Raw genomic sequence first — 72089 nt, 5'->3', positions numbered from 1 at the left:
ATGTTACTGTTCTTCATATATCTAAAATAATTTATGAAATCATACTTTAGTTATTTATGCCATAGGCAAGAAAAGTTTAGATCATTTTAAATCATTAATAATTCCTCTGACATCTCCATGTGTAATCTTTGATTTACCATTTTATTATCTTTTATGATCGGCTCAAAGGTGCTGGATTTCTTTGATCCTTAGATGCATGTTTTTCATATTTAAATATCCTCAACTCACTAATAATAGATGTCTCCATATTGTGTTTAGATTAAGTTTTAAAAATAGTGAATTTTTTTTTAAATTGACATTTAAATGTCCTGTGAAATATTACATCAGATTTTGCATTGAAACAAAAGAAAAGCACAGGAAGAGAGTGGCAGGATATAATTTTGATTTCAGTGAGAATATATTTATTGTCCAAGTAATGAAAGCGATGCTGTACTTTCACACAATGCAAGAGATAAACACCCCTAAGAAAAGAAGCTGCATTGTTTTGTGTTGGAGATGTATAGAGAAGTTTTATTTCACATGGCAAGCAATGAACAGGAGTGCGAAAAAATAATGAAGTGTCTTGGAAAAAAGAAATACATTTCAAAGCAATGAGATATATGACTCAACCCTACATAGACATATATATTGACAATGTAATGTTGATAATTCTTTTGGGCTTTGGAACTTCACATTTTTCTTTGTAGTATGGTAAGTTAATCTTAGATAATATTTAATATTAGCATTGTCATGTACAGTGCTTATGCTGTGTGTTATTTTTATAACTCCTTAACCTACTTTCCCCTTCACAAATCATTGAATTTGAATTAATCAATGGTTTATTTAAGATACAATCAGTATAGCTTTCCACAAGAAACTTTACTGCCATTCTTGGAATAACTTCTTCTCTGGCACATATATAAAGAGAACAGAGGGAATAAAGTTATTACTAACAAAATTACCTTATTTACAAGATTAATGATAAGCAAATAATTCTTCTGAAAGGATCTAATGCCTAGATTTACAGCTATATAAACCCTTTTAAAAATTCAGGGCCTGTTATCTTTAAACATACAAGTCTTTTCATTTAAGCAGCACTAGTAATTTATATGGTTATTCAGAGAATTAATGGCTTTGATATCCTTTATCATTTCGTGAAGTTTTTAATCTCCTCTATTATAAAAAAGGGATCACAGCATGACAGATTTGCAGTTTTCTTTATAGATGTCTTCTTTATCTCTTTAATTTAAAAAAGAGATATTCCAGACTTCTAAAAAGCAATGTTTGTTAATATAAATAAAGTGAGCGTTTCCTTTGTAGAAAAATAGAATTGCTTTTGTACTTTTGTTGGAAAAATACATCTTAAATATATGATTCACTTATTTAAATACTTTATTCTCCCGTTAAACTTGCCCATGAGACACAGTGTTTCACTTGCAGAATTTCAGGAGGACAGAGATGACTCTGACGTGATCCCCTTTACTGCTGTGTAGAAAACACATTAGGAGGATGTGGAAGATATAAGAAAGGAGAGGGTAGGAGGTGAAGGTGATTGTGGTAGTCAATGAAAGATTATGGTGGTTTGCATATGGTAGTGATAGGGAGGGATGGCAAAAAATGAATAAGACCTACTTGATAGCACAACAGTCAATAATAACTTAATTGTATATTTAAAAATAAAGAATATAATTGGATTATTTGTAATTCAAAAGGTAAATGCTTGAGGGGATGCATACTCTATTCTCCATGATGTGCTTATTTCACATTGCATGCCTGTATCAAAACATCTCGCATACCCCATAATATATACATCTACTATGTATCCACAAATTTAAAACAAAGAAATGCTTGGATTCTAGATGTATGTTGAAGTTGGCATTTCCAAAATACATTGTCACGTCAGCTATTGGGGTTTAGAAAGAGAGTATAATCAAGAAAGACTTTTAAGTGTTTTGCTTGTACAACTGGAGGACTGAAGTTTTGAGTTACTAAGAGGAGGAAGATAGCAGTAGGGAGAGAACCTATGGGGAGGTAATCAGTAGTGGAGTATTAGACAAGCGTTATATTTAAGTTGTTTACTGGACAGCTAAGTAAAACGGTGTAAATACAGTAATGATTCCATGTTTAATGTTTTGACAAATTGAAAAATTGTTTTTCAAAGCAGCAAAGCAACTGTACTATTATATATTCTCACTAGCTATGTATGAGGGTTCTGATATCTTCAGATCCTCACCAACACTTGTTTTCTGACTATTTTATTCTAACCATGTTCGTAGCTGTGTGAAGTGATATCTCACTATGATTTCTATTTGTATTTCCCTGATGACTAATGATGTCGAGCATCTTTTTGTGCTTATTGGCGATTTGTATATCTTGTCGTGAGAAATGTCTGTTGAAATCTTTTGCCCATTTTTAAATTGTGTTATTTGTAAGAATTCTTTATATTATGAATACAAGTCCTTTATTTGATATATGATTTGTGGATATTTTCTTTCATTATATGTGGATTGTCTTTTCATTTTCTTGATGGTGCTTTTTTGATGCACAAGAGTTTTAAATATGTATTGAGTTCCAATTTATCTATTTTTTATTTTGCCATTTGTATTTTTGGTGTAATATCTGAAAACCCTGTGTAATTCATGGTTGTGAAGATTTAATCTTGTGCTTTATACCAAGAGTTTTTATAATTTTTATATATTTTTAATAATTTTTATGATTTTATAGTTTTCACTCACATTTAGGTCTATAATCCATTTTTATTAATGATTAATAGGTAAGGGTTCAACTTAATTATTTTGCAGGTAGATGTCCAATTGTCCCAGTACTATTTTTTGAAAAAAAAATTCTTTCCCCATTGAATTTCTTTTCTTTTTTTTTTTTTGAGGTAGAGTCTCGCTCTGTCGCCCAGGCTGGAGTGCAGTGGTGCAATCTCGGCTCACTGCAAGCTCCGCCTCCTGGGTTCACGCCATTCTCCTGCCTCAGCCTCTCCGAGTAGCTGGGACTACAGGCGCCCGCCACCACGCCCGGATAATTTTTTGTATTTTTTAGTAGAGACAGCGTTTCACCGTGGTCTCGATCTCCTGACCTCCTGATCCGCCCACCTCGGCCTCCCAAAGTGCTGGGATTACAAGCGTGAGCCACCGCGCCCGGCTCCCCATTGAATTTCTTTGCATTCTTATTGAAATTCAGTTGACTGTAAGTGTAAAGGCTCATTTCTAGACTCTCTATTCTAATCCAATGTTCTATATGTTTATCTTTATGTCAGTACTACAGTGACATATAGTAAACTTTGAAATTCAGAAGTATAAGTCCTCCAACTTTGTTCTTCTTCTATATGACTGTTTTGACTATTCCACACTCCTTGCATTTATACAGGAATTTCAGAAACAGCTTGTCAAATTTGCAAAAAGAGAAGCTGAGGTTTTGATAGGAATTACACTAAATCTATAGTTCAATTTGTGGAGTATTGCCATCCTAAAATATTAAGTCATCTGGTCCATGAACATGAAATACCTTTTCATTTATTTAGATATCTTATAAGTTATTCCAACAATGTCCTTAGGAATGTGCCAGGTTTAATTTAGATCAAGGGATAAGGTGAAGGTTTAGAGAAGAAGTTTAGAATATAATATATTTACTAGTGACTTATGAGTGTCATAGGATAGAATATAAGGTACTCAGGAGATGGGAAGTGCTGTCAGATGGTTCAGAAAAATAAAATACATGGATATGTATGAAGATTAGGGTCCAGAAAAAGAGGAAACATTGGGAAATCTATGTTGTTTGTGAAGGCTAAAATCACAGAAAAATAGAAATAAGAGATATGACAACCTTAGTCCTGATGGTTGGCAGGAAGAGGGTGATCAGGCTGTGAGTTCTGGAGAGAAGCTAGAAGAAAGTCATGTTTGTCAGGAGCACACAGCATTTTCTGTCTCTCGCTTAACTCTCGTGAATGAAAAATGGAAGGCAAAGGGAAGTCTTTTCAAGCACACAGTAGTGGCTCCCTCTTAACCCTATAGATGTAGTTTACTAAGGTAAGGTCACACTCTGAGAGTATCCTACTTCTTTGACTATTTCTTCCTGCTCTCTTTAGTGGGTTCTTACTTCTATGCATGCCTACCAAACACTGGTGTCATCACGTATCTAAATAGTGACCCACAAGCAGTTAGAAATCTGGACTTGAGAATCAATGATATGTGAAGGTATATTTATGTGAAATATTAGTAAGATTTTTTTCTTTTCTCTCCCCATTTTTCCTTCAGGAACCTCTCAATTTGAGCTATGTGTTATGAGGGTCTCATTGCCCTTAGATGTTGCATGTAACTGTCAAAATAGGAACACTTAAATCTGTGTATTATATATCAATTATACCTCATTAAATCTGTTTTTTTAAGAATAATGGAACAAAATCTTAGCTTTTAAACTAGTCAGGCTTTCAGATGTAATAAAAAAACTTTGGAAGTATATGAGATCATCAGGCCCATTAACAGATTTAAGGTGAGGAAAAGTGAGAGATGGAAATGATACTAGAGAGTTAAAAACCACTTATGAGTGAGAACATGAGATGTTGGGTTTTGAGTGCAGCAAACCACCATGGTATGTGTATACCTATGGAACAAACCTGCACATTCTGCACATGTATCACAGAACTTACAGTGTATATGTATATTTAAAAAGCTATTGTTTTTGATGCTACATCCTGCCCGTCTCCCTTACCCACAAACAGAGACAAGCTCCAGCCTAATGGGAGATGACACCCTTCCTTCTCAAGTGAGGTTGGGATATCCCAGCGCATTTCTTTCTGGGTCTAGACTGGGGAGATGAGAGCCCCTGCAGAGAACTTTCCTGTGCATCTTTGTGTGTCATCTATGTTTTAACTGGATATATGGCATGAAAGAGTGATGGCTTCATACTTCCACAGACAAAGTAGGGTATAGGAGAGCATTCAAATTTTCCTCTGCACGTAATCATTTTCAGCCTGAAGTAGGGTACAAAAATTATCTGATGTAAAGAGTGCTGGTGGCTAGGGCACAGTGTCTCACACACTGGGAGGCCCAGGCGGTAGGATTCCTTGAGCCCAGGAGTTTGTGATCAGCATAGGTGACAGAGTGAGCCTCCATCTCTCCTTAAAAAACATCAACAACAACAATTAGCTGGGCATGATGGTGTGTGCCTGTAGTCCCAGCTACTTAGGAGGCTGAGGCAGAAGCACTGCTTGAGTCCAGAAGGTTGAGGCTGCAGTGAGCCATGATTGTGCTACTGCACTCTAGCCTGGGAGACAGAGTGAGACTCTATCAAAAAAAAAAAAAAAAGAAAAGAAAGACAAGAAAAAAAAGAAAAAAGCAGTGTATACTCTGCAGGAATCAGATAAGGATGTGGTCCTCTTAGGCTGACCACAATGGAGTGAAATGACTAGGCCTGTGGGCCAGCTGAGAACAATTACACATCTGTAAAAGCCAGAATGTAGACTTTGGCCAAAATATATACACCTTATCACAGGGAATATGTTACCTCAGTATCTAGTAAAAACAGATGATAGGGAGGAGAGAAGGAAAATCCTTGAGTCTGAATTTTAACTACATGTAAATGAGGTGTCCCCCAGATTGGCTGAATTTACTTGTAACTGACTAGATTAAGTTTTCTACTCCGGGAACTCAGGAAAGAAAATAAATTCAATTATAGGACATATAATAGTGGTCTTTTACATAGCTATTGTGATTATGGCCTTTACACCAGTGCTAAATATATGTGGGTAGGCATGGAATTGAAATTTCCTAAGTCTGTCTTTAGAAAGAAAAGAAGAGGATTGAGGATTATACATGATGACGAGATGTAAAATAAGATAAGGCCTTTAAAATATCCATGGGTTTATCAAAAAGGGGTCACTGGTGACCTTAATAAGACAGTGTCAGAGTAAGAAAAAGGTAAAAATTAGACTGTAGGGGCTGAGGAGTGAATTTTAAATGAAAAAAAATTACTGCTGGTGCAGGCTTCTTGATAAAATTTGGCTATGATGACAAAAAAAATACAATTCAAGACCAAGAATATCAAGGCCTTTGGTATTTCTTTCTAGTTTATATTTTGTTAGAGAATTTAGCATGTTCAAGTGATGACAGGTGGAATAGAGTAGAGATCTAGAAGTCAAAGACAGAGGATAGTAAACAGAGATGGTCCTCAAAAAGAGGGATGAGTCTTACATGAAAAAAGGAAGGAGTGTGTGTGGATATGCAAAGTGGTGCATTCAGTGGCTTGGTGGTTGAATGCTTTCTTCTTCAAAACCATTTCTCTGTAAAGAAGGAACTAGGTTTGAGGGTTTGAGTAGAGTCATCTAATGCAGAGAATTGGAATTCCCTCATGGCATTCTTTTTGTAATATACTATATTCAATTGCTACAAAATTTTCCTAATTGCAAGTCTTTGTTATAGTTTTTCATTATAAAATATAATGCCAATACCAGAAAGTACCTTAAATGTAACTATTGAGCAAACACTGATGAACCATAGGCCATCAGTTCATTAAACATAGAGCATTGCCAACATCTTCGTGGGTGTCTATGTTTCCTTGTACCCTACCTAATCTCTAGAGATGACTGTAATTACTGTTTGTTTTCTTTATAGCTTTACCACCTCTGTTGCATCCCTGATGAACATATTTTAGCTTTGCTTATTTTTGAACATTATATAAAGGAAGTTATAATGGCATGTATTCTTTTTTATAATTTGCTTCTTTTGATCAATATTAAAATATTAAAATTTATCCACATATTATGTGCAGTTTATTCATAGAAGCTATATACATACAGAAACATACGCATGCATATATGTGTTTGGGTGTATATATATTCAAAGCGTGAGTATTTTATTGCTAATTTGTGGCTTGTCTTTTTGCTATCTTTACAAAGTATGCTGATGAACAGATATTCTTAATTTCAACGCAGTCAAAATCATCACTAGTTTACTTTAGGTTAAAACTTTGCCTCTGCTTAAATGTCATGAAGATATTCTGCAATGTCATATTCTAAAAGACTTTAGTTTTCTCTTTCACATTGGGGTCCATAACAACCATAGAGTTGAATTTTGACCTGATATTGAGTAGAAATCTAATTTAATTTTTTTCCATATTTACAACTAATTGGTTATGGCATTACCAGGAAAAAGACTGCAGCACTAACCCTTTCATAAATTGTGTCCCTATGCATGAGACTGTTTTTATGTTTGTTTTTCTGTGCCATTGTTTTTTTGTTTGCCTTTTCAATACCAGAGTTTTAATTAGTTATAGATTTATAATAACTCTTGTTATCTTCCAGAATAAGCCCCTCAAACATGCATTTGTTTAAGTTTATTGAATTTTCCAGGCTCTTTGATTTTATCTGACAATGTAGAAATCATATTGCCAGTTTTTAATTACTGGTTTGAATTTCTGAAACATATTATTGTTTCTGCATTATCAAAGTTCCCAATCCATGAACATAGGATCTGCATTTTTTTGATGTCTACTTTACCGAAGTTTTATAAACTTTCCCACAAAAGTCATGCACTTCTTTTGTTGGATCCCCCACCCCTAGATTCTTGATAATTTTTGATGAAAAGGAACATAAAAGGTGTTATTTTGGAACATTTAAAAATTTAGGTAAAGTTTACATACAGTAAATCATATACAATATCAGTGTACAGCTCATTAAAATATTACATTTTTATATATCCATGTATTTGCTTAGGTCCAAGATATAAACCAATTCCTTTCCCCAAGATCACTGTCAGTTTTCTAAAGTGATTGTGTCATCTGTGCATCTACTGGTTTTAGTTCCAGTTAGTCCACAACTTTATCAACATATGGTGCCATTAGTTTTTTTGCCATTGTGACAAATGTGTAGAAGTAACTAACTGTGGTTTTAATATCCATTTTTATGGTAAGCAAAGATGTTAATCAACTTCCCCTTTGTTGGCCATTTAGTTATGTTCTTTGGGAAATGACAGTTCACATATTATACCTTTTTTATTGGGCTGTTTGTAACTTTATGGTCTGTGTGGGGATTGCTTATTCTTTCCATTCTCCAAATCTGTGTGTTTTCTCCAGATACACTGGTTTCCTCCCACATCTCAAAGATGAGCAGGACAGGTGAATTGTCTTCTCTAAGTTGTCCCAGTCTGAGTGTGGGTGTGAGTGTGAGTGTGCCCTGAGTTGGGATGACGTCCTGTACAGGGCTGTTCCCTCCTTGTGCCCTGAGCTGCTGGGATAGGCCCTCGCCACTGAAGCTGAAATAAGCGAGTTGGAAAATGAATGAATGAATGAAGACAAATTATTGAAAAATAAAAATTGTAAAGGATATAAAATAAAAATGGTAAAAGATCATATAAATGCACAACAATAAACAATGTGGTACAAAAGAGCTCAGCAAGACTATCACATTAATTATTGTTTGATTTTGAACTGCATGGTGGTAGAAGGTGCTCCTTACAATTTTTGTTTTGCAAACATTTACATTTTGATCTAACCTACCACCACCGTGACTGCCATTGCTCATTGACTCACCAAAAATTGGGTAAATGATTTTCTTATTTGTTTTTATTAATCTTTCTTAAATGTATGTATAGCTCACATTTATTTCAATGTTTTCGTGACCAGAAATATGCCATGGGAACTTTATACTTTTTTTCTTCTATCAATTAGCCTATGGTAAAATTGGTTTTGTTATACATCTTCTTGCTCAAAGTCATAGTTTCCAAGAGTGTAATCAAGACGTTAAGTGAGGACTTGCTATATATTATTAGCTGACACTTAAATTTTGTGTTAAAGAATGTTGAAATCCCCTTGAAATATTTTCCTTTAAATTTTATTTATGTATTTATTTTAGAGACTAGGTCTTGCTCTGTTGTCCAGGCTGAGTGCAGTGGAATGATCACAGCTCACTACGACTTCAAACTCCTGGACTCAATCCATCCTCCCGCCTCTGTCTCCCTAGTAGCTATGACTACAGGCATGTGCTACCACGCCTTGCTGTTTTTTTCTTTTTTTTCTTTTCTTTTTTTTTTTTTTTTTTTTTTTTTTTTTTACTTTTTATAGAGACAGAGTCTCACTATTTTGCACAGGCTAGTCTTGAACTCCAGGCCTCAAGGGACCCTTCCACCTTGGCCTTCCAAAGAGCTGGGATTATAGGCATGAACCACTGCACATGGTTCCCCCAAACTCTTTTTCATAGCACTATGTTTTAGGAGTATTTTTTAAGCACCTGTTTTATCTTAATTTTGAATTTTTAAATTTACTTATTTTCTGCTTAATGCCATCGTAATGTAATTTCAGTGAGAGTAGACTGCTTGCTATTTTCTATGCCTAAGTTCCCAGCATGTAGAAAAGCTCCTGGCACAGGGGAAATGAAAAAGTTCTTTGTTGAAAGAATATCTTTGGAGCGGAGCTCAAGGAATAGCAAGGTGAGGTCTGATTCCTTTACATATATTACTTAAGTCTATGATTTGTGATTTTGGGTCTTTTATTTTCCAGGATAAATTAGCTATTTTTTGATGAGTGGTAAGGGGTGTGATACCATTGGTAATACACATTTGGTAAAAACAGAGACTTAACAGTTAGGCAAGGCAAAGGAAAAATAATAACCTTGACTGTTACAGATGAGTCTTAGAAAAATGAAATAAAATGTAGCAACAAATTATATGCTTGCAAGAGAGATTTATTAGTAAAAGCAAAGCAATAACATCCCAAAGTCATTCGTTATTCATTTCTGTTAGTGTACATGATATAATCCACAGATGCTATCATAGTAGAGCCAAACTTCTGAGTAAGGAGTATTGAGTAAGATTTTGATTTGTTAGAAGTATACAAGTCAGTATTTTATAGGGAGATGTTTCAGGGATCCATATCCAAAAATTTGAATATATACGATATATAATGACTCAAAATTTAAAGTAAAAGTTTCATTAATTTGATTTGATTGCCCTCCGAATTATCTCCACCCCCCCACACACCCAAACTATTACTAATAGACACAATACTACTGTAGAGAGAGTAAGTGCTACACCTTCTCCTTTATATTTCCCAGACTTCCTTGCAGGTAGTGTGAAGGCATATGTCTAGTTCTGACCAATGGGCTGTGATAAGTTGTGTGTGGCATTTTTTGGCTATGGCAATTCAATAAGAATTGGTATGTTCCCCTATCTCTCTTTTACTCTGATATGGAACTTTGGAGGTGATGTGTTCAAGAGGTAGCACATGAAATTCATATATCATACCTGCATTAGAATATGAAGTGATGTGAAGAAGAAATAATCTTATATCGGATATGACACAATATTTTGAGAATTATGTATTACCATAGCATGAGGAATCTATACAAATAATACAGTGATTATTGATTTATGTCTGAATAATGGTACATTTGACAAATGCATATACACAGAATTCTTAAAATGGGATACTAAGAACAATAATCATGTTATCCCTGGAAAGCATAATGCTGATATACGTTTTTAGAATACCAGGTCACTTTCATGAACTAGGCATTTACTTATTTATTTGTTGCAAATATATTGTCTCAATTATTACTCCATAATCTAGTAACACAAAGAGAAAATGTGGGTACCTCAACGACATCAGCTACTGCAAGCATTTAGCAGTTTCTGTCACCTGCTAACAATGCGATTTCAGGCAAATTAGCCGTTTGCATCTCATAAATAAAATGAGACGGACAATACTGATGACTCTTGTAAAAATTATATAAGTGTTAGTTCAGATAAGAATGCCTAGAAAACAGTAGAAAATTAATATTTGCTTTTGAGAACTTATTTCTGCTGATAGGTAGAAGAGAAAGTTAATGTTAATATGTATCTGAAAGCATGCTAAATCTGGAATTTCATTTTTATTTATGTGTTAGATTAAAGAGCTAGGATAAAAATGACCATTCTTTCATTATTAATTTTTTTATGGTTTTATTTATGTAATAAAGAGTTTTATTGGAGGAGAAACTGCTCACTGATTTTTTTTAAATCTTGGAACAATAATAATTATATTTATCACGTGCTTACTGTTTTACTTAATTTCATATGATACTTAAAATTCTATTGGTCTATACTAGTGTTATCTCCACTTTACAGATGAGAAAATGAAGGCATGTGGAAAGTCAGCAATTTCCTTGGACTACCTTTGCTACTAAGTGTTGATCCCGGGATATGGGCCCACTTGGTCTGACGCCGGCATCTGGAATTTTGTATCCACAAAATTCTATTGCCTATCACAATTATTTTGTCTCAGTTTAATAACTGTATTTATCAGAAAATTATTCCAGAGTGATCCATCACATTCACAGGTAAATTTTAAGTTACCTTGTATTTATTAAAAAAGATTTAAAAAATGAAGATCTGTTATATGCCAGAGGATTCAGTGAATTTTCTTCTGAAGGTAGGTGTTCAAAATGATCATCACTTAAATCAAGGTCACTTAAGTTCTAAGGATAAAATAGACAAATGAGAAACAAAATGCCTGTGTTGATGAGAATGGCATTCTGACTCCTGTTTTGCTGATTTCAGTTCTGGAAGAATGTTTTGAATATATTCTTTCAATGCTCACCAGGATTTGCTACCAGTTCTTTTTTACATGAAGACGTGCTAAGTTTTTCATACAACCTTCCTTGCTTTACTCAGGTCCCTTTATATGTTCTATAGGCAGTGGGTAAGCAGCATAAAAACTCCCACCCTGACTTTTCCAGAAATTGACAAGTGATGAAGACTGTGGATGAAGAAATTCTTATGAAACAGTAACTCCTGTCCCTACTGAAGAATCTCTCAACTCCTCTGATACCTCTCAGAATGTTTCATGGCACTAGGTAATATATTATATAATAATGGTGTAATTGCAGAAACATTCTTGGAATAGAAATTTCTTTTTTAAATGAGGAAATTCACTAATTATCCCTGTAACTAAAATGTAGGATATCCATGCACTTGCTTTGGAAAGGATGTCTGCATTGTTTTATACTTCTTATTGTATTTTATAATAACTTCATAGATTCATTTTAGGCTAAATAATTAATGTAGAGAAATATATTTCCTTGTGCAGATGTGTACAAAGATTACATGACAGAAGATGTCTTCTCACTGGATTGCCACAGCAAAAGTGGAGAAGTTTGGTACTTTAAAATATCACTGGTGTATTTCCACACTGCATGTACCATTGGTCCATTATCTGGTCCATTTATTTCAATTTTGGTTTAAGATTTTTACTATGCATGAGCATGCACACATATATACATACATACATATATGCATGTGATAATATAAATAATGAAAAGTTTTATTCAGGCTACTTGCAACGGCCTGAAATAAGGCCTATAATTAACTTAAATTAGTCTATAAGTTCTATAGCACAATATAGGAAATACAGTTTACTTTTTACTCAAATAAAATGTGATATATTTGATCTTTCATGGCGAACATCAAAGTGAAACTATTAATACATTCAAAAATGTGAAAAGTCTCAGAAATATAAATGTTGAGTAAAAATAGTAAGTTGCAAAATGACATACCATTTATTATATGTCTTATTTATATACATTTTTAAAACTCATAAAACTCTTTTATATATTGTAAGTGCCATATAAATGCATACTAAAATTTTAGAAAAAAGCCAGGGAATTATACACACAAACTTATACCTCTTTGAGGTCCTGACTTTCTGGCCACAAAAGAAAGAAATAGAAGAAAGGATGTATAGTGGGCCATCTGACAATCACTGGAGAATTATAGTGGTCGTTGCAGTTGATACCAGTGTGAAGGTGTGAACATTTCTTAACCGTAAATGAGAATAGTTACCTGTCTGTGGAAAGTAGCACTGAATAAGAATCAGACACCTTCCACAAGCAATGACATTATATCATTTTCCAGTGGCTAAAGGGAACACTATACAGTAAAGAAGTTTGTAAGATGGATATAAACACACATACAAAACTCTGCAAATGTATCTTAATATTGATCAAAAGCTATAAGACTCAAAATAATTTTGCAGTAGCATTTTTCAATAAAAAGCTCAAAAACAGGCAAAAGTGAACAATATTATTTTATAGAATACATTAGACATGTAAAAATCATTTTTAAAAGTAGAATGAATTACCTTAATCCACTAAGTAGTTTTTAACTCTACAGATAAGGAAGAAGGTGGATTGATAAAGGGACATTAAACAATATAGGCAGTGATGGAAATGTTTTATAATTTAGTGTGAAATTTCAAGATGGTGGTAGTTACATGTATGTTTTCTTTCAGATTATTTATGATAATACACACTTGTATGTAGTATTTCGAATGTGTCATAGACCTTACCAAAAATAGTCTTTAAAATGTATAATTAAGAACATTTTTGACTAATTGAATGTAATAAATGGAAGACAAAGTAATTGAGGAAATTCCCAAACTTCTGGTTTGGATGACTTTTCTGTGTCTCAAAGCTGATGCCTGTTCACTAACAACAGTTTGTTTTCCACAACGGAAATTACATCAGTTCAAATGTTAGTGTTTACCTTTCACTCAATCTAACTCATCTCAATGTAGCCAGGAGGAAAAAAACGAACACTAAAAACAAAATATTATTGTAGTGATAGACTTAAATTTCATACTCTCACAATTGACAGAGCAGAACATTTCACAGTACCTTGTAGTAAAAGCAAAAACTGTAAATATTTCTCATGATAAGATGTTATGTTTATTTTTAAAATTCCAAAATTTTCTTGGAATAAATTGTTTCTTTTACCCCATGAAAAACTTAACAAATGACTACGTTCTAAATGTGATACTAAACACCACATAATGTCCCATGAGCAATTATAATTTGCTAAGACTTTGTAGTCTCTTGATATTTATATTTTGGTTCATCTTCATCTTTCTGTTGTTTCTTACACAGTCATATTTACAAATTCTTCTTTAAGTCTTCAATTCATACAAAAAGCCTGAATTTTGACAACATAATCATTAAAATTGACTATCATGTATGATTACAAATTAATCGTTAAATATTTAGAGGTGAATATTGCATGTATCTGTGAAAGACAGATACTCTAGTAGTTTCAGATTATTGGCTAAGTCAAATTAAAGTTAGATCCTACTTGACTCTAGAAGATGGAAGCAAACATCTCAAGTTAACAATTTAACTATCTAAGAAAGTTTCTCATTTTTTGAGACCATGTCCTCATGGCTATACATAACAGTAATATTCTGAACCAATGTAGGATATAGGGAAAAATAGAAAATTATTTCAAAATAAAAATATGCTGAATGTTTGTAAAAATTTTTTCTTCCTTCATTCTTTGTTTGTTACTTCATTCTTTCTTCTTTTCTTTCCTTCCAAAAATATTCACCAGTCACCTAATATGTCCCAGGCATTGTTATAGGCCCTGTTAAACTGAATAAGACACAGAAATGCCTGTTTTTATGGAGCATATATTTTTGTGGAGATAAGATGAGGGCAACAACAAAGACAATACACAAATAAATAAAAAGGTAAAACGCAGTAATAGTAACTTCTACAAGGAAGTCAGTAATAGAACAAAAAGCACTGGGTTGCAGAAGAGGGATTTATTTAGATAGAGTGTTCAGGGAAGACTATTCTGAAGCAGGATTTGTATATGAGACCCCCAAAGTAGAAAGGCAGTTAGTCATTCATACATCAGGGCAAAGGTTCTTGGATAAGATCAAAACCAACATATTTGAAAAAGGAAAAAAAAAAAAAAAAGCTGCTGCACGAGGAGCATGGGGCAAGATGGAGAATGATAGGGAAGGAAGTTAGAAAAGTCATTAGTTAGACCAGGTAACTCTTGTGTCCTTGGAGAGGTGTTTCGCATATATTCCATGTTAAAAGAGAAAGTATCAGAGGCTTTTCAGAGATCTTATCTGAATAATGTTTGATTTAACATCTGATTGTGACTGCTCAGTGGATAATGCATGTGTGTATGTGATCACGGTGGAGGAAAAGGGGAAGCAGGTAGACTGGTTAATAGGCTATTCTGGCAGGGCACGGTGGCTCACATCTGTATTCCCAGCACTTTGGGAGGCCGAGGTGGACAGATCACGAGGTGAGGAGATAAAGACCATCCTGGCCAACATAGTGAACCCCTGTCTCTACTAAATTACAAAAAATTAGCCAGGCGTGGTGGCATGCACCTATAATCCTGGCTACTCAGGAGGCTGAGGCAGGAGAATCACTTGAACCCGGGAGGTGGAGGTTGCAGTGAGCCGAGTTGGCACCATTGCATTCCGGCTGGGCAACAGTGTGAGACTTCGTCTCAAAAAAAAAAAAAAAAAAAAGAGGCTATTCCTCCATTTCTGTTAGGGGTGACAATAGCTAGAGTTGGCTAGATGCAGTGGAGAAGGTTAGAAGTATTAGGATTTGTGGCTGTATTTTTTGAAGTAAATCAAATGACAATCGGTGATGAATTGATTGTGTGCTGGCATAAAAGAGAAATGAAAAACTGTAGATGTCACATTTGAACTGCCCATTAAGTCATGGATAGCATAGTTCATTAACATGTTGTTTACCATAGGTTAAACACAGATGTTTTGCTTTTTTGTGACAAAAAGTTCGTTGACTACAAAGTATGCTTGTTTAGGAAAAAACCTATTGCATTCAAAATCAATACTAACATCATCCTATAGTAGTTGTACAATCGGACTCCAGACTAGGCTGAATGATGGCCATTTCAGTCCTCCCTAGCGTAGTTTTCATTCAGACCTTATCACCATTTGTCTAAATTATCTATTTTATTTATTTAATCATCAATGTTATTTCAATATAAATTAAGTCCAAGGAAAAACTATCACAAACAAATCAATGTAGTGAGATGAATACTCTGAATACAACAGAATGAAACAGTCTTTGGAAAAGAAAGAAAATTTTTGTAGATTTCACTGATTTCTGCATCAGTATCTGAAAGAAGAAAATAACATTGGTTTAGTATAATAAAATGACCAAATGACTCACATTTAAAGCAAAATTATTTTCCTTGATTTATGATTTTAATGTTATTTTAAAAAGACTATATTGAATTGTTATCTACAAATTCATGCTATTTGGCAAAATACTAAATACAAATGACTACATAATATATGAAACTATTATGTGTATCTAATATCTTGAACTAATTCACTAGCCAATTGTTCATTGAACATAAAAGTAAAATAAATGAGAACCAAAGAATATAGCAATAGTCAAGGTTTAACTAAAAATGGATATCTTTTAGTTTCTTTGGCAATGGCTGCTGTAAAGAGGTATCACCAACAATAATAGCTACCATCACATTTGCTTTTCAATTCTACTTTAGCTAGTGATGTCACCTCAGAAATAACTTTGACTTGGCTGACAGTCAAAGCCTTGTCATTTACCTGTCTGGTAAACATTAAAATTGGAACATCTTTGAGAAGGGATGAAGCATGAGAACCTGAAATTAAGACGGCCAAATTTCTTGCTTATCCCCTGATCAGATGACTAAGATACAGTGAGTCCAGTTGAGCTGTTTGTTTGTGCTTTTGGGTGGTACAATGTGGGGACAGGGAGACTTCAGGTCTAAATTGTTTGTTTTCTAAAACAGTAGTTCTTAATATGGGGTAGGATGGTGGCTGAAGGGATAGCATACAGAATAATCTGTGAGAACTTAAACAATGCCTCTTTCTATGTATAGTCCAACCCTCTTTTCCCATGTTAAAGGTTTTTACCTATATTAACTACTGTTAATTTAGAATCTTCAAGTCATAATAAATTTGGATCAATTTAAGGAGGAATTCGCTATTTGTTCAAAAGTAGCCTGAGTTCCTTACACAAGACATGAGTTAATAGTTTGAAAGGTTCTGAGGCACAAACTACCAGTGCTTCTCTAAGCAACACTTTCTCATTTTCATGTAGTAAAAAATATAATACATCCCGAGGTAGTTTCAGATTATGAGATTTAACCTCTTTATCTATAATTTCTAAATTATATTATCACATATGACTTACAGAAATGAACCCATGGTACTCTTCTAGAGAATTTCACTGATTTGCCTAGAAAACATAAAAAAAAGATCTTTTCATAAACAATCAAATGTACTTTATTTCATAGTATTGGGCCTACCTTTTCTAAATAATCTTTTTTCTCTGAGAAGCTGTGTTTTGCTGATCTCTTCTTAACATGTTTAAAATATTCTATACTGCTACTAGATTTAGCTTTCTGAAACAGAGAACTGGTTGAATCACTCCTCTCAGTGAAGGTCCCTAATAAATTGCTTTGGCTAAAGAATAAAGTCCAAGGTATTGAGCAGTGTTTTCAAGGTCCCTTCTTATCAGGTTCTATTTCTTTTTATCTTCACTTTCTATCATTTCCTTCTACTGTCATGTGAACCATGAGCTACAGGTATATATATATATATATACAGAGTTCATAATACCCCGGCAGATGGAAAGTGCTTGTGTCAAATCTACTGAATGAACATATTTAATGTGCGAAGCATTGGAGAACAAGCCTGGCTCATCATACCTCTCTAGAGAGGCTGCAAACACCGTTGAATGTAACCCCTTGGTGAATATCTTAAAAGAAAAAGAGTTCTTATCTCCTTCTAGGTAACAACTACTAGAGCTTTCCAAGTGGTGGCAATGTGCTGCATAAATAATTCATTGGTGGATTTAAACTTCCATTTGTTTTTAGCCTCTTGCCAGGGTTCAGAGTATCTTCTATGTAGTTTAGAATCATGGTTTCCCTTTGGTAAAATAGCCTAATTCCTTGGGTCATATCTACTAAAATTTAGGGACTAGCTGCTCTTAAATTTTTTTTTTTGTCTGAAAACAATTGTTTTTCCAAAAGTTTAGTAAACTTCGCTAAAGCTAAAGTTCAAGATGAATAATAGAAACTGCATTTACTCTCTTGCTCAAAGCAAAAATAATGTGCAAACATGAGAAGAAAAATGAGAAGGAACAATTTTTCAAGATCTAAATATCAGGCTGTGTAAAACAGTGATCACTAAGAGACAGGAAGCAAGGTAGGTAGTCTCTAAGATTGTCCTAGCATACTGCCTGGAGTGAGTTTCCATGGCTTGGTGCAAGGGAAAACACACACACACACACACACACACACACACACACACACACACACAGAAAGAGAGAGAGAGAGAAAGTCCCAGCAGATTCTCTGAGTTAAGTAGATGGAGTTGGGACTCCAGGAAGGTCAAGATAGCTGACATTTACAGGCAGAGTACCTGATGGGAAAACAGGCCACAAAGATGTAGATACAAAGATCGAGATATCGTGTATTCTCACTTATAAATGGGAGCTAAGCATTGAGCACACATGTACATAAACATAGGAACAAGGAACACTGTGGCCTACTAGAAGGTGGTGGTTAGGGCTGGGTTATAAAACTACCTCTTGGGTAGTGTGCTCACTACCAGGGAGAAGGGATTCATTCTCTAAACCTCAGCATCACACCATATCCCCATGTAACAAATCTGCATATGTACCCCATGTAACCCCTGTATCTAAAAAAAAAGATGAATTTTTTTAAAAAAGAGGATATCCTCACATTTCAACTGAGTATTGATTAATTATATGAAGATACTACCTGAGGTCAGGTAGAGAACTACCTGGAAGGACAGAAGAGAACAACAATTGGTACTCACAATAGGTACCAGGGCAGGAAAAAGTTCTTGATCCCACCAGCCGGAGTAAAAAACCACAAAATTCACAGGACATAAGTTTGAGCACTCAGAATAGTTTGATCTCAATAAAGGAAAAATTAACCTTGGATAAAAACATTTATCTGTTCCTGTTTAATAAAGTGTAAAAGCATACTAACCTAATAGCATTGCAGAATAAAGCTCATGAACATGTATGTCCATACACACATATATGTGTGTACTACATATACACATTATGTACACGTTGTGTACATTATAGATATAATAATATGTGGGTACAATGTATACATGGCCCCAGGAGGAGGAGGGTGTGTAGGTACATATACATGTGCATGTGTGTGTGTAAAGATATGTTAAAAACTTAATGCTTTCCCCTAATATTAGGAACCGAGCAGGGATGTCCATCTAATCACTCTTATCTGACATTGTACTGGATGTTTAAGCCATTAAAACATGCAATAAGTAAATAAATGCATCCAGTTTGGAAGCTAAAGTCTGTTCAACAGATGAATGGGTAAATGAATTACGGCATATCTGTATAATAAAATAATAATCTGCAAAGAACCAAATTATTGGTAAATACAACTTCATGGATAAATCTCTAAAAGTGAATGATGTCTGACACAAGAGTACATCCAATATTATTCCACTTACATAAAATTCTAGAAAATGCAAACCAATTTGTAGTGACAAAAAACAGCCCAGGGATGGGAGGATGGGGAATGTGGGATCACAGAGGAACAGGAGGAAACTTTTGACTGTGGTAGACACATTCCCCACCCTGGTAATTCTTTTCATGAGTGTATACATATGTCAAAACATATCTAAGTATACACTTTCAATATGTGTAGTTTGTGGTACGTCAATTGTATCTCAATAAAGCTGTTCAAAATATTTAAGTTGATATAGGTTTGCTTGGGGAGTGGTTTTTTTTTTTTCCCCTTCTACAAATCTCAGTTCTCATAACATTATCGTGATAAGATATAAACAACCTACCTGGTCAAGAGAGGGAGAAGGGTGAGGTTCTGGGGCAGCAGGCTTGGCTGTAGCAGGCTCAGCTGGTGAAGGTTCCTCTGCAGCGGGCTCCACTCCAACAGGTGCCTCTGCAGCAGGCTCAGCTCCAACAGGTGCCTCTGCAGCAGGCTCAGCTCCAACAGGGGCCCCTGCAGCAGGCTCAGCTGCTACAGCTGTGGCTACAGGAGGTGCAGCTGCAGCAGGCTCAGCTGCAATAGGTGGGGCAGCGGGTGCTGCAGCTGCTGAAAAAACCCTTGAAGGAGGGACAAAGGGGAAATCCCTAGGAGGGAGATGAGGAACATTCAACCGAGTAGCTAAGGGAAAACCACGGATGTGATAGACATAGGGGAATCCAGGAGCAGTTAGAATCCAGGGATACGAAGGTAACCCTGTGTCAGTGTAAGTATTCCCAGGGTAACCGGGGACTGTATTCACTGGGGGATAGTAAAGAGGAGGTGGCAAATTCCGTATGCCATAAGGAATATTCAGAGATGGATGAAGTGGGTGACCATAGTCATTGTCATCCTAAAGGAGAAACAAAGAAGTCGAAGTTGATTGTTTGTATTTGTCCTGTCTATATATTACTTATGGTACAACTGTGATGATATATGATAAGTTATGATATTTTGAAAGAATTCCAATGTCTTATCTTTCTTAAGGCTAGTGTACTTCCATATTTTTGAAGTAAGAAGTAATAATCTCTTAAGAAAATTGAATAAACTCCAACTGAGGAGGAAATATTTTGTGTTTAAGCAAATAAGAGTGTTATAGTCCACAGAATATGCTAACCTAGGCCAGGACAAAGATAGATGGAAAGCACTCACACTTTTAGGATTGATACAGGATTATGAGATTCGTAGCTCCGGGCTTCTTCTCTGCACCCTCCATTGTGTTTCCCACTGCCCTCAGCACTCTCTGGGTCTCTAAAGTGTCCACTGAAGCCTCTGCTTCATTATTCCTCTTCCAGGTGTCCCATATTCCAGACTTATCTTTTTCAACTTCCTACCTCTCTTTATCAGTGCTTCCCTTCCTTTAACACTGCATCTCAAATTTTCATTAAGAGGGTGAGCAGATGGGGAGGCTGAAGCGGGCGGATCATGAGGTCAAGAGATTGAGACCGTCCTGGCCAACATGGTGAAACTCCATCTCTACTAAAAATACAAAATAATTTGCTGGGCGTGGTGGCGGGCGCCTGTAGTCCCAGCTACTCGGGAGGCAGAAGCAGGAGAATTGCTTGAACCTGGAAGGCGGAGGTTGCAGTGAGCTGAGATCAGGCCACTGCACTCCAGCCTGGCAACAGAGTGAGACTCTGTCTCGAAAAATATATATAAATAAAAATAAATAAATAAGATGGTGAGCAGACTGGATGTAGATGTTGTTAATGTTATTGTATATAATATTATTATGATATATAATAATATACAATACTGAGAAGTTTCTCAATAAATGTAGATTGTCCCTCAGGGTCTTTGAGATATTTTAAGGTTTTTCTTGATGGAAGTTCTGTGATTTATTTTTAAAAGTATAAAATGAGTACCTTCTCTGTGCCGTCTCTTTGCTAGGGGATCCTACATACTGGAAAACAGACAAGGTTTCTTTCTTCTTGTGTCTGGGATACTACATTCCCCAGCCAGTCAAGCTTCTTAATTAACATTTAATTTTTTTCCAATTTTAGGTAAGTTTCCTGAATTACTGAGTTAAATTTTTCTCACGAGTCATATTGCCAGAGCCCCTTGAGGTATGACATATATACATAAGTAATATATGTCCCCCGGTGTTCATAGATGCAAATATCAATTATTTGTATTGTGGATCATGGAGCCCTAGAATCTGAGGACTTAAATATTAACTCATAAGATGAGTTAATGAGTGTAGCACACCAACATGGCACATGTATGCATACGTAACAAACCTGCATGTTGTGCACGTGTACCCTAAAAGTTAAAGTATAATAAAAAATATAAATAAAATGATGCAAAAAAAAGAAATTCAAAATAATACCTAATACTATTTCTATTTTAAAACATTATTTCCAAAAGATTTCTACTCCTTCGTTATATGTCTAATCATTGTTGGTCAAAAGTGTGCACATCACAGATTATGTCTCTTGGGCTTTCTTTGCTAGAGTGTCATGTTGATTTATGGCATACTGGTGGATATGTGTAAGTGTAATTTTCTTAGTACTCTTCTGTTACCAGAAATTGAGGCACAAGTAACAAGGAACTGAAAAAAACATCTAACATCAGTTAACCAGTATGTGCTTTGGTCTCATAGAGATAAATTGTTGGTATTTGCTACACAGAAATCATCTAACTCATTGGGACACACTCCTCCTGCTAGTGGTTCCTAGCTTGAAGACACACACCTGGATATATGGCCCGCTCACTACTTCATGCTTTCTCTTGCTCTAACCCTTCATGCAGACAGAGCATCTCCAGATTAATCACTAAGTTTGTTCAAATGAACTTAGGACATACTGACAATGTATTATAGAGGCGTGGGGGAAAACCTTGGCATAGCAAACATTTTCTTAAGCTGCAAGGGGAGTACACGTAATGCTTTTGCTCATTAAAAAGACTAAAGACCTTTTGCTAAATACGTTGAGCACAAACATATTCCATAAATATTTTCTATCAAATCAGAAGAGTTTAATAGCACTATTATTTTAAGAGCAATAGCAGTCATTAAATTTCATTGTAAAGAAATCAGAGTTTTAAAATGTAAAATACATTTCAAGATAAAAACAAATATACTTGCATGTAAAGAAAAAAAGTTTTACCTCACCAATGAAGGGGAACCGTCTCTAAAATAAAGAAAAATATATTTTAATGTGGTTATGTATTTGAAAACGTCTGTACCCACATTTCCATATTGCTGAAAAATTTGCAAAGCTTAATAATAATTATGGTTTTTTTTTTGAAATTTGAGTCACTAGTATGAACTTTTTTTTGTCATCATCATCATTATCATTACATGGTTTTGACCTAAACAATTTCCTCAGGGAGTTTTACTTTGGCTGGATGGATATTGATTTGTAATATTCAACATGTACATAAATCTTTATCATCTGAAAGATCATTCAGCTCTCATTCATATATCTGATTTTGCTATTCACTTTTTACCTCCCAGGTTTTGTCTGTAGTGTGTGTGTGTGTGTGTGCATCTGTGTGTTAAAGAGTGGTCTTTGCAACGGGCGCAATGGCTCACGCCTGTAATCCCAGCATTTTGGGAGGCCGAGGCGGGCGGATCACGAGGTTAGGAGATTGAAACCATCCTGGCTAACATGGTGAAACCCCGTCTCTACTAAAAATACAAAAAATTAGCCGGGCGTGGTGGCGGGCGCCTGTAGTCCCAGCTACTTGGGAGGCTGAGGCAGGAGAATGGCGTGAACCCGGGAGGCGGAGCTTGCAGTGAGCCGAGGTCGCGCCACTGCACTCCAGCCTGGCGACAGAGCAAGACAAACAAAAAAAAAGAGTGGTCTTTGCCACCTCTTCACAGTACCAGAAGGACCATAGATCCATTTGTTCTCCAATGAAGCTTCAATATGGTTTGTGAATTGACCACAGATTATGAACTACAGAATAAAAATAAAAAGCAGTACAGGAAAACCATCATTTATTATTTTAAGAATTGGAGCTTCATTTATCTAATTTTAGGGAACAAAAATAATAGTTTAAAGTTTGGACAGGACGATAATAACATCAATAGTAAATAGTATCAAGTAGCAGTTGAGTTTCTACCATACCTGAGGTACTCTGCTAAGCACTTTATATAATTATCTTATAAAATTTTTAAAACCATGTTATGGTGTAGGTGTTATTATTTTCTCCACTTAAAAAAAGATAATATTTAGCATAGTCGCTGGCTAGGATTAAGAATTTGCCATCAGATTTGTCGTACACTAGAGTTTCGTCTACTTATGTTACACTAAAGGCCATTGCATTACACTATATTACTTTACATTCCACTAAAGGTATGATGTGCATTTACTTCTATTCCATCAAGTATCCCTAATGTCTGTACATAAATACCTCCAGCAATGGCAATTCACAGCCATAGGAAGCCCAATCCAGCATTCTATAATTTGAAGAGATAAACTCTGTTAAGATAATCTACGTAGGATCCTGCTTTTCTATAATTTTTCCTCCTCCAGCCTCCTACATTTCTGAACTTACCTCCTTTCCTTGCTGTTTATCTATTTTCAGATACTACAACTTTATTATTTTGATTTTTAAATTTTCCATTGAAAAGTCTGACACTACAAACCTCATGTCCATCTATGTCTCTCTGCTGCTTTATTATAAACACTATAGTAATTTTTATCATAAGCACAAATTCCCATGAACAATTAGCAAATGGTTATACAATTGTTAAAATTTTGGAAGTCCATTTACTTACCTTCCTTGCAAAAGCAACACATACAATGCAGGCCCAAAGGAGAAGCTTCATTTTGATTGACCCTATGAATATTAACACTATAAATTTATTGTTTTAGAAAATATGCAATATATTTTTAAATTATATTTTTCTTCTTTTAAAGAGAAACGAAAGAATACATGGCTTTTTTAGTCTGTCTAGGAAGACCCTTAACAGAATAGTTGGCCCTGCTATTTAACTACTGTCTGTATTACTTAACAGGAATGCCACTAAAGCCAATATAAATATATATTAGCAGATACCGTTCAACAGTTAATTGACTTCTAACTAAAATGTCTAAGAGTTAGATGTCAACTCAGCTCCCCAGGGACACATTTTGCAATTAATTTATTTTGGAGGTCTTACCAGGAAATAAAATTGCTTAAATGTCACCATTCTATGGGTGCTTCTTAATATTTTGTTTTTATGAATTCAGTGGGAGATTGGTATCACCTACTTAGAAAAATTTGTAATCTTAAACTTGATTGTAATTTTTTTTCTCTATTTCTGAAGAATAGTGGAGAAGCTATATTCTCAGGTGTGTGTCTTGATTAGGCTCAATTTTCTTCAGAGAACTGAAAACCATTCTCCAACTGATTGATTATTAAAGTGTATGGCTTCTTACTTCTTCAAAGCCAAAATATCTCCACTTGTACCAAAAAATTGCATATACAAGGACACTTATAGCATTATTTAGAATCTCATAATGTGAAAAATATAAAATCCCAACAAAAAGTTTTATTAAGAAGAAGAATATTAGGTTCATGATATATTGCTAAATGAATATTTAAATATTAAATATTGCAAAGAGAATAAAATCATGTCTTTTTCAGTAACATGAATACAGTTGGAGGCCATTGTCATAAGTAAATTAATAATGCAGGAACAGAAAACCAAATATTCGTGTTCTCCCTTATAACTGGGAGCTAAACATTAAGTATATGTGGACATAAAGATGGCAACACGAGACACTGGGGAATACCAGTGGAGGGAGGAAGGTGAGGAAGTGGGCTGAAAAACTACCTATTGGGTACTATGCTCAATATCTGGGTGAAGGGATCCATCCATACCCCAAACCTCAGCATCATGCAATATACCCGTGTAGCAAACCTGCACATGTAGCCCCTGAATCTAAAATAGAAGTTAAAATTATAAAATAAATAAATAAATACAAATAAATAACTAAAACAGCAAATAGAAACAAGAATAATATTCCTACTCTGGAGACTTGTAGCACTGTAAAAAGAGCACCAACTTTATATATGACAGGAAACCAATTTAAAATAAAAAATTATGTAGTAGATAAGAACATGAGTATTGGTAAAATATTTAATGAGTTATGAATTAGAAGATGACTTTGTTTTTATAATTGTTTTTATACTTTTCTTTCATTTTCTGTAGTCTATTTTTTTGTGAACTGAGAATGTATTGCTTATATGCTATGTATATTCTAATAATATAATGAACTTCCAAGTTTTTTTTGATAAGATTGTGGATTCTTTCCTACCTAATCCTTATCAAAATCTAGGCTGGAAAAAAATCATCATATTTCTCAAAACATATTTTTAATCTTGGCTAAGCTGCTTACCTGTTCAACATGGCTTTGAACACATACTGAGTGGCCTTTGCTTTAGTGATCTTTGATATTGTACATCAGGTTTTCACTGACACACAATTTAATAAAAAGTGTTTCATTATCCTTTTCCTTCTTTATTTTTTCTTGAAATAGCATGTTAAGTGAGACAGACTTACTTGACCCTATTTTTCAGTTCTTCAGAAGCACATGAGGCTTTATGACTGGAACTGATCTGTTTTTTCTAGGGTTTATGTGAATTCTTGAGTCCAGTCTGAATTCAGGGAAAAAAAATTTCTTTGCTAAGTCTCGCCTCATACCGTGTTAAAGTGAGAACTCAGGTGTGAGGTGGACTAGATTTATACAGACTAGATTGTGTCATCAATCTCTGCAAACTATGAAATAATATAAATATGCCATGTATTTACAAGTATACTATTAAAGTCCATCTGACTGAAATCTGGTAGAGAAGTTTTTAAAATGGGAACGTCTTAACATTAAAAAAAAAAGGATACCTTGTTTCCAGGGTGCAAACTAGTGGATGCAGCTCCTGGTCTTGACGTGGACAATGTGCCTCACTCCCTTTCTTTCCAGGGATATTTATAAGTCCCTAACTTAATGTTTACTCTTTCATTTTGAAACAAATTAGCATTGACTTTGAGAAAAATAATTTAAAAACCTATGAATTTGACTGATTTGGCTGTGAATTACTTCCTTCATTTCAGAGAACCATGAAAATAGAGAAATTATTCCCATAAAATGACAATAAAAGACAAATTTAGGAACTACATTAAGCTTAATTCCTAAATTCACCTTGCAAATATTCATTACTTGACTTTATTTTGGCATCGATTAGAAATTATGATGAAGAAAGTTTATGCTTTACTTCATTTTATGTTAAGCATGTAATAGAATAACATAAATATATTTTTAAACAATGGCGTGGTTTCTCTTCCTGTATTAGCATTATAAACATGAATTAACTAATGTAAACAAATATTAGAAGCTGAAAGAGCCCTTCTATCCTGTGAATTTATTACTGACAACCTAACAGCACTAGTAATGTGTTATATCAAAGAATAAATGAGGCATACTAATGGTTGTCAGTGCACACGTCATACATCAGAGTAATGTGAAGTAATTTAGCTTGATACCTTCTTAGGTCATATAGTAGGTTCAGTGTTGTTTGTCAGGAGTGACAAAATCCTTTTAAGTATTTAATTTCCTCTCTTGTGGACTAGATTAACACAACCCCCTATACTAAGGCCCTCGTAGAAACAAAGTGGGCTCATGTTTATCTAATGACTATACCATAAATCAGGCATTCAAGAAAAAATCACAAGACACACAGAAAGGTATAAACAAGGTCTGAAGATGTCAAAAAAAAGCAATAATCAGAACAAGAGTCAGTTGTTACACAGATGTCGAAACTCTTGAGCAGGGAATTTAAAATAACTTTGATTATTATACTAAATATTCTGATGATATAGATGAGATTCAAGATCACATAGATAATTTCAGCACAGAGAAGGAAACTGTAACAAAGAATAACTAGAAATGCTATAAAAATTTACTAACAGCGAAAAAGAATTCATCTGACTGGCTAATCGATAGACTTGACACAACCTAGGAAAGGATTAGAGACCCTGAAGATATGTCATAGAAATCACCAAATTGAAACACAAATTGAAAAATAGCAAATGCTCTAACATTTGTAATCCGAGGAGAAAAAAGAGCAAAGCAGAAAATGTTTAAAGAAATAGTGGTCAAAAACTTTCCAAAATTATGGACAGAAATTAAAAGCACTGATACAAGATACCCTGAGAACACTGGGAATAAATTCTACACACACACACACACACACACACACACAGCATATTGTATTGAAACTGCTGGGAACCAAAGACAAAGAGAAAATCTTGAAGACAGCAACAGAAAAAAAGAGACTGATTATCTACAGAAAAATAAGGATAAGAATTACGGTATATAATTTCTTGCATGTCAGAAACCATGCAAGAAAGAAGAAAATAGTAAAATCTTAAATGTAATGAAATAATACTGTCAACCCAAAATTCTAGGTCCAGGAAATATATTCCTCAAAAGTGAAGGAGAAATATTTTCTCAGACAAAAACTGAGGGAGTAAACCAGTAAGAAAAAAAATGATTTGAACAACACTATCAACCAATTTGATTTAATTGACATTCATAGATCACTCCACTGAACAACAATAGAATACACATTCTTCTCAAAGTCCCATGGAACATATGCCTAGATAGACCATAGTTAGGGCCATAAAACACACCTGAACACATTTTTAAACATAGAAATAATAAGTGTTTTGTCAGTCCAATGTAATTAAGCTAGGTGTCAATAACAGAAATATATCTTAAGAATTACCAGATATGAGGAAATTAAGCATCATGCTTTTAGATGACCTATAAGTCAAAGAGAATGTCTCAAGGAAATTAGCAATTTTTTTTTTGTTGTTGTTACAACATCCAGTCAAGATGATGTTTCCTGAAGTTTCCTAGCTCACTCCTTTACTCCTACCCTCATTGGTGAGGCTACGCCATATGTTTACGCATACTGTTGGATTTATTTGTCACAGGCTGCATTCTATCTTAGGTTTCTGCAACATCTTGGTTTACTTCTATTTTTAATTTGCAATTAGCAATATTCACTCTTAAACCTTAAGCCTTCTATGTGTTTTGGCAAATGTATGTAGTCATATATTCACCACTACTTTACCATATGTAAGGGTTCCATCATGCTAACATTTCCCATGTGTGGGCCCTCTGTAGTAAAAACAAAAACAAAAACAAAAACACAAAACAAACAAACAAACAAAGAAAACCTAACAACGTCTTTCCTTTCCCTCAACTCTAGCAACCACTTAGTAGTTTTTCATTCCCATAGTTTTGCCTTTTTTTCTATTTTCCCCTTATATTCATTCCTTTCTTCATTTTTTTCTTTTTTCTTTTTTTCCTCCCTCCCTTCCTTCCTTTCTTTCTTGTTTTCTTCTTTTAGTCATTTAAACGATAGTTAGTGAGTGAGGCCGGGAAATATATGAGAAATGCAACCCAGTAGATAAAAAGTATTAGGTTGGTGCAAAAGTAATTGCAGTCTTTGCCATTAAAAGTAATCATATAGGGACATCATTAATATAAGGCATTTGTAATGTAAAGCTCCAAAGGCACTACAGTTTTGTAAATGAAGAAGTTGAAAAGCTGTGTTTAAACTTAATTGATCTCTTATTTGAGAATGAAATACTAAAAAATAGGTATTGTTAAGGTCATTGTTTTGTGATTAACAAGATAGGGAATCAGTAGTTTGTGTCTGACAGTTGAAAAAAGAACAGATGATAAGCATATGAGTAGCTTCTTTTGTTAGACACAGTCTCTCAATCCACAAACAGTAAGTGATTTTAGAAGACCGATGGACCAGAACTTGTCCTGCTATTTGTAGTCATGGAAATAGGGTGCCTTTTCATCCGTGATGGACTGCTATGCTCTTGAAAATGTCAAGGGATTTAATTTACAAGAGAAACATTCTGCAAAGATATGTTACTAAATATGTTGCCATAAGTATGCAACTCATTGGCAGATTTTTATAATGTGTTTGTGTTTTAATATTTTCCTAATCTCCTTCAATTACAGGGAAAATATTTAGTCATATATCTATACCAATGTGATAAACTTGAATCTGGAGAGTCTTTGGCAAATTGTGAATGTTTGTGTTCTAATGGCAAAAAGGAGCTATAATAAATGCTATGTTCTAGTTTAATTTATGAAAACAAACTATTAGGCCTAAAATATATGGAATAACCTGATAATTCATCTGAATATCCAGTATCGTTTTGAGTACTGGATATTCAAAGTGGAAACAATGCTTGCATTATTAAAAATAATAATGTAATAATAAAATAATAAGTATTATTTAATAATATAATAATAGTTATATTGATAATATAATACCAAATTTAATAGTAAGGTTAATTGAGACAAAGATATAAATTACCCTGCACATAGCTGCTCATTCAATTTTAGGTATTAAAACTATCACTATTACTTTTGCTACAATGAACATTATCAAAAGGATAGATTACAGAGGAACTTTTTAAAAAATCAAAAGAGCTATTAGCTTTGAACTAAAAGAAGGTCATATATCCTTTAAAACTTGAGAGAATTAAAGTTATGTTCAGATTTAGATAAAATTATTGATGAGTCCTACTAAGAAGTGGATAGTATTTATGCTCAATGGACTCAGTATTGTCTATGAAGTAGAAAGGAAAATTGTTTTCTGGTGAGATAAGTTTGAAGTTTAAGGGGAGTTGAAGACAGTTAACACTAATGTCAACATGAAAAAACGTTTGATAAGATGTCTTTGGTTACCAACACAGTTTAAAAAACGTAAACTTACTTAAAAGCCATCTGTTTTGGTGGAATGGCAGTGGAAATCAAATTCAGAGTTTTACGTGGTTGCGTGTTTTCCAGGTAAGGTTGGCTAAGTGTAGGGGGGGGGCAGAAACATTGTATGAGCTATCAAGATGATATTTAGAATAATGAAGCATGAAGTCTGGGTTGTGTAAGAAAGGAAGCGAGGCCAATACAGAGTAGAAAGAAGGAAATGTAATCAGAATTTTAGTGGATGGGAGTGGGGTGAATGGATTCTATGAGGACAAATAAAAATTCTCTTGGCTTCTGCTTATTCTACCTTTTCAAAATATATGTCGTAAGTCAACTTCTGAAAATCCCTTAAATGTTCAGGCTGAATAAGAAAGGAAGTAGCACTAAGAGGAATTGGATAGAATGGAATACAATGGGAATTATAAAGGATTGACCTATTCTATGGAGTCAAAGATAAAGTCTTCAAAATTTAGAGTTTTTCACTCATTGATGACATATATCATATAATGTTACTCCCCAATGGAAACTCCTGTAATGTCTTCCCATTACAACCAAATGCTTAACAAATAACTTTCATCCCTATCCCCTCCTTCCTGATCTGCTTTCCTTATAGCTTTCCCCATCCCTCCATCTTCTCAGGATGTGCTGACTCCCTTGCAGCTCAAGTATGCCTTAGAGCCCATGTATGCACCCATGTATTTGCTTTTGCTGTTTCTTCATTTGGTGACACCATTAATGAGGAATCTTGAAAGGTTTATGGTCTTAGTGGCTGACTCCATACTCTAGTCTGAAAAGGTGGACTGAGAGAGGAGGACCGAGGGCTCTGGTGAAGGTTTGAGATTAAAACTGTGGCAAATTATAAGCATGAATAAATCAGCAAGATGGTAGAATGATGGCTAAGTAGTTCTGTGAGCCAAGCCATGGTGGGAGAATATAAAACTTGTAGTGTTATAGATTATTGGTTATGATAAGTAAAATTGATGTGTCCAGAAAGTGTATATAAAGCATTTTTGGTAGTAGACAAGCTAGAAAAGCAAGGAACAACTATGTTTTATTAATTTTATTTATTTCCCAATTTAACATGTTTAGGCTTTAGGAATACTTTCTCATCAAATAAAATGATTGCTAAGTTGTAAAACTTATTAGTCACACTATTTAGGTCTTTAGTGTAAGGTAGCAAACACCTGTCTCTCTAAATAATATCCAAAGTGGGATGTGCTAATCCCATGGAGTACTTTGGATTTCTTTTTCTTGTATCATACTTTCCCAACTTATTTTCTGTGTCTCTTTTATAATATATGTATAAATCTGACCATATATGTATATAACTTAGGAATAAATATGCATATATTAGTAAAAAAAAGTTAATTGTTAAATAACTACTTGTATTAGCATCAGTAGCCTCGGCGGTCAATATGAACAATAAAAATGCTGATTATACACCAATGAATCACTTGAAATTTTATTTTGAGGAGAAAAGAAATGTGTTTTTGTAACTCAGAAACAGTGGTAAAAACATCTTAAGTAATCATCAACCTAATGAAACCACAATGCAGACCCAACATATTCAATATTAACTCATGGGAAGGGTATACGCAATTCAGGAAATATTCTACAGTCTTCTTTGACTCAGTATTCCCACCTTCACAATAAGCCTGTCCAAACACGCTGGTAGTATGAAGTAATATGGTAGAGAACTGTAAAAGGTAGATTTTCCAGGCAAACCTAAAAAAAAAAAGCAAAAAAAAAAAAAAAGCAATACTGGACTTATATATTACAGAAGATAGTTTTTGTTTATGTATAGAACACACACAGTTGTCCATCTTAGTCTGGCAGAATGTTATTTATAACTATTATGAGCTAATATTTTCTCATGCTTAAGATAATTCATGGCACATAATAAAATTTTTAATAACTATCTGTGTTCATGCTTGATGGAGTCAATATAGTCTATGAGGTAGAAGGAGAAATTGTTTCCTGATAAGATAAAGTTAAACGGTTTAATGAATGACAGTTAATAGCAAGCTTATTCGATCTAGCATACAAAAATAGCATTTTTATTTATTAATGGTACATATGTATATTTTCAGCCAATTTTGAAGGAACAGTTTAATTATTATTTCCTAAGTTGCTTATTAGGCATATAAGATATTACTGCTTCCTATAATTTAAGCTTTTTGATCTAATTGGAATGGAGACTTTGGTAAAATAATGTTTTACATATAATGACTTTGGGGTCATATATTTCAATAAATCATTTTAAAATTAAATTCTTCAAATGGCACTGTACATTTTTTGGCTTCTCTGTTTCTTTTGTAATTTTTCTGTCAATTCAATACCTTCTGTGTTATATTTTATCTCTGATTCATCACTTAACCTTGTTGTATTATTATATCCTTCTATCTCTAATTAGCAGTTAGCACATTGTATTGTCATTTCTGTGTCTTTGTCAGAAAAGGGCTTAATGAAGGTAAATTTAGTATCATAATTCTGTATCTCTCAGGTCTCTGACATCATGGGCCATATGATAAGCTTTTTAAAAAACGTAGAATAAGGCGGGGCACCATGGCTCATGCCTGTAATCCCAGCACTTTGGGAGGCCAAGACGGGTGGATCACCTGAGGTCAGGAGTTCAAAACCAGCCTTGCCAACACGTTGAAACCCTGTCTCTACTGAAAAAAAAACTACAAAACTAGCAGGGCATGGTGGCGGGCGCCTGTAATCCCAGCTATTCTGGAGGCTGATACAGGAGAATTGCTTGAACCCGGGAGGCGGAGGTTGTAGTGAGCTGAGATCGCGCCATTGCACTCCAGCCTGGGCGACAACAGTGAAACTCCGTCTCAAAAAAAAAAAAAAAAGTGGAATAAATATGTGAATAATGACAGTAAGAAATATTACTATTTATAAAACACAACTGTATTTTTAGCTCTTATCCACAACAATTATGGTATTATTTTTGTCACATGAGATTACTTTGTGTAGTTACCTGACCCTTTTTCATTACTAGGAAGGGCAAAATAACATAATAAAGAAGAAAACCAAGTTTGTAACAATGTACTCAAAGTCAGAAAATATCCTCTCAAAAAAACCTTAACGTGGCCTTTCAGGTGCAGCTCGGCATTGGTAGTAGAGCGTTTGAGCCCTAGGGCTGGAAATCTGTATTCAATTTTTTTTTTTTTTTGGCTTTTTTATTTTCTCAGGATTATCATGAACAATTTATTTAACCTCCATTCCACCTCAGGTTCTTCATCTCAAATCAACTGATACTTTGATTATGGCCATTCTTGCAAGAATAAGGTGGCATTGCATTGTGATTTTGATTTGTATTTCCTTGATCATTGGTGATGTTGAGCATTTTTTCATATGTTTGTTGGCCATTTGTTCATCTTCTTTTGAGAATTGTCTATTCGTGTCCTTAGCCCACTTTTTGATGGGATTGTTTGTTTTGTTCTTACTGGTTTGCCTGACTTCGTTGTAGGTTCTGGATATTAGTCTTCTGTTGGATGTATAGATTGTGAAGATTTTCTCCCCACTCTGTGGGTTGTCTGTTTACTCTACTGACTGTTCCTTTTGCTGTGCAAAAGCTCTTTAGTTTAATTAGGTCCCAGCTACTTATCTTTGTTTTTATTGCATTTGCTTTTGGGGTTTTGGTCGTGAAATCCTTGCCTAAGCCAATGTCTAGAAGGGTTTTTCCAATCTTCCAGAATTTTTATAGTTTCAGGTCTTTGGTTTAAGTCCCCATCTTGAGTTGATTTTTGTGTAGGGTGAGAGATGAGGATCCAATTTCATTCTCCTACATGTGGCCAGCCAATTATACCAGCACCATTTGTTGAAAAGCATGTCCTTTCCCCATTTTATGTTTTTATTTGCTAATCAAAGAATCAAAAACAGTAGATGTTGGCATAGATGCGGTGATCAGGGAACACTTCTACACCGCTGTTGGGAATGTAAACTAGTATAGCCACTATGGAAAACAGTGTGGAGATTCCTTAAAGAACTAAAAGTAGAGCTACCATTTGATCCAGCAATCCCACTACTGGGCATCTATCCAGAGGAAAAGAAGTCATTATTTGAAAAAGATACTTGCATACTCATCTTTATAGCAGCACAATTCACAATTGCAAAATCGTGGAACCAACTCAAATGCCCATCAATCAACGAGTGGATAAAGAAACTGTGGTATGTATATATGATGGAATACTACTCAGCCACAAAAAGGAATGAATTAACTGTATTTGCATGGACGTGGATGAGACTGGGGACTATTATTCTACGTGAAGTAACTCAGGAATGGAAAACCAAACATTGTATGTTCTCACTGATATGTGGGAGCTAATCTATGAGGATGCAAAGCCATAAGAATGGTACAATGGACTTTGGGAACTTGAGGGGAAGAGTGAGGCGGGGGCCATAGAAGACAACAAATACAGTGCAGTCTATACTGCTCGGGTGATGGGTGCAGCAGGATCTCACAAATCACCACTGAAGAACTTACTCATGTAACCAGATACCACCTGTACCGCAATAACTTATCAAAAGAAATCAGCTGATGGTATTAACTACTTCATAGGTTTTTCATGAACATTAAATTAGTCAATACAGGCAAGGGCTTAGAATTGTAATTGGTGCGCTATATGATCTTAATAAATTATTATTACTATTATTATTCATATTGTTTTGAAATCTACTTTGTCATGTTAGAAATTTGTGTTTGGGACATATAAAAAGAGCAAAAGGTTTAAATTAAATGAGACAGAATTCTAGAATAGGAGATAAACCTGAATGCTGTAAGAGCAAAATAAGAAAAATAAAATGTGACTACACAAAGGGCATTACAATTTTCTTGAGTTGCCACCGTGGTTCTAAATCCATTGAATAAATTGTCAAAGAGAGAAATTTAAAAAATAAGCAAAATTTTTTTTGTAGAAAACATTAATTTTTCCAGAGACAATGATGCAGGAAATTTGTCTTAAATGGCTTGAATTGTGTATGAAACTCTCTTGATATTACATATCTTTTCTCAAACCAAAGTGCCAGGTCTGAACTTCTTGGCACAACTCAAAGATGACAGGAAATCATCTGTGTGAACACTATGCCTGTGACAAGTTTCACTCAGAGCCATTCCTTCTTTGGAGGAAATGTACTATAATTTATATTTAAAATATTTATGAAATATGCATGCAAATTACACAGACAACTTACATTTGTGAGTCAAAAAGATGAAAGCAAAATTTAAAACACTTTATAAACCAAAATATGATTTAATTAAAGTTGAAAGTATATTACTTAATAATATTATTTAATATCACTTTCTTCACATAAAAGTTATTGCTTAAACTCTAGGCTGAAAGGCACTTACCAAAGTAAAGTAGAAGCAGTTAATTCAAGAATCTTAAAAATCCCTCTTTGAAGAGAAAAGAGAAAAAAATGAATAATTTTATTTTAAAAATGTATAGGAACAAATCTCCATCTCATATGCAAATCAGAGGTACTAAATTCTGATTTTTCTAAAATTATATGGAAGACACTTTTAAATGCTACATGCGTATCTAAAAAACTAAATCATATTTAAAAATATCCAGAGAAATGATGTGACTTGCCTAAGTTCAAAAGCCTATTTATATTAGGTCTTCTGATTCCAAAACCCATGTTGTTTATAATACATTTTAGTTCTCTGGGTTCAATGTCCTGTTCTCTCATTCATTCTTCATGTTAGAAGAAATGTTCCCTAGGTCAAATCTCTCTTTTTTTTTAAATAAGATAAAGGATAAATGTTAACTAGAACTTGGTCCAGCTACTTTTTACAATTTCATCTACTTTTGTAACATTATTATTTTTATTATGCTGTATTTGCATTATGTGATTTGTTATTTAATTTCTAGCTTAGGCATTTTTATTTGTTTCAGCTTCTACTTGGGTTTATTGGGATTATGTCAATTTCATCCCCCTAGCTTACTTTTAGCACAAAAGATAACTATTTTTAAGTTGCAAATAAAAAAAGAGCACTCACCAGAGTGGGGATAACTTGGTAAGCATTTGTCTTCATGTTTTTCCATGGTTTCATAATTTTGTGATATTGATAAACAGCTTTTACATATTGCGGCAAGGTGAACTGATAATTTTGGTTGATTTTGTTCTAGAAAAATATATAAATAATTATCTCAATATCCCATGAATCAGAAAGACCTGAACATAACCAAATGAATCTAAACATTATTTGGATAAATTCTACATTTTACCAAATGAACCTAATTAAAGGAAAATTTATTCATAGAAAATTAACTCTATGCTTACATTTATAGAATTAACTGTAGAAGTAAGAAAATTATTTGGTTAATTCAGACCCCAAAGCCACAGTGCTTGCGTGAAAGAAATCAAAAACAAGGAAAAATAAAATTAAAAATACATGTAAGAAAGCAAGAAGATAATTTCTCGACTAAGATAAGTGTCCCCAGTTGTGGTTTATTTTCTATTTCTGGTAGGAAAACCCTGGTCCTCAGAGTCATATAGAATGTGTGATTTAACTTAGTGGAATCTGTGACACTGAGCCAGTTAATCTCTGAGTGTTATTTATCTTGTAGAAGTAAATGAGCACTTTATTTGCATAATGTCTCCCATATATTTTATTATGAGTACATATGCCCCTCTTCAATGTTCTATTTATCTATATAGACTTAGCCACAGAGTGCTGTAGGGATTTAAGTTGGAATTAAATACAGTGGCATCTTCTTTTAGGCTAAGTTCTCATTTTTACGAAGTGGAAAATCAATGGAATTTTAGAATTGCCATGGAATAATTGTTGGGTGGATACTTAGCAATAATATAAGTGGTACAGTTGGGGAGTGCTTCTGTAACCATTTTTAAAAGTATAAGAAAGTTTTATAAAAATTAGAACTTGGTAAGCATAGTATTTTTTTTTTTTGTCAAGAGGATTGCAACTTGGCTGTTTCCAAGTAAAGCCTAATTGTGCTATGTTTGTATGGAAAATTTACCAGATGTTTTTGATAATTCTTTGCTTCTTCAGTCAGCTCAGTTTTCTGTTAATAACAAAAATAAATGGTCATAAAATACAGAAGAAAATGTTTTGAGATTATATTTTATTAATTTTGTTTGAACAAAACTTACTTACCTTGGTGAATACTTCAGTTGATTCCTTAGGGAAAGAAAATGAAAAAATAACCTCACTTGGATAACCCAATAGTAATTTTTGTCCACATCATAATAATATAGAATTAAGGCTAATTATTTTAATAATTCAGGGCCAAGCTGTTACTACCAAGAAACAAAGTCCTACTTTATAGAAATCTGTTCTGAATTAAATGAATGTAAGTATTCATTAAAAGGACATATCCTGTGTCAACATAATGGTACCTGACTTAAAATACATTTTATTTCATATTTTCCATTTACCCACATTGTCCATATAATATCAAATTTCTATATGGGCAGGTGCAAAAGAGAGAGAGAGAGAGACAGAGAGAGAGAGGAAAAATAATTAAGCCTACTGAGGTGTGTGGCAAAGTCTGCATGTTCTTTCTTGGAGGACCAGTGTTTTTTATATTAGTGTCCATAGGCCCACAGTTTGAGGTGGAGAGAAAGGGTAAAGCATGCTTCTCAAGGCACTAAGAAGGAAGATCTTGCTTGTTTTGGGCCCCAGGTCACAAGATCCTGTGCCACAATTTATACTTCATATTCTGAAGACACTTTCCAATTGTGATCTCCCACAGTGGGTGTTCCCTGAACCTGTGATTTACATAACTTATAACCCAGTCCAGTATTCAACTCCTAAATGATATTAAACTACAGTGAAGGCAACTGCCAGAATCCTGATTATGGCTAATAACTTGGCTGGCTTATTTTAAAAATTCATTTTTCCAATGGAACAGAGTTCAGACATATATTATCTGAAAGTGTGTGATAGAACAGCTACTCTTGACCATGTAGATGGTTCATTCCAGACCTCTAAAATGACTTTGAGTCTGTGTATTTTTTACAAGGGTTTTCCTTTGTTTCCATTCGATATGTCAATAGCATAACACCTAATTTACTTAAAATAATTAGTCAACAGCAAGAAACAGAGTATTTCTCAATGAATTTGTTAATTGTTTGATTTTAAAATTATCATTTTCCTCACCAGAGATAACCTACTGGAACATTATTTGAGAAATAAAAAGTATAATAGTCAAAATTTTAGAATCAGGGCAATTGAATACTTAGCAGTATATTCTTAATATTTGTGGACAAAAGATCTTTTTTATATTACAACAAAGGAATTATTATGACAGGTGAAAAATATTAATTGCAATAAAATTCTCAGTTCAAAAAATGGTAGAAATAAAAAAAAAAAAAGAAAGAAAGAAGCAGCAAAAAACAGAATACTTAGGCTAAGTGGAGAGATCTTGCTAACCTGGAAGGTCTTGACTGAAAAAAATTAAGGTCAATTGAGAAAATCACAGTTAAGAAGTAAAGAGGATTTTTAAGTAAACTAAAATATCACTCAATTTTATTAAAAGAGGAGAATTTCAGGAGTATTAATATTTTAATGTTTAGTTTTTAGAAATATGAATCAAATACAGCTTCATATAGAAACAATATTTTACCATATTAACAGTTTTTTTTGGTGTTTCCTTAAATGAATAAAACAAGAAGTAGACACATTGTTCTCAGTGTATTGATTATACATAATTGCCTCTTGGATGTATGGAGAAAAACTACTCTTTTATAAAGAAGAAGAATAAAAATAAATTATCTGTAATGCTTCTTTTAATCACTTTTTTATCTCTAAGTTCTGGAAAATGTAAGGGACATAGTATTTGCTAAATACAGTATTTCTTAAATAAATAATAATTGAACGAATGAATATTTCACAAGAGTAATTGAGAAAGCACATGCTTTTAGGCAACTCATTTAAATAATTTTAATAATTGCATGTTTATTTAAAACATATATATATGTATTCAAACTTGTGAGTTGAGTGAAGTATATATAACATTCCTTTTATTTTTATTTTTTATTTTTTTTAAATTTTTTAGATAGAGTCTCTCTCTTGTCACCCAGGCTGGAGTGCAACCATACTCTCTTGGCTCACTGCAACCATCGCCCCCTTGGTTCAAGTGATTCTCCTGCTTCAGCCTCCCGAGTAGTTTGGATTACAGGCACCCGCCACCATACCTGGCTAATTTTTGTATTTTTTTAGTAGAGATGGGGTTTCACCATATTGGCCAGGTTAGTCTTGAACTCCCGACATCAGGTGATCCACCCACATTGGCCTCCCAAAGTCGTGAGCCACCACGCCCGGCCTAACATTTCTTATTATTAGCAATAACAAGTTTTTAAAAAGCATAATTTCAGGAAAAATATTATATAAATAATAGCTTGGCTAGAGAACAGGAAAGGGGAAAAAACAAATTGAAAAGTTTAAAAGTTTACAAGAATAAAAACTCACAGGAAAACAAAAAACTAATTTAGAAGATTCCCTTCCCAGAGAGGATCTGGATTCGGAGAAGCAATGCCCTTTGGAGGATCATTAACAACAAGTCTGGACTCTGATCTCTCTTTTCCTCCCCTTCTACAAGAAATTCCCTCTCTGTCCAAGGGTAGGGCGAAGGCTGTCTCAGACACCCTGCTGCCTCTTTGCTGACCACAGGCAAGATTTCTTTTTAGGACCTGACCTCCTCCTTGCTTCTTACCTCAGTGTCAAGTCTGACTTTATTTTTTTTCTCTGTGTCACAATGAATACCTTCAGAGGCAGAAAAATCTCTTCAATTGTCCCTGTAACAAACTCAGAAAACTATCCAAGATGAAAAATCATGCTGTGGAGATCTTGCCGGGTTAGAAAATAAATCTATCAGCTATCTATAAACCTCCCAGATTGGCATTGTCTGATGGGGTGGTCTTGGGTTGTCACTGCTCCCACTGAGGCCTGCCTGGAGCAGAGGTCTCTTTCTGATCTCTCTTGCATAATGCCCATGAATGAGTTTCTAAAACTGCTTCGAGATCTAGAGTGTTGTATCAGAAATGCCAACCACTCGGGCAAAAAGCTACGTAAATTCCCATTTATTAGTGGTTGGAAAAAAATTTTATTTCACCTCAAGGAAAAATAGTTTGAAAATACCTACCAAAACTAAAAATAAATATACTAAACCTAAACAACCCAAATGCCTTCTAAGGATAGGGCAATAGAGGACTGAACTGTGGAATATCATCAGCAGCGTAAATAGGTAGATTATACCTGCTGTGACAATATGGATAAAGTGACAATATGGATAAACATGCTAGAAATATATTGAGTGAAAAATGCAACACCAAGGAGGCTACATAAAGTATGATACTCCTTGTAAATCTCAAAAACAAACCAAACTACATAGAGAAACTACTTTGAAATTCAGGGTGTGTATGCTTCTTAAAAGAAATGAAGCCCAATCTAAATGCTAATATGAGTTACTTGAAGGAGATTTTCAACAGGAAATAAGTCCCTTGGGATCTTTCTGATATCATCTTGTCATATTCAGAGTCTAACATTAACTATAACTTACTGTGTGCTAAAAGCAATTTATTACTTAATATATTAACTTTATTAAAAGTAATGTTATTGTCTAAAATGAATGTTCTAAAGAGAAATAAACACACGCAAAATTAAATAGTGTTTAGGATCATATATGTGTGAAATAAAACTGTTATAAAATATAGAACTATAAGTATTAATTACAATACTCATAATTTGTAGTTACCTATGTGTTACATATTAATTTATGGTATTAAAGTTTGTGATAAAAATAGTATAAAAATTTCATTTACATATCCTCTAACTCAAAAATTTCACTTTTAGGAGTTTATCCTATTAATATATTCATATATGTATAAGTTATTAGAATATTAGTATGTTATTTTTATAATTTAAAAAATAGAAACAACATTTATCAATAGGAAACTATGAAGATGTATCAGTGAAGATGTATACAGTGGAATTAACTGAAAAAATTTTAAGAAAGAATGAAAACCACTAACTGATTAGGCTTCCATTTCTCATGGGAACTGGCAAATTTAGTTTGGTTAGTTGATTCATGCAAGTTTAAACCTCCTTTACTTGATTATTCATAAAATTAGGACAAAAGTAGTTGTTTGTTTTCATTATCACTGATTTCATATGTTTTCAATTTTTTGGTGATCATCAGTACTGTAGCATAAGGGAAAAATCAGTTTCAAATATGTATTCTAAGAAAGATATATAGATATACTTATGCATATAGATGCATATACTCTCACATACACATCATCTGCCATGCTTCCATATTATTGGCAAAAGTGTAAAATATCTTAATTCTGATAGTGAGGATATATCTCAGTAAGTGTTTTTAAATTTTTATGTGTTCAAACATCCCTATAAAACTTAGATAAATTCAATAATTCTTTCTTTAAGAAAAATGCAGATGTTTACAAAACACTGAAATCTTCCTGTTTCCTATTTATCAAACTCTCCATTAGTATCAAATTAAGATCTACTACTTTCCCTTAGAAATTACAGGCTGCATGGAGCCAAGATGGCCAAATAGGAACAGCTCCGGTCTACAGCTACCAGCCTGAGCGACACAGAAGGCGGGTGATTTCTGCATTTCTGTTTAAGGTACCGGGTTCATCTCACTAGGGAGTGCCAAACAGTGGGTGCAGGACAGCCAGTGCAGTGCACTGTGCGTGAGCCGAAGCAGGGCGAGGCATTGCCTCACTCGGGAAGCACAAGGGGTCAGGGAGTTCCCTTTCCTAGTCAAAGAAAGGGGTAACAGATGGCACCTGGAAAATTGGGTCAGTCCCACCCTAATACTGCGCTTTTCCAATGGGCCTGGAAAACGGCACACCAGGAGATTGTGTCCCGCACCCGGCTTGGAGGGTCCTATGCCCACAGAGTCTCGCTGATTGCTAGCACCGCAGTCTGAGATCAAACTGCAAGGCCGCAGCGAGGCTGGGGGAGGGGTGCCCACCATTGCCCAGGCTTGCTTAGGTAAACAAAGCAGCCAGGAACCTCGAACTGGGTGGAGCCCACCACAGCTCAAGGAGGCCTGCTAGCCTCTGTAGGCTCCACCTCTGGGGGCAGGGCACAGACAAACAAAAAGTCAGCAGGAACCTCTGCAGACTTTAATGTCCCTGTCTGACTGACAGCTTTGAAGAGAGTAGTGGTTCTCCCAGCACGCAGCTGGAGATCTGAGAACGGACAGACTGCCTCCTAAAGTGGGTCCCTGATCCCTGAGCAGCCTAACTGGGAGGCACCTCCTAGTAGGGACAGACTGACACCTCACTCGGCCGGGTACTCCTCTGAGACAAAACTTCCAGAGGAACTATCAGACAGCTGAATTTGTGGTCTCACAAAAATCCACTGTTCTGCAGCCACCGCTGCTGACACCCAGCCAAAGAGGGTCTGGAGTGGACCTCTAGGAAACTCCAACAGACCTGCAGCTGAGGGTCCTGTCTGGTAGAAGGAAAACTAACAAACAGAAAGGACATCCACACTAAAAACCCATCTGTACATCACCATCATCAAAGACCAAAAGTAGATAAAACCACAAAGATGGGGAAAAAACAGAGCAGAAAAACTGGAAACTCTAAAAAGCAGAGCACCTCTCCTCCACCAAAGGAACGCAGTTCCTCACCAGCAACAGAACAAAGCTGGACGGAGAATGACTTTGACGAGCTGAGAGAAGAAGGCTTCAGAAGATCAAACTACTCCAAGCTACAGGAGGAAATTCAAAACAATAGCAAAGAAGTTAAAAAGTTTGAAAAAAAATTAGACGAATGGATAACTGGAATAATCAATGGAGAGAAGGGCTTAAAGGAGCTGATGGAGCTGAAAGCCATGTATCGAGAACTACGCGAAGATTGTAGAAGCCTCGGTAGCAGATGCAATCAACTGGAAGAAAGGGTATCAGTGATGGAAGATGAAATGAATGAAATGAAGCGAGAAGGGAAGTTTAGAGAAAAAAGAATAAAAAGGAACGAACAAATCCTCCAAGATATTTGGGACTATGTGAAAAGACCAAACCTACGTCTGATTGGTGTACCTGAAAATGACGGGGAGAATGGAACCAAGTTGGAAAACACTCTGCAAGATATTATCCAGGAGAACTTCCCCAATCTAGCAAGGCAGGCCAACATTCAGATTCAGGAAATACAGAGAACGCCACAAAGATACTCCTCGAGAAGAGCAACTCCAAGACACATAATTGTCAGATTCACCAAAGTTGAAATGAAGGAAAAAATGTTAAGGGCAGCCAGAGAGAAAGGTCGGGTTACCCACAAAGGGAAGCCCATCAGACTAACAGCTGATCTCTCGGCAGAAACTCTACAAGCCAGAAGAGAGTGGGGGCCGATATTCAACATTCTTAAAGAAAAGAATTTTCAACCCAGAATTTCATATCCAGCCAAACTAAGCTTCATAAGTGAAGGATAAATAAAATACTTTATAGACAAGCAAATGCTGAGTGATTTTGTCACCATCAGGCCTGCCCTAAAAGAGCTCCTGAAGGAAGCACTAAACATGGAAAGGAATAACTGGTACCAGCCCCTGCAAAAACATGCCAAATTGTAAAGACCATCGAGGCTAGGAAGAAACTGCATCAACTAATGAGCAAAATAACCAACTAACATCATAATGACAGGATCAAATTCACACATAACAATATTAACATTAAATGTAAATGGGCTAAGTGCTCCAATTAAAAGACACAGACTGGCAAACTGGATAAGGAGTCAAGACCCATCAGTGTGCTGTATTCAGGAAACCCATCTCACCTGCAGAGACACACATAGACTCAAAATAAAGGGATGGAGGAAGAGCTATCAAGCAAATGGAAAACAAAAAAAGGCAGGGGTTGCAATCCTAGTCTCTGATAAAATAGACTTTAAACCAACAAAGATCAAAAGAGACAAAGAAGGCCATTACATAATGGTAAAGGGATCAATTCAACAAGAAGAGCTAACTGTCCTAAATATATATGCACCCAATACAGGAGCACCCAGATTCATAAAGCAAGTCCTGAGTGACCTACAAAGGGACTTAAACTCCCACACAATAATAATGGGAGATTTTAACACCCCACTGTCAACATTAGACAGATCAACGAGACAGAAAGTTAACAGGAATATCCAGGAATTGAACTCAGCTCTAAACAAAGTGGACCTAATAGACATCTACAGAACTCTCCACCCCAAATCAACAGAATATACATTTTTTTCAGCACCACACCACACCTATTCCAAAATTGACCACATAGTTGGAAGTAAAGCTCTCCTCAGCAAATGTAAAAGAACAGAAATTATAACAAACTGTCTCTCAGACCACAGTGCAATCAAACTAGAACTCAGGATTAAGAAACTCACTCAAAACCGCTCAACTACATGGAAACTGAACAACCTGCTCCTGAATGACTACTGGGTACATAATGAAATGAAGGCGGAAATAAAGATGTTCTTTGAAATCAACGAGAACAAAGACACAACATACCAGAATCTCTGGGACACATTCAAAGCAGTGTGTAGAGGGAAATTTATAGCACCAAATGCCCACAAGAGAAAGCAGGAAACATCCAAAATTGACACCCTAACATCACAATTAAAAGAACTAGAAAAGCAAGAGCAAACACATTCAAAAGCTAGCAGAAGGCAAGAAATAACTAAAATCAGAGCAGAACTGAAGGAAATAGAAACACAAAAAACCCTTCAAAACATTAATGAATCCAGGACCTGGTTGTTTGAAAAGATCAACAAAATTGATAGATCACTAGCAAGACTAATAAAGAGGAAAAGAGAGAAGAATCAAATAGATGCAATAAAAAATGAAAAAGGGGATATCACCACCGATCCCACAGAAATACAATCTACCATCAGAGCATACTACAAACACCTCTATGCAAATAAACTAGAAAATCTAGAAGAAATGGATAAATTCCTCGGCAAATACACCCTCCCAAGACTAAACCAGGAAGAAGTTGAATCTCTGAATAGACCAATAACAGGTTCTGAAATTGTGGCAATAATCAGTAGCTTACCAACCAAAAAGAGTCCAGGACCTGATGGATTCACAGCTGAATTCTACCAGAGGTACAAGGAGGAACTGGTACCATTCCTTCTGAAACTATTCCAATCGATAGAAAAAGAGGGAATCCTCCCTAACACATTTTATGAGGCCAGCATTGTCCTGATACCAAAGCCTGGCTGAGACATAACCAAAAAAGAGAATTTCAGACCAATATCCTTGATGAACATTGATGCAAAAATCCTCAATAAAATACTGGCAAACCGAATCCAGCAGCACATCAAAAAGCTTATCCACCATGATCAAGTGGGCTTCATCCCTGGGATGCAAGGCTGGTTCAACATACACAAATCAATAAATGTAATCCAGCATATAAACAGAACCAAAGACAAAAACCACATGATTATCTCAATAGATGCAGAAAAGGCCTTTGACAAAATTCAACAACCCTTCATGCTAAAAACTCTCAATAAATTAGGTATTGATGAGATGTATCTCAAAATAATAAGAGCTATCTATGAGAAGCCCACAGCCAATATCATACTGAATGGGCAAAAACTGGAAGCATTCCCTCTGAAAACTGGCATAAGACAGGGATGCCCTCTCTCACCACTCCTATTCAACATAGTGCTGGACGTTCTGGCCAGGGCAATCAGGCAGGAGAAGGAAATAAAGCGTATTCAATTAGGAAAAGAGGAAGTCAAATTGTCCCTGTTTGCAGATGACATGATTGTATATCTAGAAAACCCCACTGTCTCAGCCCAAAATCTCCTTAAGCTGATTAGCAACTTCAGCAAAGTCTCAGGATACAAAATCAATGTACAAAAATCACAAGCATCCTTGTACCACAATCACAGACAAACAGGGAGCCAAATCATGAGTGAACTCTCATTCACAATTGCTTCAAAGAGAATAAAATACCTAGGAATCCAACTCACAAGGGATGTGAAGGACCTCTTCAAGGAGAACTACAAACCACTGCTCAGTGAAATAAAAGAGGATACAAACAAATGGAAGAACATTCCATGCTCATGGGTTGGAAGAATCAATATCGTGAAAATGGCCATACTGCCCAAGGTAATTTATAGATTGAATGCCATCCCCATCAAGCTACCAATGACTTTCTTCACAGAATTGGAAAAAACTACTTTAAAGTTCCTATGGAACCAAAAAAGAGCCCGCATCGCCAAGTCAATCCTAAGCAAAAGAACAAAGCTGGAGGTATCATGCTATCTGACTTCAAACTATACTACAAGGCTACAGTAACCAAAACAGCATGGTACTGGTACCACAACAGAGACATAGATCAATGGAACAGAACAGAGGCCTCAGAAATAATGCCACATATCTACAAGTATCTGATCTTTGACAAACCTGACAAAAACAAGAAATGGGGAAAGGATTCCCTATTTAATAAATGGTGCTGGGAAAACTGGCTAGCCAAATGTAGAAAGCTGAAACTGGATCACTTCCTTACACCTTATACAAAAATTAATTCAAGATGGATTAAAGACTTAAATGTTAGACATAAAACCATTAAACTTCTACAAGAAAACCTAGGCAATACCGTTCAGGACATAGGCGTGGGCAAGGACTTCATGTCTAAAACATCAAAAGCAATGGCAACAAAAGCCAAAATTGACAAATGGGATCTAATTAAACTAAAGAGCTTCTGCACAGCAAAAGAAACTACCATCAGAGTGAACAGGCAACCTACAGAATGGGAGAAAATTTTTGCAACCTACTCATCTGACAAAGGGCTAATATCCAGAATCTACAATGAACTCAAACAAATTTACAAGAAAAAAACAAACAACCCCATCAAAAAGTGGGCAAAGGACATGAACAGACACTTCTCAAAAGAAGATATTTATGCAGCCAAAAAACATATGAAAAAATGCCCATCATCACTGGCCATCAGAGAAATGCAAATCAAAACCACAATGAGATACCATCTCGCACCAGTTAGAACGGCCATCATTAAAAAGTCAGGAAACAACAGGTGCTGGAGAGGATGTGGAGAAATAGGAACACTTTTACACTGTTGGTGGGACTGTAAACTAGTTCAACCATTGTGGAAGTCAGTGTGGTGATTCCTCAGGGATCTAGAACTAGAAATACCATTTGACCCAGCCATCCCATTACTGGGTATATACCCAAAGGACTATAAATCATGCTGCTATAAAGACATATGCACACGTATGTTTATTGCGGCACTATTCACAATAGCAAAGACTTGGAACCAACCCAAATGTCCAACAACGATAGACTGGATTAAGAAAATGTGGCACATATATGCCATGGAATACTATGCAGCCATAAAAAATGATGAGTTCATGTCCTTTGGAGGGACATGGATGAAGCTGGAAGCCATCATTCTCAGTAAACTATCTCAAGGACAAAAAACCAAACACCGCATGTTCTCATTCATAGGTGGGAATTGAACAATGAGAACTCATGGACACAGGAAGGGGAACATCACACTCGGGGGACTGTTGTGGGGTGGGGGGAGGGGGGAGGGACAGCATTAGGAGATATACCTAATGCTAAATGAGGAGTTAATGGGTGCAGCAAAACAACATGGCACATGGATACATATGTAACAAACCTGCACATTGTGCACATGTACCCTAAAACCTAAACTATAATAATAATAATAAAAAAAATGAAAAAAAAATTACAGGCTAATATGAAAACAGAAACTAGCCTTCCTATATCAATGGGGCAAAAAGGAAGGGAGGTAGAGCAAGATGATAGCACCTTTGGTGTCTGTTCATTGGTATAGGAACACAGTCCCAGGTCTGTTAACAAATTAACTCTGCAGCGCTTCCCTATGTAAATAGCAGAATCTTTATGCCGAACTAAAACTGTCATATTTTTTATATACAGAATATTTTTAATTTATATTCTAACAATGAAATAATAATCTATATTAGCAATGACAAATTTAAGTTAATATAGTAAATAAGTTTAAAGAATACAAAAAATCATGTTATTTATTATATGAGTTGATACTATATACTGTTTCCAAATGTGCTTGACTATTGGTTTTCTCAAATACAGGGTCATTAAATTGTTTCATCTTTTAGGTTTTGGAGTGAGGGTCCTCATAGGTTTGGAGTGAGGGGCTTTATTCTTGGAAAGAAATAAAAAAAAATATGTATCTACTGATTCAAGAAGAATATAGTTCCAGTCTAGCATTTGATGACAAACTTTTGCAACCAACTGGTGACAGGTGATGGAAAACTAACAAGAAATCTTTTCAGGAATATCTAACTTTGACAATGTGGTTCACAAATGGCACACAAGTATATTTTCTTGGGACCCTCTTGACATCCATTCATTACCTCTTTCATACTTATTTAAAAAGATACTTATAAGGAATAAGATTGGTAAAAAATAATGTACATGCATCTAAGACATATTTCATCAATGAACCAGTAAATACATAAATATATTTTACCTGACTGATATGTATAACTACATCCTTTTCCTCCTTATATTTCCACAAAATAAATAACACATTGTTCTAAATAAAAAGCAAGTCATAATAGATAAATAAAAAATAATTCTTTAAATACATTTAATATAAGTGGTTTGTACTTACTTTCCGAGAGATGCCGGCAGATTTCCTTAAAAAATATAAATAGTATGTTTAATTACTTATAAAATTGTTATTTTTCCCTTTCTTTGGACTTTTAATTATTCCTGGAGATGAAGTAAGGGAAATTAAACTAGGCTTTTTATTGGGTGGTTATATTTACTGGTCCTGTAACAAGACAAAAAAGCTTTAATTTTATGATCTGATGAAAAGGCTGAGGAGAACTTGTGTTATTCATTGCTCATATTAGAAAAACTTCCTTAAGACAAATTCATTTAATGAAACAGAATGGAAATGGTGACTTGGCGTTTGAACAAGCACTTCCTTACATTTCCCCATATTACATTTCCTTGTTAAATGAAGATACTGGTTTCTATCCACCCCCTACATGAAAGAATTATTTGAAGGACCAAGTGAAATGATATATGAGCAAATACTTAGGACATGTATGTTAAATTTAAATTAAATTAGTACTTAATTGTCACTATTGCTACTATTGTTATTTGTTATTGTATTTGGACTGTCTTACTTTTAAAGTTAGAACTTTTGGGTGTATTTTGCCTCTAGTTACTGTATTTTTTTTTGAGAGGGAGTCTCGCTCTGTTGCCAGGCTGGAGTGCAGTGGCGGATCTTGGCTCACTGCAACCTCCAACTCCCTGGTTCAGGTGATTCTCCTGGCTTAGCCTTCCAAGTGGCTGGGATTACAGGCACGCGCCACCACCCGCAGCTGATCTTTGTATTTTTAGTAGAGACAGGGTTTCACCATGATGGCCAGGATGGTCCCGAACTCCCCTCCTCACGTGATCCTCCTGCCTCGGCCTCCCAAGGTGCTGGGATTACAGGCCTGAGCCACTGTGCCTGGCCACTGTATATATTTTTGTCCTGTACCCCTTGCCTCTTAAAAATGCAAAACTTACTAGAGTGGGAACAAAGGGGTAGACACTTGTCTTACGCTGATCCCCTGGGTTTATAACAATCTGATGCTGATAAGGAACCTGAAGAATGGGAGGAAGTTCCACTTCTGATAAAATGGATTGATTTTGTTCTAGAGAGAAAGGAAACTATGAATATTTATTCCAACATTTTATATCTTCATGAGTCAAAGCAAATGTTAGCAAAACTGAATGAATTAGAACTTTAATTAGAAAATTTATAAGTGGTGGCAAATTTGCTTAGAAAAAGAATAGTTTACATACATAAAAATTACCTTAACTGTGTCTACATTTATAGTCAATTGCAGAATTTAAAAATTATCAAATTAAGAAAGACCACGGGAGAAAATTATCTATGTGGGGGGAAAAAAAAGTATGTTTAAGAAAGGAAAAGAAAAAAAAAATCACAAGGTACGTCTCAACTTATTCCTTTTCCATGTGTGTTGGAAGTTAGTCTGGTCTTTGCAGTCAGAACTGAACTTTAATTCTCTTTACCCAGGGCACTGGAATCCACGACCCTGATCAAATTGCTTAAACTATCTGAGCATTACTTACCACGTAGGATTATATCTGTTAAACTATAACGAGAAGTTTGCCTAGTAACTAAGTATTCTAGTAAGTTCCGGAGCCTTTGAACTGATTTTACAAAGATTATTTTTTAGGGATTAAATATAAAACCACAATAGCATTTTTTTCCTCAGGAGAATTTTCATTTAATAGAGAGTGAAAAATAAGTGTGTGTAGGAAGTCAACAGGTCTTTAGAATTGTTGGATGAATCCAATCATGGTTACGTTAAGAGAGGTACAAAATGAGAATGTTACTGGAAGTATTTTGACAAAATGTAAGAAAGATATTTATAGCAACGTGGAAGTTAGTAACGATCTAAATTCCTAAAAAGACAGGTTTTATTTGGAGCATTCCATTTTTAAGTGTTCAAAAACAGGTGTTTCTATTATAAAGGTTTTAGAAAGCATGTGTGTTCTGTGTTGAAATAAGATAATTGTCCATTTTTTTAGATGAATTTACTGTGTTCCAAGCAATTTTTGTATAAATTAAATGTATATCATCTAATACAATCTTGCAGGGTTAATGCAGCTCTCCGTATTTTCAGTTAAGGAAACTGGAGCTTGGAGAGGTTAAGTAATAACTCGTGCAGCTGGAGTTGGGATACAAGTTGCCTGACACCAAAATCTATGCGCTTTCCCTACACATGCAGCAAACTTCTCTAGTCGGCAGAGGATGTATTACATCAGGAGTCCCCAACCTTTTTGACATCAAGGACCGGTTTTGTAGAGGACAATTTTTCCACGGATGGGGGCGGGGGTATGGTTTTGGGATAAAACTGTTCTACCTCAGATCATCAGGCATTAGAAAGATTAGAAAGATTCTCATAAGGAGCACACAACCTAGATCCCTCGCATGCGCAGTTCACAATAGGGTTCGCTCTCCTGAGAATCTAATGCCACAGCTGATCTGACAGGAGGCGGAGCTCAGGCTAGTGCTAGCTTGCTTGCAGCTCACCTCCTGCTGTACTGCGTTGTTCCTAACTGGCCAAGGACCAGTACCGGTACCCCTGTGGTTTGGGGACCCGTAGATTATATGACCTCCTGTAGCTTGAGAATGTTTACACTTCAGGTATTCATCTAAGATCCCGTCGTCAAAGAGAAGTTGAGTGCGTAATAATGTGATACTTTAACTGCACTCGTATCTAACTTAGGTAATTTAAACTTGCAACAAACTTTCTGAAATTTGTAACTCCTCCAAAATCAGTGGGTAATTTCTCAATACTCATGTTTCTTAAAATATAAATCCACATTGATTTGACAAAAATAATAGCCAGAAATCAGAGCAACAAAAATAGCAAAAAATAGACCCCTACAAATTGGGGATACATTTCTTTCTTTCTTTTTTTTTTTTTTTTTTTTTGAGATAGAGTCTTGCTCCGTCACCAGGCTAGAATGCAGTGGCGTGATCTCGGCTCACTGCAACCTCCGCCTCCCTGGTTCAAGCTATTCTCCTGCCTCAGCCTCCTGAGTAGCTGGGATTACAGGCACGCGCCACCACGCCCAGCTAATTTTTGTATTTTTAGTAGAACAGGGTTTCACCATGTTGGCCAGAATGGTCTCGATCTCTTGACCTCGCGAACCACCCACCTCGCCCTCCCAAAGTGCTGGGATTACAGGCATGAGCCACTGGGCCGGCCGATAAATTTCTTAATGGGATATAAGGAATTGTGTGAATATTTGAGAGAAGAAACAGCCAAAATAAGATGTTTTACTTGAAATTATAATTTATATGAGAAATTTACCAGTTGTTTTACGTAGTGCTTTTGGTCCACAGTGTGCTTAACTTCCTGGTAAGAAAAAAATTAATTTGTATAAAAATACACAAAAATAAAACACTACTAAGTGGTATTAATTTTATTTTATTTGGATGAAAATTACCTCTGTGGAAACTTCTGCAGATTCCTTTTAGGGGAAGAGAAGAAGAATTAACATTACTTGCATGATTAAGCTTTGGAGTCATGCTAGAATATTAGGGGTTATTAATTAAATACTCAGGGCTCAAGCCACTACTACTCAAAAATTATGTCATTTATTAGGAATTTAATAAATTAAATAAAAATTAAAACATTTATCATCAGAGTCATCACTATCAAAATAGCACAAGAATAAAAATGTTTTATTTTAAATTTTCATAAATTTTTTAGTATTCATACAGTATCAAATGCCTACAGAAGGTGACAAGTGACACAAAATATTATGACACAGGCCTGGTGAGGTATGTGGCAAACCAAGTCCCACATACCCTTTCTAGAGGACACAAATATTATCTTTAAGTGACTTCTAACTCTCCATTTGAAGATAATACTTGAAGCTTGGAAGAAGAGTAAAGTATGTTTCCTAGTCCCTGACTAGGAAGAGTGCAGGCTGCACCTAAGGCCACAAGGTTTGTGGTGTCACCATGCTTCTTCCTTTCCCAGATACTTTTTCCCATCACGTTTATTGTTTGGGTATTTCTACCATGGCAGGTGTTCTTGTGTCAGTGATATACACAACTTCTAATCTAATCCTTTATTCAGCCTCTTGTTTTTAAACAAAAGAATCTCAAATTTTAAAGTGCACCAGAATATAATGTTGATGCTGCTAGCTGAGGGGCAACACTTTCAGAACCACTGCTCTAAGAGATATTGAGAGGTTTTTCAGGATAAAACTATGTTGAAGGCAAACGGCAGCCTCTTGATTTAACCCCGGCTTCCTTTAAAATACAATTTCCTCTGAAATCAGATGTCTGATACACACTGTCAAAGAGCACAAAACAGGAAATCAACTTTCAGATAGTCAGTTTTAATCTCCCTCAAATACCATTGAGTTTGAGTTACAATTTGATGAACAATCTAATTGCTGAAAATCTTCCACGTCTTGGTGAACCTGCTTTTTGTTGTTAAAAGAAAGTATCTCTTACCTCACTGGAAGAGCTGCTAGAAGATTGCTTGAGAAATAATAATAATAATAAAAATTTAGTGACCAGAAGAAACCCCCAGCATTATTTCTTTAATGATAGAGGTTGTTTTAGATAGGCCTCAAATTACCTACATAATCATTAGTATGGTAGATTAAAAGTATTGAAATAAAAACAACACATTAGGTTTCTCAACTGTTCATCATTGATTACCTTTGGAAAACAAGCAAAAGAGATAAAAATCACCTTATGCTTGCATGGAAATGTCTCAAGAGAATATAGAGCAATTTAGGTGAATACTATTAAAGTGGGAAGGGAGAAATTGTTATTTTAAATAAATTTATACATCTCTTTTTAGTTTACTAAGAGGAAATTTACAGATATTTCCACATGCCATTGATATTGAATATTACATGTTAAGAATGTGAACAAAAATTGTTCAAGAAAATAAAAAATTCTCACCATTTCATTCATGTTTTTTGTGGTTTCCTTAAATACAGAAGAAAAATAATTAGACTTATTTTCTCCACAGCTTTGTTTATAAAGTATTTATCCAGAACATAAAGGGAAAATTTTCTTTCCCATAAAGAGAATCATAACAATAGATTCATTTTCATTATAAAAGTTTTGTATAAATTATATTAGAATTTCCTATTTAGTAATAAACATACAAGCAGTGGTAAACTGGAATGTGAGAAAAATGAGAGGAGGGTTTTGCCTGCTGTATTCAGAGTATGCCTCGAGTCTAAGATAGTCTTCTCCAATACGTTTGTCTAATAAATGAATAAACACACTATTATAATAATTTAGGCGTTGCATTGACAAACTTCATTTTACTCATCATGATTTATTAGAAAAAATATATCTCCAGGCAAACTAATGTGTTTTTGGTAATGCATATATAATGTTTCTATGATGAAAATATTGATTTAAATTTAAATGAGTCAATTTTAAGAAAAAATTGCATATCAATCTAAATAGCAAATTAATTTTTAAGAACGATAATGAAAATTTGGGAATTTTTAGGAATGAAGACCACTAAGTGACAAGTTCTCCACTACTCACGAGATCTTAGAATTAAGTATATTAGTTGATTTATGCAAAAAAATATATTTTTCAGCTGAATTATTCACAGAATTTTAAAAAGAGAAGATAACTTTGGTCTCATTCTTTATAAATAATTTTGGTTTTCAAATTTGATTGCTTTGGAATATTTTAAAAATCCAGGTTAATTTCAGTTTGGCTCAAAGTATGACAATATTTTTATTTCATATTTTGCTATAGATGTGCTATCAATATATACCTTACAGGAAGTAGAACAAATGTCCTCCTGAAAAGAAAAGAAAACGAAGAGGGAATATATAGTTTACTGAAATGCAGTATAATGTAACTTCACATAAATGGATAGCAAAGTAAACACAACATTGTGAACAAAAGAATGCAGAGTTGGAGAGATAAATGTGATGAACCATTAAGAAGAAATTATTTCAAAGATATCTCTTTTAATAATAGAACTAACAAATCTTTTACTAAGACCTTTTTCATATTGCTCCACTGCATTTTGGCAAATCAATGAAAACATCACCATTTTAACAATCATAGCTAACATACTCATTTTGGGGTGAGCAAATGACCTACGTTTGATGGAAAAAGGTAAGTAATCAAAAATTAATATATTAAATAATTACATTTTACCTCATTGGGAAAAATGACTATATTCTTGACCTGCTTAAATTTCTACAAACTAAATAAATTTCTTTTATAACCTTCATTAAATAAAAAAGTTAAAATATATTTAATTAAAGAGTTAGGACTTACTTCCTGGAAGATGCTGACAAATTACTTAGAAAAGGAAAAAACAATAATTACTTACCTAAATTATACTTGTACTAGCTATAAGGTGTCAATTTACACTCAACATCCAGTGGTAAATAATATATTTATATTTTTTTGAACTATAGGATTAAGTTGACAAAAGTTTCACTCCCCACACAACTAATTTATCATATTTTAGATAACAAACTTATTTTGATATTGTGTTTTGGTTTATTAATAACTGTAACAAAACTTTCCCAAATATGAACCACAAAGAATAAAAGAAATTTTTATATTTTTCTACATAATTTTGAATTCTCTTCTGCTTTTTAAAGGGGTTAAACACATTGCAGAAAAAAAAAGAAAACCTTTGGGCAACACTAAAAATATGTGTGTGTCTTTTATGCACCCCTGCCCAGAAAAATCATTTGGAAATTAACATTTAATATGACCCACTTGAATATGAGTTCTTATTTCAGAAATGTAGAATGAATTCCTGTCACTCGTCTCCCAAGATGTAGAATTTTCACCATAGTTTCTGAGCTAATATCTTTAACACTGGGAACTATTCAGAGGAAAAAATGCACAAATTTAATCTGGATAATTTGAACGTGTAGATTTTTGGTCTTAACACATATAAAGACTTAGTTTAGGGCGCATCATGTGTTTACTAGGTGGAAGAATTAAAGTGTCTTACCTCGCTGGAGTAGTGATGTTCCATATTCTATATAAAAAACAAAAAGTAATACCAGTTTCACTTTTATTGCTTATTTAAAATGTAAAGCTCTCTTTCCATTTTGTTTCTTTTGTTTCTTGGTGGCAAGGGAATTTTAGACATCTGATTCTAGGAACCTTTAGTTGCATAAAATTTCTTTGCAAAATTCTCTTGTTTTCCTATAATGTTAATGAGCAAATTATTGTATACCTCAAGTGAATTCTTGTCATGGTTTAATATATTTCTTTTAGGAAGTAGGTAGGTTCTTAGTTTTTGAGTACTAACTGTTTCACCATTTAAAATATAATTATATTCATAAATGTACCATCAAATCTTAAAGTGTTAAGACTCTGGTGTAATATTTTATTTTACTTCACTTACAGTGTTAGAATTAAAAATATTGGGCGAGTGCTTCTGTCAAGTGGCATAAAAAGTTGAAGATTAATTTTTAAAATATGAAAAACTGTCATACAAACTCCATGTTGTACTTATGTTCTCAATAGATTGTGACAAAGTTAGCTTTTAATATCTGTGGTCTGTCACTTGCTAGTGAAGCCACCATATTCTTAATTGAATAAAATAGTTTTATTTAAATAAAAGATCAAAGGCAATTATTGACTAGAGAGGACGGGAACAAAGTCAGATTAGATCATAAGAACAATCAAGCTTAGTGGGTGTGAGATTGCCAAAGTATTATTATTATTTTTTTATTTACCTAGCTAGAATTCTTATCTAGCTTTGCCCTTAAATTAGCTCTAAATTTAAGAAATAACAAAAACTTGTCAAGATTTATGTGAGAGATATGGAGACACAGATGAAGCAAAGAACTCTGATCACCCTAAAGAAATGGTGTGCTTATGAGGAGTAAGAAACTGGGTATGGGAAAGGTATGGATGGTGCCGGCTACAGGGTAAGGCAAAAAAAAAAAAAAAAAAAAAAAAGAGTTACTTCTGAGGAATTGAATAGAGTAAATGTGTGCGTGTGTGCGCGTGTGTGTGTGTGTTATCAAAGTACTTCACTCAAAGTAATATTGCCATCCTTATCATTTTTTGATATGAATATTAGTACTATATTCTCTCAAGAAAAATATGCTTTGAGAAATTGAGGAATTGTTTTGCATTAGGTTATTTTGCAAGTAATTTATAAAGTCGCCCTTGTTTCCTGTCTAATCTTCCTAGATTCTGAACTAATGTAATCAAGAATGGTGAAACTCTATCACTTATTTGAGAGATGGTTTTGGAGTCTACATTTTATCTGTGGCTTTTCTGTGCTTTCAAAGAGATATGCCACGGGAGTGAACAGTTCCCTGGTGAATGCCAACAGACGGAGACGGAGTACTGGCCTTTTAACCCGTAAGTAAAAAATCTCCACAGAACTACAAGAATACATCATACAAAGTGTGTCCACTTTCATATCTTGTATAAGGTAGGGCCAATGCTGTCTTTGATTATAGGTTTAAAAGTTCACACACTTAATTTCTGTTCCTTGTTGCCCACCCCTGCCTTCATTTGCACAAAATATGTACCCTTATACTTAAATTAGAAAAGATACTTATAAATGTTTCATTATACTTACATGCTTTGCAAGAGCAATAGCCAAAAGGCAAGTAAAGATGAAGAACTTCTTGTTTACTGAGTCCTATAAAACAGGTATGTAGCAAATCAATAATAATTTAACTCCCTAAAATCACACATTGCCTCATTAACTCTGTTTTAATTTATCATCACAGATAACTGGGAAATAGAAATGATGGGTGAAAGCAGATTCATTTGAGAAACATGGATATGAATATGACAAGTTTTTTACTTTAATAAATTTTTAAGATAAAATTTATTAATAGAAAAAATATAAAATATTGGTTTCTAAAATATAAAATGTATTTTCAGGAATAGTAAATTAGTAGGAATATTGGTCCTATGTAGAATTGGTTAATTTATTTATTAATTTGCTCATTCAATAAATAATTGCTACCACATGCCAGGCACTATTCTAGACATGAAGTTATGTTGATACACACAACAGGTGTAATTTACCAGGCCATATTATTTACAATTCCTCAACCTTTTGGAGAACAATGACTAGAAATGCAAAATAGAACAGAGACTCATTTGCAGATTAGTTTCCAGGTGAGCCAAAAATGCAGTATGTTAAGAAGTAGCAGGTAGAAATAATACTGTGTGGGTACATCTATCGTCCTACTAGTCCTAGCTTGACCTGGGACTAGCTATTGAAGCTTAGCAAGTCACTGAACACCTGTGCCCCTCCTTTCAGACATCTTAAGTAATGAAAGACTTTACATGATTGCTTTGACATATCTCTTTGACATAAATCAATTTCTCATAGTATGATACATGTAAATCCACAGATTTTCTGACCGCATATCAACTCAACTTTTCCTGTGATTAAACAAAGAACTAAAAAATAAAGTTATGTTATTCAGTATCTTGCTCATTTTATCTTATAAATATTAAATTATTTATTTTTAAAGAACAATTTTTTCACACAGTTTTAAATATGCCAGTGAGCCATAAATATGCAAATCTAAAGAATGTGTACCCATAGGCATTATGTTATGTCATATACAGAGATTTGCATTATCTGCTTGTTATTAATTTCTTACTCTATTAAAATAACTCTAATAAAATATCTAATATTTGTTTACTTTTATAGGATAAAATGATCTTTATGCATATATAATATTAATTTTAGAAACATTTTATAAAAACGTTTTAAAATGATAAGTTCATAATTACATTATTGCCTCTTAATATTTGAAATACATTTATCATTTATTATAGTTTATCAATTTTCATCATTATATTTTTCATGTGAAAGGAAACTAGAACATGGACAGATGTTAATTGAGTGTTAAAGAAATACTTTAACTTGTTGGTAACTGAGAAATTTAGAAAGAGATGCAGTTACTAAGTATCTGCTCTAGCCCAGACACTGTGCTGGGTATATTTTAAATACTATCTGTAGTCTTCACAACAGCTATGTTAGATAAATGTTTTGCTATGTGGATACCAGACAAAAAAGTAATCCAGGAGGTCAGGAATCAAACACACAGTTCCCTGGATTTCTAAATACTTCATTATGTTGACATTGCCCTTAAAATAAGGCCTTTACATCATAAGATGGAACAGCATAATTAACCATTTTCAGTGTCTATTTCTCAATCTTAATTCTATCCATAGCATCCAAATGGAGATAAATCAGTAGCTTATGCTAGTTATAAAACAATCTCTCAAAGAATCCTAAGGTATAGTGGCATAAATTTCTTTAAATAAATTTTGCAGATCATTAGGTTTTACAATATCATTAGGCACATAGAATAACAGGGATACCTGAAAATATTACCTTATTTCCTAAATGGCAGATAAGAAGTCTAAGCAGAGGGAATCTTAGGCAGGTTATCATAGTACTATTTAAATCTTGCTCTTGCGTGATGTGGTCATTCAGTGGTTTGAAATACCTACAAGAGATTTGAATTCTAAGAAGTCATAATGATTAGAAATTTTTTTTCCGTTTATTTTTGTAAGACATATTCTAAGAAGCGCTTTCACTTAGGTTGATCTAGAACATGATAGATAGAAATGAGGATGTTATTATGTACAATGATTATCTATATTCCAGTTTGTATAGTGCACCTCTGCCAGGTAACTGCATGGCTCAAGATAATTTTTTATTTTTCTTTGTTTTTTTTGTAATAATATAATCTTATTAACAGACTTCTGCCTGCTTTCTGCTGGAAAATTGTTTTAAAATATCTAGAGCAGTAGTACAGTTTTTTTCAAATTTATGTTTTATATTGACAAATAAAATTGTATGTATTTATCGTGTGTACCTTAGTGTTTGGAATTACATATCTATATAAGAACATCATGCCCTACCTACTGAGTACATATTAGATATAGTGAATGGTTGAATCTTGCTGATTAACAAATGCATTATCTCACATAGTTATTTTTTGTCGTAAGATCACTTAATGTCTATGCTCAAGAATGCATTATGTATTAACTATAGTCACCATACTATACAATAGGCCTCTTGTTATTTCTTTTATGTAAGTCTAATTATGTATCCTTTGACCAACATCAGTCTCTGGCAACCGCTATTCTACTCTTTACTTTTATGAGATCACCTTTTTGAGATTCCAATATGAGATCATAAAGTATTTGTTTTTCAGTGCCTAGCTTACCTTACTTAGCATAATTCCTCCAGGTTCATTGATGTTGTCACAAATTTTCTTCTTTTTTATATCTAAATAGTATTCCGATGAGTGCATATATATTACATTTTCTTTATTTATAACTTAGGTTGATTTCATATCTTGGCCACTGGGAATATTGCTGGGGTAAACATGGGAGTGCAGATATCTCTTCAACATCTTGATTAAATTTCCTTGGGCTGGAAGTCTGGCTAGCTCAGTAGGCAGGGCATGAAGCTGTTAATTTCCTTGGGCTGTGCATCCAGTAGTGGGATTGCTGGATCATATTATTTTTCTATTTTTAATTCTTTGAGGAATTAAAGAAACATATTGTGTTTCATAATGTGTGTACCAGTTTACCTTGCCATTAACAGTGTACAAGTATTTTTTTTCTCCACATCTTTGCCAATATCTTTATTTTTTATCTTTTGGATAATTGTCATTCTGACAGGTGTGGAGTTATATCTCATTGTGGTTTCAATTTGCGTTTGCCTTATAATTAGTGATTTTGATCTTTTTTTATATATCTGTTGGCCCTCTGTAGTCTTCTTTTTGAGAAATATCTATTCTGGTCTTTTGCCTATTTTTAATCAGGTTATTTGTATTTTTGCTATTGGGCTTTTTAGTTTGATATGATCCAATGCGTCTGTTTTTGCTTTTGTTGCTTATGCTTTTGAGGTCATATACAAAAAAATATCATTACATAAACCAATGTCATGAATGTTTTCCCTATATTTTCTTCCAATAGTTTCATAATTTCAAGTCTTACATTTAAGTCTTTAATCCTTTTTGAGTGATTGTTGAATATGAGGAGAGATAAGGGTATAATTCTATTTTTCTGGATGTGAATACCCCAACATCATTTATTAGAGACTCTTCTTTCCCATTGTGTTTTCTTGGTGCCTTGTTGAAAACCAATTGGCTGTAAATACATGGATTTTTTTTCAGGGCTCTCTATTCTGTTTCTTTGGTCTATATATCTGTTTTTATGTCAGTACCATGCTGCTCTGGTTACTATAGCTTTGTAGTATATTTTAATGTCAAGTAGTGCTGTGCTTCCATGTTTGTTCTTTTTTTCTCAAGATTGCTTTGGTTACTCAGGATCCTTTGTGATTCCATACAAACATCAAGAATTTGGTTTTTTTTGTAAAGACTGTCATTGATATTTTGCTGGGGATTGTATTGAATCTGTAGATTGCTTTGGGTAGTATAAACATTTCAGTTTGCTAATACATTGTTGAGGATTTTTGCATCTATGATCATCAGCGATATCAACCTGTAGGTTTAATTTTTGTCGTTTCTTTGTCTGATTTTGGTGTCAGGATAATACTGGCCTCATAGAATGAATTAGAAAGAATTTTCTCCTCTACAACTTTCTGGAACATTATGAGAAGAATTAGTTATTAGTTCTCACTAAATGTTAGGTAAAATTCAGCAGTGAGGCCATCAGATCCTTGGCTTATCTTCGATGGAAGACTTTTGATTACTTATTCAATTTCCTTATTCATTATTGATCTGTTCAGATTTTTTATTTCTTCATAATTTATTCTTGGTATCTACATTATCTACATGGTAGGTAATATGTGCCCAATAATTTATCTATTTCTTCTGTGTTATCCAATTTGTTGGTGTACAATTGCTCATAATAGTCTCCTATGGTCCTTTGTATTTCTGTGGTATCAGCTGTAATATCTCCTTTTTCATCTGATTTTATTTATTTGAGCCTTCTTTCTGTTTTTCTTAGGTAATCTAGCTAAAAGTTTGTTCATTTTATCTTCTGTAAAAAACAAGTTGTCATTTTGTTGATTCTGAATTGTTTTCCTAGTCTCTATTCCATTTATATCTGTTCTGATATTTATTATATTCCTTCTTATTTGGGGGGCTTAGTTTTGTCTTGTTTTTTGAGTTCCTTGAGGTGTGATGTGATATTGTTTATTTGATATATTTCTTCTGTTTAGATGTAGGAATTTATTTCCATAAACTTCATCTTAGAACTGCTTTTGCTGTATCCCATAGGTTTTTGTATGCTGTGTTCCCATTTTCATTTTTCTTAGGAATTTTTAAAATTTATCTTCTAATTTCTTCACTGACCCATTTGCTGTTCAGGCATATGTGGTTCAATTTTCATGTATTTGTTAATAATCCAAAGTTCCCCCTGTTATTTTTTCTAGGTTTATATCATAATGATCAGAAAACATACTTAAGGTGATTTAAATATTTAAAAAGTTTTTAAGACTTTTTTTGTGGCCTACTGTATCATCTCTTCTGGAAAATGTTCCATGTGCAGTTGAGAAGAATGTATATTCTGTAGCTTTTAGATGCATGGTCCATTTGGTGTAATGTACTTAAGTCTAGTGTTTTCTTGTTCATTTTTTGTCTAAATGATCTGTCCATTGGTGAAAGTGGGGTATTAAAGTCTTCTACTTTATTATTATTATTTAAAACATTATTTTATTGCAGTTTATCTCTTCCTTCAGATTTATTATTTGCTTTATATATTTAGATACTTTAATATTAGATGCAAATATACTTACAGCTATTATATTTTCTTGCTGAACTCATCACTACATGACTTCATAATAACTTTGTCTCTTTTTATAATTTTTGACTTAAAGTCTACTTTATCTGATATAACTATTGGTGTTCTCTTTTTCTATCTATTTGCATGAAGTATTTTTTCATTCCTTTATTTGCAATCTGTGTGTGTCCTTATGGGTGAAGTGAGTCTCCTCTTGGTAGCATATAGACAAGTTTTGATTCTATTCATTCAACCACCCTGTCTTTTGATTGGATTATTTAATCCATTTACATTCAAGGTAATTAGTAATGGGTAAATACCACTGCCACTTTGTTATTTCTAGTGATTTTGTAGATTCTTTCTTCCTCTCATAGAGTTTTCCTTTGTGGTTAAATAATTTTCTCTGCTAGTACATTTTGATTTCTCGCTTCTTATTTTTTGTGTTCCTATTGTTTTGCTTTTGTGGCTACCATGAGGTTTTCAAAAACCTCTTATAATAGGTTATTTTAAGCAATAACAACCTGACTTTGATTGCAAAAACAAAAACAAAAAGCAAAAGCAAGACACCTTGGTATATTAATGTAAGTAATTTACACAATATTAAAGATTCCAAATTCACTACTTTACACTAGTGAGAACTACTGCTAAAGAGCACTCCCAGAAAAAGTCAGACTACAATTATACTTTGAGAGAATTATATTTTTAGATGTTTTCATGTTACTCATTAGCACCCTTCTCTTTCACTTTAAGTACTTCTTTAGCATTTTTTTTTTAAAGCAGATCTAGTGGTGATCAGCTTTCCTTTGTCTGGGAAAATATTTATTTCTCCTTCATTTCTAAAGGACACCTTTGCTTGGTACAATATTATTGGTTGGTGGGTTTTTTCTTTCAGCAAATTGAATATATTATTTCTCTCTCCTGTCCTGTAAGATTTCTGTTGAGACGTCTGCTTCTTGGCATACTATGACTCTCTTTTATGTTTCTTGCCTATTTTTTCTTGCTGCTTTCAGGATCCTCTGTTTGTCTTTGATTGTTGACCGTTTGATTATATTATATCTTGGGTTATCTTATATGGATTGAATTTGATTGGAGATTTTTGACCTCCATGTATCTGAATATTTAGATCTTTCACCAGGAAAGTTTTTTGCTATTATTTTAGAAAGTGCTGTTTTAATCCCTTTATCTTTCTCTATTCTCTCTTGAATTACAATAACTAAAAAATTTGCCCTTTCTTGCTGTTCATAAATCCCATAAGCTCTATTTATTCTATTGTCTTTTTTTCTGCCTATATAATTAAAAATAGCCTGCTTTCAGGTACACATATTTTTCTTTTGCTTGATCAATTCTATTGTTATTATATTTTTCATTTAATTATTTGTAATTTTTAGCTCCAAAATTTCTGCTTTTTTTGATGATTTCAATCTCTATGTTAATTTTTTATATGATCACATTGTTTTCCTCATTTGTTGAATTTTTTCTCTGTATTTCTTGAAGTTTGTTGAGCTTTCTTAAAACAGCTATTTTAAATTATTTGTTACATAATTCATACATCTCCACATGCTTAGGGTTGGTCATTGACACATTACTTTGCTTGTTTGGTGATATCATGTTTTTTTATTTTTCTCAATTCTGTGGTTGTTCATTGATGTCTATGCATTGGAGAAGTAGGTACTTGACTCCGGTTTTACAGCCTGGCTTTGTCTGGGAAAGCTCCTTAAGAGTAAACCTGTCCAGAGATTCTGGAAAAACTGTCTGGCATGGTCTCTAAGTTCATGACTGCTACAGCCATTGCATCACTAGATGGCATCCTAAGCCCAAGGCCATAGTGGCTGGTACAGTGCCAGGCCGGAATTCTTTGGTCACTAATGCCAGTGCAGTGTTTGGTCACACCCACAGCTCATAGACACTGAGGCCTGCTTGCTAGCAAAGTTTGTCTGGAGCCCTTGACCACTGTTGTTGGCTAGCAGTTATGTGGACTGCAGATCAAATCCACTTGGTAGGAGTTACAGGTTCTTACCTGGCACTACAGCAAGTCTGGGGGCTCAGTCCTTGGGTACTGACTTGGTGTCAGGAACTATAGGGGTTTGCCTGGCATTAGGTTTTATTATGACAGGAATGGTGTTGGGGTTAAAGAAAAAATCCTATGTTTACTCCCGTCTCTCTTCCTCAAGTGTATGATACCTCTCCATGCTCTGCTGCCTGGGGGTGGAAAAGAAGTGATATGAGTAATGTAAAATTATCCTTCCTACACGCTTTAATGTATCTCTTTTTATTATTATGCTACAACTAGATACTATGATTTTTCACCTGGCTTTCTGAGTCCCTGTGAAGGTATATTTTTGTCCATGGATATTGTTGAAATTGATATTTCTGTCAGGGGACAATTGCTGGAGAGTCCTACATATTTCTCTGCCCTCTCCAAATGCTGATTTTTCCTAGAGGTACTTCAATGTGGTCTCTAGTCTAAAATAGCCTAAATAAATATATCAAATTACATTTTTGATACATCAGATTGTGTAAGTATGTGAAAAAATACTTACATGTGTAAGTATTTTTTATGTGATCCCCATATCCATTGCCTGTAATTTGTCAACACTAAAAATAAAATAAGCTATATATATGTTTATGTGATATAATGGGAAACTCAGCTCTCTAACTTCATAGAAGTAAATTTCATAAAAGTTTGTTTTCTTAATTTCTTTCAGAGGTTTCTACATATTAAAATAATAATAGTTAACATATAAAGTTGTAGTGGTTAGCAATAATTTATATAAAGTAAATCGGTATCTACATGGTGATTACTTTTTCAGAAGTCACAAGGTAAAATGTGACCAAACAGATCAAACATCTCTGCTCTGCTTCTTGGGGGTAGAAAAGAGGCGACATGGGGAATGTAAAATTACCCATGGGTAAACGTGGGTTAACTAAAATTATTTTAGTTAAACCTGGACCTGACTAAAGTAGGTCCAGGTTTAAGTAAAGTAAGGTATTGTGGGAACAGAGGCCTTCCTAAAAGTGCTAGCCTGATCTGAACAGAAAAGTTAATAGTTCCAGTCAATCTCGAAATATAAAATATATGCCTCATTGTTGCCACTTCTGCTATTTTTCAATATTTATTTAAAATATTTTTACATATTATCCAAATTTAAAACTGTTAAAAAGTTTTGTGTCTGGCTGGGTGTGGTGGCTCACGCCTGTAATCCCAGCACTTTGGGAGTCTGAGGGGGGTGGATTACAAGGTCAGGAGATCAAGACCATCCTGGCTAACACTAAAATTATTTTAGTTTAACCTGGACCTGCCTAAAGTAGGTCATATTTGAACCTAAAATAAGTCCATATTTCCCGTCTCTACTAAAAACACAAAAAATTAGCCAGACGTGGTGGCACGCACCTGTAGTCCTAACTACTCTGGGGGCTGAGGCAGGAGAATCGCTTGAACCTGGGAGGCGGAGGTTGCCGTGAGCTGAGATCATGCCACTGCACTCCAGCTTGGGTGGGTGACAGAGTAAGACTCTATCTCAAAAAAAAAAAAAAAAATTGTGTGTGTAAGGCTGGACGTGGTAGCTCATGCCTGTAATCCCAGAATGTTGAAAGGCCAAGGTAGGTGGATCGCTTGACCACTGGAGTTTGAGACTGGCTCGGCAACACAGTGAGGCCTTGTCTCTACCATAAATAAAAAAAAAAATAGCCTGAAGTGGTGGCACATGCCTGTAGTTTCAGTTACTCAGGAGGCTGAGGTGGGAGGATCACTTGAGCCCAGAAGATGGAGGCTGTAGTGAGTCATGATTATACCACTGCACCCTAGCCTGACCAACAAAGAAAGTGCCTTTCTCAAAAACAAATCAAACAACCCCATCAAAAAGTGGGCAAAGGATATGAACAGACATTTCTCAAAAGAAGACATTTATGCATCCAACAGACACATGAAAAAATGCTCATCATCACTGGCCATTAGAGAAATGCAAATCAAAACCACAATGAGATACCATTTCACACCAGTTAGAATGGCCCTCATTAAAAAGTCAGGAAACAACAGGTGCTGGAGAGGATGTGGAGAAATAGGAACACTTTTACATTGTTGGTGGGACTGTAAACTAGTTCAACCATTGTGGAAAACAGTGTGGCGATTCCTCAGGGATCTAGAACTAGAAATACCATTTGACCCAGCCATCCCATTACTGGGTACATACCCAAAGGATTATAAATCATGCTGCTAGAAAGACATGCACACATATGTTTATTGTGGCACTATTCATAATAGCAAAGACTTGGAACCAACGCAGATGTCCATCAGTGATAGATTGGATTAACAAAATGTGGCACATATACACCATGGAATACTATGCAGCCATAAAAAAGGATGAGTTCATGTCCTTTGTAGGGACATGGATGAAGCTGGAAACCATTCTGAGCAAACTATCACAAGGACAGAAAATCAAACACCGCATGTTCTCACTCATAGGTGGGAACTGAACAATGAGAACACTTTGGAGACAGGGTGGGGAACATCACACACCGGGGCCTGTCATGGGGTGGAGGGGAGGGGGAGAGACAGCATTAGGAGATATACCTAATGTAAATGACGAGTTAATGGGCCCAGCAAACCGACATGGCACATGTATACTTATGTAACAAACCTGCACATTGTACACATGTACCCTAGAACTTAAAGTATAAAAAGAAAAAAAAATAGGGAACTATAAACAGTTATAAAAAAGAAAAGAAAAAAGAAATAAAGGGAGAGAAAAGGAAAAGGGCTGAAGAAGTGTTCCTCTTCCTGCCTTTGGTGTATGGAAGTGATACTGGAGCTATAATAGTCATCTTATGGTTATGAGAGGTCAAGCCTGAAAACAAAAAAATCAACATGCTGGGGTTGGCAAAACAGAAATGTGAAAAGCACCTATACTCATAATGACATTGAAATGCCACTGAATTAACCAACCCCAAAAAGCCCTAGCTACAGGCTTCTTTATGAGTGAGGAAATCTCCTTTAAAATCTATTTTGTTTAGGTTGGACATTATGCTACCTGCAATCAAAAGCATTCTAAATTCCATAAGAAGATGCTATCCTTCTACTAAAGGGTTTAGGGAAGAATTAATGACATGTACATGCAAAACTAAGTACCCCCCAAAGACAAGAAAATTATTAATTTCAGGCAAAACAAAACAACTGTACAAAAAATTTCAGGAAAATATAGATGAACTGCGGAAAGCGTGTACATAATAATAAAATAATCATTAAATAAAACCAAAACAAGAACAAAAACAAACAAACAAACAAAAAAGTGTCTGCCTACAGAACCCAAGGATGGCTGGATTTTGCCCAAGTGCCAAAATGCTAATTTCTCAGTGTCTATAATTGTTGGAAGATGGAAAGTTTTGGAAAAGCAAGTCTCCTAATTATCTGAAGCATTGATATTTAAGCATTAGAATGTTAAAATTTCTAATAATTTTATGGAGAAATATTTGTCAAATTTACCACATATGTGAATATATTTTTAATACTACAGAGGACTGATTATTAATTTGTAGCTATTCACAGATTTAAATCTTTTTCTTTCATGGGATTATGGTTTATGGAACTGCCATTATTTTATTGTTTCTGATTTTTATGTAACCTTCATTGCTGCCTAGCGACCATCTTGTTTGACATGGAACTATATGAATAATTTTGTCCTCCTGAAGAGAAGAAATCTGGTTTTCCATATTTCCGTATTTGTCACTCACGTTGGTCTAGCACTTCTTGATGTTTAGTAAGCTCTTTAATTTCCCTTAACAATCAGTATTGCTTGTTTTTAGCAGCAACTGTTTTAGCCCTTGCTTATTTCTTTTAATTTCTGAGAGTTTGGAAATCAGACAACCATGCTTGCTCACTTTTGTGACTCTTCATTAATTGTTCTGAGTTACTTCTCTGTGAGATATGGGCCTATCTGCTCTTTCCTCATTCTCTACAAGCTTACTTTTATGTTTGTTACCTTTTCCTTGTACATCTTTACTTGTTTCATTTGCACCTGCTTCTTTGATTAGCCTAAAATATCCTTAATTCTCCTTCATGCTACAGATACCATCACTCTGTCCCACACACTAACTGAATCACCCATTTTCCCCTTTCATTAGCCACCAAAATTCTTGGAAACATTTATACTTTGACTTCTTCCACCTAATCTTTTCAATCTATTGCTTCTGCATAGTTTATCTGATATTGCTTATATACTCATACTCAGCTTTCTAACAGGCTTTCGTACATCTTGTCTGTTATTTGTAAAATGCATTTTCAAGAGCATCTTCACAAACATTTTCTCTCTAACGTAGATATAACAGGTAATTTTACTGAATCAAACATTTCTATGGTCTTGTTATAACAAGACCATAGGTAATGTTCAAAATATTTAACGTAAAATTCACGATCAATCAAAATCGTTCTAGGAGATATTTCTGACTCTATTTTTTGACATGTCGCATGTGCCATTTACAATCTTTCCGGAGTACATGCAACACTCCATATTTCCTCTACCTGAAAATGCCCTTCACTTACATTTTCTATATTCTCTCTCATGACAATTTTCATATGTTCATGAAGATTCAGTTAAAATTTGAATCCATCTGTGAATGATCTCCAAAATATTTGACAGTAATTCTTTTTGTAGTACACTTGAGCTTTTTGTATATGCAATGGAGAAAATATTTTGACAGATGCTGAAGCTGACAATACTGTTAAGGTTCTTTACTTTGTGTGAATAATTCTTGAGTATCTAGTATGTGCCAGGAGTTTTTCTAAGTATCTAGAATAAAATCACAAACAACAATGACAATAAGAAATTCTGCTTTTTGTGGAGCTTATATTTTGACTGGCTGAGAAAAATGAACATATGAAAAGTAATACAAGATTGGTTGGATAGTGAATCATACTAAGGCAACAATTGAGTTGGAGAAAGAGGATAAAAAGCATTGGTCAGGATCGGGTGCTCTCTGTTAGATAGGATGGCCAGGAAATGCCTCCCTGAGCAGGAGAGTAAAATCTTCAAGGAAATAAGAAACAAAACCTTGCAGACAGTCCAGGAGGAAATCACTTGCAAACAGCTTGATATATGACCATGCCTGGCAACTTTGAGAAATATTGTATAGGCCACTGTAGTTGGATAATAATGAATGTGGTCAAAATGAGGTCAGAGAGACAAATGGGACCATAATACAGTGCGTTTCAGTATTACGGAGACTTCAATAAACCATTTATGCGATTGGAAATTGATATATAGTTGAAGAGAACTCTAGATTACCTGCTAAAAGTAAACTGAAGGAGCAATCTGGAGTCTATTTCAATAATTCTTACATATTAGTATGGTGGAAGTGGGGATAGTGAGAAATTGTCAAATTCTAGACATACTTTGAAAGTTATGGCAAATGTAGCATAATAGGTTGGAATTGAGGTGTGAAAGAAAAAAACGGTTAATAATTATCCCAGGTTTTTGGCTTGCTTACCTAGAATAATGTAATTATTACTTACTGAGTTGGCAAAGATGGAGAGAAGAGCTAGTTTGGGGGAGAACATTAGGAGCTTAGTTTTATAAAAGTTAACTTTGTGATGCCTGTTAGATATTTAAGTTATAATATGAACAGTGTACAATAACAGTTGTAACATGAACAGTGTACGATAATACTTAACTACCTAAAGGCTTTGGTGAGAATATTAAAGGCTTTGGTGAGAACATTAAAGTCCTTATCTGTATTAGTTATTATTATGATTTAACCTTTTCTGATGTTAAACTCTCACTTGGATGTTGTTTAAATCACAATAAATCAATCAAAAAGACTTTAAGAAATACTTAAAAGTATTTCTTCTAAGTATTTCTTTTATGTACTTCCTAATACTTAATATAGTGTAATACAGTTGCAGTGCTGGCAACATCGACTTTACAAAAAAATATTAGTTGTGTGAATAAATACTAAACAATTAGAGATAATAGGGATGAGTAATACCATAGGTAAGCTACAATCTGCAAATCCATCCTGTACATGTTCTTGGCTTTTTAATATCTACTAAGTACCCTAACATGCAACAAGTAAAATCAGCAACACTTGTCGTCAAATTCATGCAAAGTAAATGCAACTTTCACTCATTTGGAGATCTATTGAAAAATGCTGATGTCTTGGCTCTGTCAGATATTTTTATTCAATTGGTGGGATTCTGGCAATTATATATTTTTAAATTCCCTAATGCATTCTAACGTGGTTAGGATTAAAAACTCTTCTTGATCTTATATGAAAGCATGAAAACTGAAGACCTGGGAATATTATAAAATTTCTTTGTAGAATAACAATTTAATCTTTTTAAATAGACTGCTTAAAAAACTTCAAATTCTGCAACAGATTAAACATTTTTACTTTAAAAATTAATGTCTCATCTTTTTAAAGATAAAACATTTTTTGATTCAAAGTTGAAAGCTGCAAATGATTATAGATATACTAAATATACTTCTGCACAGTTTAATTTGAATTTCAGTGAACAATGACAAGGATTTCTTATTCTTCTCCACAACAAGAGAGAGAATCCTGGTTATCCCTGAGAAAGTAAGGACAAGAATAGAATTGAGTGGGAAGAACAAAATTTCAGTTGCATTGAGAATAATTTTTCTTTTCGTTAATAACTTTAAAAAAATGAGGTATGATTGTATGTGGTGAAACCTATTTTAAGTGGCTATGTCAATCTGTTATTAGGGTAGAAATACATAGTGTTTCCAACATCCCCTAAATATGGAAACCTAATTTAGTCCCATAGGCAGTAAAGAACTTTAAGGATTTTTGATCAGGAAAAGACAGACATGCATATAAAAGACATGCACATGTACAGCTAACATGAGAATGAAAAAAAATTAAAGTAAAATCAAAGCTCTTTCCACTTTGAAAACTGGTACAAGACAGGGATGCCCTCTCTCACCACTTCTATTCAACATAGTGTTGGAAGTTCTGGCCAGGGCAATCAGGCAGGAGAAAGAAATAAAGGGTATTCAATTAGGAAAAGAGGAAATCAAATTGTCCCTGTTTGCAGATGACATGATTGTATATTTAGAAAACCCCATCATCTCAGCCCAAAATCTCCTTAAGCTGATAAGCAACTTCAGCAAAGTCTCAGGATACAAAATCAATGTGCAAAAATCACAAGCATTCCTATACACCAATAACAGACAGAGAGCCAAATCATGAGTGAACTCCCATTCACAATTGCTTCAAAGAGAAGAAAATACCTAGGAATCCAACTTACAAGGGATGTGAAGGACCTCTTCAAGGAGAACTACAAACCACAGCTCAACGAAATAAAAGAAGACACAAACAAATGGAAGAACATTGCATGCTGCTGGATAGGAAGAATCAATATCATGAAAATGGCCATACTGTCCAAGGTAATTTATAGATTCAATGCCATCCCCATCAAGCTACCAATGACTTTCTTCACAGAATTGGAAAAAACTACTTTAAAGTTCATATGGAACCAAAAAAGAGCCCACATTGCCAAGACAATCCTAAGCCAAAAGAATAAAGCTGGAGGCATCATGCTACCTGACTTCAAACAAGGCTATAATAACCGAAACAGCATGGTACTGGTACCAAAACAGAGATATAGACCAATGGAACAGAACAGAGCCCTCAGAAATAATACTACACATCTACAACCATCTGATCTTTGACAAACCTGACAAAAACAAGAAATGGGAAAAGGATTCCGTATTTAATAAATGGTTCTGGGAAAACTGGCTAGCCATATGTAGAAAGCTGAT

General features: G+C 34.5%; 1 protein-coding gene and 1 long non-coding RNA gene across 3 annotated transcripts; both read right to left on the bottom strand.

Annotated features, from left to right (window-relative positions):
* Positions 1-13025: 13025 nt before the first annotated feature.
* PRR27 (proline rich 27) lies at positions 13026-24282 on the bottom strand. 2 transcript variants are annotated; one of them, XM_030818442.1, is made up of 7 exons: positions 24043-24226; positions 23676-23721; positions 22424-22447; positions 19762-20169; positions 19627-19731; positions 16961-17005; positions 13026-15895 (listed from the first exon to the last, which is right to left on the bottom strand). In XM_030818442.1, exons 2-6 carry the CDS (start codon positions 23718-23720, stop codon positions 16994-16996), a joined length of 594 nt encoding a protein of 197 aa, XP_030674302.1. In that variant the 5' UTR covers position 23721; positions 24043-24226; the 3' UTR covers positions 13026-15895; positions 16961-16993. The 2 variants fall into 2 exon arrangements, with proteins under 2 accessions (XP_030674302.1, XP_003265747.2); XM_003265699.3 differs by lacking the exon at positions 23676-23721 and having other exon boundaries at positions 19627-20169; positions 24043-24282.
* Positions 24283-31932: 7650 nt separating this feature from the next.
* LOC100602079 lies at positions 31933-51170 on the bottom strand. The gene is made up of 8 exons (XR_001113969.2): positions 51118-51170; positions 48670-48694; positions 38641-38667; positions 37170-37193; positions 37033-37077; positions 36051-36176; positions 35400-35442; positions 31933-32017 (listed from the first exon to the last, which is right to left on the bottom strand). It is a non-coding gene; the product is annotated as an uncharacterized LOC100602079 (long non-coding RNA).
* Positions 51171-72089: the final 20919 nt, after the last annotated feature.

Source organism: Nomascus leucogenys, chromosome 9 (genome assembly GCF_006542625.1).
Source record: "Nomascus leucogenys isolate Asia chromosome 9, Asia_NLE_v1, whole genome shotgun sequence".
NCBI classification, from domain to species: Eukaryota; Metazoa; Chordata; class Mammalia; order Primates; family Hylobatidae; genus Nomascus; species Nomascus leucogenys.
Note: the sequence above shows the minus strand (reverse complement) of the source record. Positions and strands in the feature narration are given on the sequence as shown.

What these genes read in the sequence shown, in the direction of transcription:
- PRR27 (XM_003265699.3), bottom strand. Translation starts at nt 24,093, where the DNA reads ATGAAGCTTCTCCTTTGGGCCTGCATTGTATGTGTTGCTTTTGCAAGG. An exon ending in GTGTTGCTTTTGCAAGGAAG is followed by an intron (nt 22,448 to 24,042) that starts GTAAGTAAATGG and finishes TCTTTATTTTAG; the next exon opens with AGACGGTTCCCCTTCATTGG. An exon ending in GGTTCCCCTTCATTGGTGAG is followed by an intron (nt 20,170 to 22,423) that starts GTAAAACTTTTT and finishes TTTCTCCTTTAG; the next exon opens with GATGACAATGACTATGGTCA.